Raw genomic sequence first — 72089 nt, 5'->3', positions numbered from 1 at the left:
GGGCCAATGTGTGTTTCAGTCCTGCGATTGGCATGCCCTAGCACCCACCTCAGGGGCATGATGAACTGAGTGCTGTTAGTTGTATAAAAGGCACCATTGCTTCTTTGCTATTGGGATCCAACCACTTTGAAGATGTTGGAATGATAGCAGAAATTTGATTTCCAGAGGACCTAAATTCAAGCATTGAGGGTGTATCCTATATAATTAAAGGCTAATATGCAAATTGTTCCCTCGACTGGGAATTCAACGGGGAGTTTGACCAGGGGGCAGGGCTGGCTGGCCAACTGCCCTCGGCCCCTCCCTCGGCTGGCCCCACCCCCGATAGGTGCCCCCCCCCCACCCCAACCAGGGGCAGGGCTGCTGGCCAAATGCCTGCAGCCACTCCCCTTGACCAGCCTGGCCCAACCCCACCCGTGCATGAATTTGTGCACCGGGCCTCTAGTAGGTATATAAGACAAGCTATGAGGGTATATAGGATATATAGGACAGGATATTTCTAAAATATCTTGGCACCTAAAGGCCCTCAGAACAGCCCTAACTCTTCTCAAGAAGACCATATGGCGAACTTTATTGATCAGCCACTCACCCTGACTAAACCCTATTACCAACCCCACCAGGCACTTAGAGAAATTCTGCATTGAAATGCTTTGTCCAGGAGCAAGGAATCTGACCGAGTAGCAGACAAAAGCATCCTGTCCATTAAATACAAGTGTCCAGTTTCCAAATTAGTCCACTCAATGGTTTTCAGACATTCTTTTGCTTGACGTCTTTCAAATCTCTCTACAATTATTAGGTCTTCTGATCTCATGGAAACTTTGGCAGGCCAAGTTACAGTTCTTATAACTGAGGAAATTGGGGCTTCGGGGTTACGGGATGAGCCAGAGTTCCACTGCCAGTAAGTAGCAGATGGGGGCCCGAGTGCTGATGAGCCTGATTTCCGGGATTCTTTCCACTTCCCCACATGTCTCCTCTGCATCACTGTCAGATCCCTCTCTTAGAAGACAGAACCAAAGCCTGAGATTGGAAAAGGTTCAGTGTTAAAAAATTAACATTGAAACATTCCATTTTGTTTTATTTGGGGCCAAAGTTCCAGAATCACTAGCAAATTAGAGACTAAACAGACACAAACGTAGTGAGCCAGGAGATGGTGAAGGTCTGCCAGGACCCATTCCTGCTTTGGGAATTCACATTTCCTGCTGATTGAGAGAGATGCTGTTGGTTTTGGAAATGCCGTGAGGAAGCACAATTGTGGGAGTTTTTCATCTCAAGTTTCTGGAAAGTATAGTCTGAAGGCAGAAGAGACTAGAGGACGCCCAGCCATGCATAGAGGCCTTTGCTGTGCCTGGTCAGGGTTGGACCCTTCCTCTTGAACACCGGCAAGCATAGACCTGCTCACTGACTGCGGCCTCTTCCTCCGGGCGAGCATGTGGCTAAGGGAGAAGACTCCTTTCTCTCGCTCTCATGGGCTTCACCGGTCAGGAAGCCCTACTGTGATGGTCGGTGCGTTATCAGAGCCCGGAGACCCAAAACGTTAGGAAGTGTCCTTTCACCAGGGAATTTCCAGTGAGCTCAGCACATCTGCTGTCTCCTCATCGATAAGCCCACAGAAACTCAGAAGTGCAAGGTTCGTGTTTGCATCTGCGAGATGTGAGTGAGCAGATGCTTGTCAGCATTTCCACTCCCAGCCTCTCAGGTCCCCTCGGTCTCCAGCCCTTTGTAAGTCAACCATGAACACTCACCACAAGGAGCAATTTGAGGCCATTTCTTTAAAGGCTGAGAACATGTATTTTTTCAAATGATAGAGTTCAGACCAGCGTGACCTTTCCCAGTGAGCAGCAGAGAAGGGGTGTGGCTCTGAGATACACGACACAATAAAGGGTTCTGTTTCCAAGACTGAAATTGGGTAGGGGTGGTGTCCCTTACACACCATCTTTTTGAGTTTCACCCAGAAGATACAGAAAATTATGGGGATTCTGTAGAGCCCAGAACATTTTTCCCCTGAGGGCCTGGAACGGGGTAGAAGCAGGTAGCAGGCACAACAGTCCTGGATTTTAGTTGTCAGAGACTCCCCGATTTCTGTCACACGGCCTTTGCGGATGATCAACGTTGGCTTTCTCAGTGTGACTCATTACTATCTGTGTTTCTACACTATCTTCTTTTTGGGGAGAAGGCAAAAGTTCAAGCTATAATGATTACATGTGGCAGTGAACCCTTTTGAACAGTTTCTTAGACGTAGTTGGGATCTTGGCTTTTTTTTTAAACAGAACAGCAATCTGTAACAGGGGTTAATGTGGCAAGAAGTCACAGCCTCCACAAGGCCGGCTGTTCAAAGGTGAAAAGGTAACTGCAGTGCTCCGGTGTGCTTTGTCTGCATAACCTTATTCAGGTGACGTGTGGTGGGAGTTGTTACCTGGACCTCATGCACCAGGAAGGTGTCTAGGAGAGGATGCATAGAACGGGGGGAAGCTTCTCAAGGTTTCTGCAGACACCAAAGATGCCTCTCGTGCTGGTGAGGCTTTCAGAGTCCTCCAGCTAAGCTGCTTGCCAGCATCCTGAAAGCCAAGTAGACCATCCGTTTCCTATGGTGACACATATGTGAGCTGGATCAGTTGCATGCAGACCAGTGAACTGGATCTGCATGTGTTCATTGCACCAATTTCTGGGGTGTTAGGGTCACAAACAAACACTGTCCACACAGCACAAAACCGAAATGCTTAATTGCAAAAATAGAGGCTTTGATGGTAAGCCGCTGGCCATGCATTTGTGAAAGCTGAGTGAAATAGCAACTTTTAATGAGGCAACCAGCTTTGCTATAATAATACTAGAGCATTTCACAAACTCATTCATTTCAAGAAAGGCCAAGTAATTACAAGAATTAGAGGTGCTTAGGGTTGTGGGGAATCTGCTTGGCCTCAGGTGTTGGGACATTCTTTGAACTCCAGTGATCTGCACCACCAACTCGTTCAGCCAACCTCCTCGGTGACCCCATTCCTCTTCTCATCATCTGGAAGTGCTCACCGCAGAACTCTCAGCTTCCAAGTCCACTGTTGGAAAACAACCTCCAAACAGTTCCCCTCTCTCCACAGCTGCTGCGGCTTTTTATTTGTATTTTTTTAACCGTTTGGCTCATGACCTTCCGTGATATCTTCAGCCTCACTGGCACACCTTACCTTTCCTTTTGCATCCCATGCTGGCGTGCCTGTAGTCTCACCTAGTGTGTCTTTGGGGACTTCGTCCATGCTGTCATTCAACTACTAAACAAATATTGACATGCCCTGCTTTGAGCGTCGCTTCTTGGCCCCTCTGTCTGGAATGTCAGCCTCCTCTCAGCCACCTGTCTCCTGATCGTCCCCTCCATTCCACTCTTCTCTTTCCATTATGCTAAGTCATGTGCCCATAACAGTCTGTGCGTATCTGCATCAGTGAATTATTCTGTAATTTCTCAGCCTTCCCCACTGGATTAGTGTGCTCTACCTAGTCTGCTCACCTTTGGAGGAATACAGGTAGTGTTTAGAGTTAGACAATCTATCTCTACTGCTTAGTACCTGTTAAGCTATTAATGTAGATTGTAAAGCACTTGGCGTAATTCTCTCTATGCAGTAAATGCAAAATAAATACATGTTGAATAAATAAATGTCACAGGAACACCCTTAGAAGACTTCCTAAATGGAAAATATTTATCCTTTAAGCACTTGTAGTGACAAGGAGCTCCTTCCATTGTTGAGTAACTCTAATTATAGTTTAACGCTAACTATATGGTGCGACTCCCACTAGTTTTATTGACATAAATTACACCCCACCCGCCTCAATGCCCTCTGCTATGCTGGGGAATCTTGGGGATCTCTCGGGGTCCCCTGTCATGTGTATCAGAGGCCAGTCCCTCGAGTATCCGGTTGTTGTGGGAGGGTCACTCCTGGGCAAAGCTCATTTCACTAGAGCTGCTGCCCCCACCACTGCGGCCTTAGGACAGGAATCACACCCCCCTCTGTACTGCTTTGCCGGATTGTGGTTGAGGACTTTTTCCCACAATCCCTCAGGGCACTAGGAGTCAAAATTTGTGAGACAGTTTATCAAATCTTAGTGAAAGCAGAGGGACAGTGAATGGGAAAGAGCACAGCATGAGTCAGTGCCTGGGACAGGCTCCCTCCCCTGCAGCAGGAAGCCTGCTATTCCTGGCAGCTCACAGCCCCGGGGCACCTCGGGGCCTGAGGGTGCCCCCTTCCTGGGAGATCTAGGAAGTTGGACTCCAGGTCCCAGAATGCTCATTTCCTGCCCCAGCACTGACCTCTGCTGAGGACAGCGGGCAGGGAGCCTTCCCGTTCTTCAGGGGAAACCCCACCCACATAATCACAGTGATTCATGACCAGTGCATTCCCCCAAAGCTCCATCATTCAGTCTTGCCTCTTGCTACTTGGTTGTTAATGAAAACAGTAGCTACCGCATCTGGTTTATCAAACAAGCCCAGTTCATAGAAGGGTCAACTACGAGTGCTTTTCTTTTCCTACAGTCACTGCCCGCAACTCTGCAGTGTGCACAGTCTCCCTGCGTGTCCTCTGACAACACCTTGGGCAGATCTCTAAAGTCACGCTGGGGGGTAAAAAAACCGAATCCAGTCTAGTCTAATTTAAAACTTCAATCGTGCCCAGCCAGCGTGGCTCAGAGGCTGAGCATCGACCTATGAACCAGGAGGTCATGGTTCGATTCTGGTCAGGGCACTTGCCCGGGTTGTGGGCTCAATCCCCAATGTGGGGTGTACAGGAGGCAGCCAGTCAATGATTCTCTCTCATCATTGATGTTTCAATCTCTCTCTGCCTCTCCTTTAAAATAGATAAATGATCCATCTTCAGTCTTACTGTAATACACTGAGTATGTCCCCCATCCCAGGCCTGGCCGGGTCCCCCACAGAGGGGTTTGGGGTGCCTCGGGGCTTCCCTGCTCCACGGGCACCCTCCTCTCTTACCTGCTAGCTTCCTCTCTGTGTAGAGCTAGGATCAACAGACAGGAGGGACAGACCCGTTATGCACCTGGGGTGGTAAAGGCCCCGTGGCTAGTGACGGCTGGCTGTTGGCTCCCTCTTTGTGACAGGCATCTAAGTCTGGCTCCCTCATTTGGTGAATTTCCCAAAGCCCCCATGGGGGCCTCCCACATCACCACGTCCACCATCTGCTCCTACTCTTGGTGATTCACGCCAGTGTTTCTTGTTATCAGAATTCCTGTTCCTGGCAGCAAGTTCTCTTGGGTGGGATACCGGTGAGAGCCTGAGGCTTGGCCGCCTTCCACCGTGTCCCTCTGATCCCAGGGAGAAAAATCACGTGGCCATCACCCAACACTAACTGCTGGGATGGAAGCTGCACTCTCCTACTTCTCTTTGCTCTGCTTCCTCCTCCTGCTTGTCCTCCCCTATCAGATGGGACTGAGGGAGCCGGCCTCTCTGTGGGATAAGGAAACACCCAATTCCTGAGAGAGCAGGGGCAGGAAAAGCATCCTTCACAATGCGGGACCCCAAGGGGACAGGCGACTCCCTGGGATTCTTCCCTCCTGGCTCTTGTCTGCTTCTAGGGACTGGGAGCCGGTGACAGAGATGAAGGTTGGGGAGGCAGAGCCAGTTCAAGCCACTTCTTGGTAAGTCCTGAGAGGGTTGTCTGATCCCTGCTCATGTATCATTTATTGTTTGGTCCTTGACACTTTGTCCTCCGCATTGGATTCCCAGAAAACTTCCCTAGAACGTTGTGTTGTCGTTACCCAATACCAGACATTGTATTCGCACCGTCATATATATGATCTCATGTGAGCCTTAAAGCCCTATATATTATTACCTATATTTTATTGGTGAGGGAAGGAGGGTAGAGGGGTAGATTAATTAAAAACACACACCTCATAGTCACAGAAAAAAAATTCTTTTGAAGAGACCCAACCCATCCACCAGGCTCTTCTGGATCCCTGGTTTTTGTTTCTGTTCTATTTTGGTTCCATACCTTCACCCTTGGTCTCCCCACAGACTGGCATCCCAGTTTCAGGTTTAACATCTCAGAAGCCTCTTCAGAACAAGTTCTCTGGTACTGCCATCTGGCCTCCACTATCCCAACCACAGGGAAGAAGACATACTTTGCCCTGAGCACGGCCACAGCCTGTGGGACCTGCCAGCCTTCGCCTATTTCTCACCTCCTAGGGAAGGGACACTGCACAGGTGTGACCAGTAGTGAAGGGACACTGCACAGGTGTGATCAGTAGGGAAGGGACACTGCACAGGTGTGACCAGTAGGGAAGGGACACTGCACAGGTGTGATCAAAAAGGAAGGGACACTGCACAGGTGTGACCAGTAGGGAAGGGACACTGCACAGGTGTGACCAGTAGGGAAGGGACACTGCACAGGTATGATCAGTAGGGAAGGGACACTGCACAGGTGTGATCAAAAAGGAAGGGACACTGCACAGGTGTGACCAGTAGGGAAGGGACACTGCACAGGTGTGACCAGTAGGGAAGGGACACTGCACAGGTGTGACCAGTAGGGAAGGGACACTGCACAGGTGTGATCAGTAGGGAAGGGACACCCACAAGCACTCCCAGTTCTTTCTCAGTCTATTCCAGCGAGACCCCTTGACATGGCTGATGAACGCAAGACAGATTCTTGTCCCTCTGGAAGGCTGGATCCAATCGAGTTTGGAAAAAAAATTTGCACTAGACCAAGATTTATTCCCATCTGGTGATTCTCTAACCTTTTCTTATCAGTTTTTGCAACGACAGAACAAAGTTATTTTGGGCAAGGGTTTGTCGTTTACAGCTCAGCTCCTTCAGTTTGAACCAGCACTGCTATTTATAGTTATCTAATTTCATTGGCTTAATTTCTGTATCTGAAAGGATCTGCACTAATTGCGGGCGATTATCAGGAGGGAAGTGCACGCTAATGCCCCTCAGGAGATCTGTTTGTGGGCCGATGGTTCTAAAAAGCCCACTTTTTACCCAGTGGGTAGAAAATCAATTTTATGGATCTTCAAACATGCATAGTAACCATCATGAATAATACAGTTAAATATTAAAGTGGTAGTAGCACATTTTACATTTTTCTAGCTAAACACAGTTACCTGTGTTTCTACTGTATATTTTCAAGGGTATTTCTTTTTTTTTTTTAATATATTTTATTGATTTTTTACAGAGAGGAAGGGAGAGAGAGAGAGAGAGTTAGAAACATCGATGGGAGAGAAACATTGATCAGCTGCCTCCTGCACACCTCCCACTGGGGATGTGCCTGCAACCCAGGTACATGCCCTTGACCGGAATCGAACCCAGGACCCTTGAGTCCGCAGGCCGACCCTCTATCCACTGAGCCAAACCGGTTTCGGCTCCAAGGGTATTTCTAGTGTTACACAATACCAAGCGGGGCTTCGACCCTCTGCATAGGTTACTAGGAGTAATCAAGAGTGGTCAGTGGCACAGCTGGGAGACGCAGGCCTTGGCCACAGGAAGACCTTGTGAGGCGTGAGGAATGATAGGACTGGATTCGCTGAGACGCAGATGGAATGAAAAAGCATGATCTGTCCACGCACAGCTCACCCTCCTCTCAGGGGCTTGATATGTATCTGTCTAATCCAGCCTCTCGTTGGAATAGAGTTCTATTTCTTTATCAAAAGTTAGATGAGGGTACTCTTCTCAAAACGGTAAAGCATTTTTTTTCTTTTTTAAAATATATTTTTATTGATTTCAGAAAGGAAGGGAGAGGAAGAGAGAGAAACATCAGTGATGAGAGGGAATCATTGATTGGCTGCCTTCTGCACGCCCCCTACTGGGGATCGAGCCTGCAACCTGGGCATGTGCCCTGACCGGGAATCGAACCCGGGACCCTTGAGTCTGCAGACCGATGCTCTATCCACTGAGCTAAACCAGCTAGGTCAGGAAACCATTTCTGTTGCTTATAGAATACAGTTAGAAATTACTAGCTGCATTCCTTACCTGCAATATTCCCCCCATGATGTCATTTTCTCTAACACTGGGGCCGGGGTTCCTTTTGAGATTTGAGCAGGTGATCTCAACATCCTACACTCGTGTCAGTAGAAAAGGTTCCTCCGATTCTTCCATCAGTATGTGTACCACAGCCCAGGTGGTGACATCCCATCATGGGATTCTGGTACCCCGTCTGCAGACAGACAGGCATGAAATGGACATCTTGTGCGAGCCTTGGAGAGAATGAAATTAATTTTGAAAGCTACTTTTACTAAGTTAAAAACAGCACATTACAAAGAATAAGGCTAATTAGCCTGATTTCTTTTACTGAAGTTTTTAAAAATAAGTTAATTACCTTGTACTTTATTTAGCTCAGGAATTATCGGCTACTAGAATTTTAATTTTTGTATCTCTTTACTTCTGATTCCTATGTTCTTTGAGTTTGGGCAGATCCTATCCTCCCAAACTGTACATATTCCTTTTAGACACTCTTTTGGGGGCAGAAGCAAAGAATAGATGTATCAAGTTTACTTTCATGGAATTAAAGTCATCAAAGTTCATCATTTCTGTGAGATGAGGGAGAATATGTTCAGGCTGAACTACAGCTGCTAGGTAGGGTGTTCTAATCATACCTCAAAGGCACCCTTAACACAGCATGAAGGAAGCAGATACATTTTAGAGGTTAAAACATACTTCAAAGCTTTTAAAAATATATTCATTGGTCAATTCTTATTGTTTTCTTTTAAACACTCTTTTCATTCTTGATTTTTGCTACCTATTTTTGAAGCCATAAAAACTGTAAATTAGCAATGATCAAGTAAATGTAGTGTTTGAAAACAAAGAAACAAAGTTATAAACAGCCAGATGTTTATCATGGTGGTCGGCCGGCATGGGTTAAGAATCATCAGTATTTTCTAACTGAAATGTGTAGAGAAACAAAGAAAAGAAAAGAAAAACCCCACAAATGTTTTGTTTTACACAGATCTGCTCTGCTGTGGTCCGTTATGGATTCTACTCCAGCCTTTGGAGACACAGATGTGAGAGGGATGGGAGGAGGCACTGAAGGTTTCTAGGTGCATTGAATTCTGCTTTCCTAGTGAGTGTGGGTGTGCCAACCAGCTCTCAGCAAATCTGACTAACCTTCTGTGATGAACAGGGATGTGGTATTTAGCAAGGAACAGGCACTCCTATGATCTGAATATGAGATGCAGATCCATTACTAATTTCATACTCTTTCTGTTTACTTTTATCAGCAAATTGCATTTAAAAAGCGCATGAACTATTCTTCCCAATTAATGTGTTTGGTAGCACTCTCTTAAAGGTTAACAATGACCTCTTTAGTGTCACAGCCCAACAGCCAGCTCCCATCCTACTGGACTCTTCCTGACATTACTGACGACCTCTACTCAGTGCTCCCAGGATCTCTCTCTCTCCCCCCTCTAACTTTCCTTTCTCGGTATCTTTGGCAGCACTTGTCATTGTTCCTGGTCCATGAGTTAATATTTCCCAGGAGGTCGTCTTTAACTGTCTTCTATTTTTTACCATTCTCATTCACTCCCATGACTTCAACTACAAGTTATGAGGCACCCATAATTCCAAAATCTGTGACCCCGCTTGACCTGAGCTCCAGGCTTTCCTAAGCTCCAGACTTTTGTTTCAAGTAAATCCTGCCCAGCCCCCCTGAGATAACCTCAACAAGCCAGCAGAGCGCGTGGTCCCCACTCCGCGTGGAGCACAGCCTCCAGGATGGCTGCTAAGGTACCATGTCCCGCATGCACGCCCGTGAGAGAGCAGAGGCGGGGTCTGGTCTGGGGGCGGCACAGGTGGTAGCTCCTTCTCTGGTTGTTGGCATTTGTTCGGAAAATCATGCTGTTTTATATCACAAATGCCTCAAGGGCAGGAATCGGCCCTTAATTTGTCCTTATGATCACCTTGTTTTTAGGTGAGCCCAAAAATGTTAGTGATGATCATTTTTGTTGTATCAGAAAACCCTTGATTAAAAAAATGTTTTAACGAAACAACACATGATTTCTCTATCTTACAAAAGGCCCGCAATTTAAGAACCAGATAAAGTGCACTAATTACATTTGTTTTTTAATTTACCTGCAGCGATCAGTGCTCCTGCTGCTTCTTCCTCAACCTTCCACAGTCGTCTCACACAGCCTCACAGTGGCCCACACACAGGAGCTGGCGGCAACCTGTATTTTTAAATGTACAGTCTGGTTTTTCCTTCCACAGTCAGGACAGAAACCAAAGCTGAGACCATTATCACCTGCAAACTGATTCCTTCTCTGGGTTCCTATATCAGTGCTGTTTTTCTCTTTCCTAAAATGAGAAAAATAACGCCAAATTTGCTGGTTTGTGAAAAGGATTAATTAGGTCGCAACTGTAACAGTGAAGATAGCCTTGAGAGCTTTAAGGACAGGTGCTTTTCCTAGAAATTTTCTACTCAGTTCGGGCAAGGAGAACAGACTAGATTGTAAAATTAGGCTTTTCCCTCTGTAATAAATAAATAATTTGTGGGTAAATTTGAAGATGTAAATGAAGGTAAATGACCCATGGTTTGAAATCGAGCTAATTTGTTTCCTTCACTGAATCCCTCCTTCCTCTAAACACACACAAAACTCACCTCGCCCTTTATTCATGGATTATCAATTTATTTGCAACTAACTTTGCTGGTGGAGTCTCCTCTAGGGAGATGATTTCAAATTCGCAAGAACCCCAATTCCAGCTTAGACCTTCTACACTGTCACTGGTTCAGTCTTCCTTGCTGGGCAGCTCTACTCACATCAACCAACCCCCCAAACTGAACTTTTCTGGAACAGTATTGTTGAATACCAAGCTCGCTCCTCCCTATGTTCTCTTTTGGAAAGTGGTGCTAGTATTCCCTCCTTTTCCCAAAGGTCACAGCACGGGCGATGTTTATCTCATTGGTCAGTCTGTTCCTTTCCCACGAGCCAGACACGTATTTACCTGTTACCAACTCCTGCTGCTGCATCCTCAACGATCGCTGTCTAGACAGTGTCCCTTGAGGACAGGGGCGATATCTTTGTATCTCCAGTTCGTTGTGCCTGGATATTTTTAAGCAGGTGGTTTAGCAAAGGTTTGATGAATGAATGAATGAATAGCCTTCATTCTTGTTCCCTGGGTCCTTATTCTCACAGCTCAAGTTTAGGTTGACCACCTGAAGACTGGGCACTGCAACAGTCGCTTCTCACTTTTAAATCTTCCCGTTGCTTCTTCCTCCTTCAGAGCCAGAATCAAGCCCTTCGGGAGCTGCTGAGAACCCCTTATGTTAAGGATCCAACTTGTATTACTTGGTCCTCACATTCCAAACATTTTTGGACTGTTTCACTCCTCTCCTCAAATGCTTCTAATTGCTCCCCAAATTAAGTGAGAACTTTGCGTTTCAAAGGATTTCATCTCTTTTGGGCATTCTCTTTTCTGGATGTTTCATCTCCAATTCATTGGCCTGAATTCTCTGCTCTAGTCCATTAAACTTCCCAGTGGTACCTACATGTGACCTTGCTGTTCTCTTGCCTGGGCCTTTCCCACACGCTCATCCCCAAGCAGCGCTGATCCTTGCACTGCCCTGCGTACAGACCTGCCTGACACTGGCGTGGCACTCACTTCCTTGAGGGAGCGTCGGCTGGAATCTAGACACACTAACAACTAACCGGCTGATCAAGGCTCACAGAGAGCCTCTGGTGTCTATGTGGGAATCTAGTTAGGCTTTGTCTGCTGTTAACGTGTCCACTGTGTTCGAGTGGAAAATGTTCACACAGCGCAGGCCACTCGTTCAAAGGAACTTTTATAGGACGGGGTGCACATGGGCCTTGGCATCAAACAAGTGGACTGGCACATCACTACCTACTAGCGGTGTGATGACTCACTGCCCAGCCGGAGACCTGTCTTCTCTGCAAACCGGGGGAGAATTACCCCCTGGAGGAGGGAGAATTACCCTCTGGAGTGGGGAGGATTACCCTCTGGAGGGGAGGATTATCCCCTGGAGGGGGAGGGTTACCCTCTGGAGGAGGGGGAGAATTACCCTCCGGAGGGGGGAGAATTACCCCCTGGAGTTGCAGAGGAGGAAGTGTCAGCAGTTGGGTCAGGCAAGGAAGGAGAGGATGGATGGTCAGCCCCACTACATTCATTCCCAGAGTAAGAGGATAAGCCTCCATTTGAGGTCATTTGCTTTACAAAGAACTAGTTCTCGCCTTTTTAACAAGGGAGCATAGAAGAAAGGGACTTATTTCTCCTACAAACTATCATTCTTAAAATCTTGGGAAGTGAGATCCTTGTTTCTTCTCACTTTTAAATATATTTTTTTCTTATCTTTGAATAAATTAGGTAACCACAAAATTATTTCACTTTGAAATGCTAATTTAAAAAATACTTGCTTTTTAAGTACCCAAGTTAAGTGCTGTCTATCCATTATGTGAGCTGTCTTGTCTTCTCATCAGTACAAGTCAGAAAGATGTGGTCTAATTTGAGAGTTAGCCATTGCATGCAAGAGAAAGTCACACCATCACTATATGGGCATGTTCTTTCTGATAGGAAAACGGCTGAATTCAGAAAGGAAAAGGATATCCAATCCAATTTAACTGTTGATGGAAAACATCCCTCCATTATGTTGTCAGGGACCTGAGGGTAGAAAGTGTGTACAGTTGGCCCTTGAACAAAATGGGGGTTAGGGCTGCTGACCCCCATAATCAGAAACCCACATAGAACTTTTGACTCCTCAGAAACTTAACTAATAATAGCCTACTGTTGACTGGAAATCTTATTGGTAACATAGTCGATCAACACATATTTTGTGTTGCATGCATTATATACTGAATTCTTACAATAAAGGCCGGGAGAAGAAAATGTTAAGAAAATCATAATACATTTAGTGTTTATTGTAAAAAAAATCTGTGTATAAGTGGACCCACATAGTTCAGACTAGTGTTGTTCAGGGTCAATTGTATTTTGGAAACAACTAAATGAGGAGGAGATCCGAAGGGCCTCCAGGACGAGAATATGGTACCAAGCAAATCACTTTGTCTTCTGGGAAGGATAATAGATAGCAGGGTATGGGCTGGACCACAGATGCTTGGTTTAACAGTTCACAGCCGAGGGCGGCAGGCAGTCTCAGAAAATTATAAATCGCCTCTGCTGAGCCAGTTACTGGTAAGATTCCACCCACGTATGTGCTACTTACATGCCTTCCTACAGACGACAGCCCGAGTGACCTGGCAGCAGGGGTGTCTGTGACAGTTAGGAGAGAGCGTGTGCTTGCTTAGCGCTGTGTGTAGGCGGTGAGCCTGGTACTTCACCGTAAATGTGTGAGGTGCAAACTTTCAATGCAAAGATGACTCACAAGGTTTCAGAATGTGTAAATACGAAGCGCAGTCTAACTTCTACCGTCACTGGTGCTCACCCACAGCAACACCAGCCTGGGTCGCTGCCAAATTGTTTGGACTACCAGGAAACTCACAAAACCTGTTGATGAGAGCAATTCGGGGGCTATTTTAACAGTTGTGTGCACACTACCATCTTGAAGCGGTGTTATATGTACTTAACCTGCATTCTGTGACGTTGTTTGATGGCGGCATTCAATTCACTGTTTCCCCCAGATTGTGAAGTCAATTCTTTTAAGACGTAACACTGAAAAATTTATAGACAGCAATTGTATAATAAAAAAACTAGACAGAGGCACTTTCTCACTCAAGTGTCTTGAATCAGGCAATGAAACAAAAAAGGATCCTAATGAACATTTTATATGAAGGTTGAAGTAAAACCTGGATGAGGACTGCATGCGATTCATTTCGAGCTCCTTGTTGGAGAGTTTCCTTTGAGATGAACTGTAAAGGTGAAACCTTCGGCATTGCTGAGTGACCCCTTGGGAGGGCATTGTTTAGCTATCAGAGGAATAACCTGGGGAACTGTGACCAAACAGACACAACCAGGAGACCCAGAATTCAACAGGATATTGTTTTCATAATAAAAAACTTTGTGGCCCCTGAAACACAGGAAGAATATGAAAGACTAAAGGAGCTTAATCAACCAATTTTGTAAATGGAACAAATCATTATTCATTGTTCCCATAAAAGTGGTAGATAAAATCTGCTAAACTTATAGGTTTGTAAGTTGAACTTGAAGAATAAATTCTGACTTTTTTCTAAACAAAAAAATAAAACATCTTTGAGGTGTTTTTTATTTTTTTGTTTTCATAGGTCAGCAGAAACAGATGCCAGAAAAGAGATTTTAAAGCTGCAACTGTTGCATATTCAAAATAATGAATTAAAAAATTCTTAGCCCTCCCATTCAGCTTTTGATTTCTGGGTAAAATAAGGGTCATACCACAGAGTCCAACATTTAACAGCAAGGTTTTTGAGATTAAACATATTTGCAATAAAAATAAATTTCTGGACATTAGATCATTCTTTTATTAATTTTGCAGGCCCACTTGAGAATTTCATTTACAAAGACACCCAAAGATAATAACAAATAAATAAACTTGGGATTCCCTGAACCACCCACCACCCATGCACACAGCTGGACCATTAGGTGGTTTTTTTAGTTAAATAGCAGCTGCCATATTTGGTCATATGCTTCAAACTGTTAACACAGAACATTTGTGCAATTCTAACTTCAGCTATTTACTAATGGCATTCATTTCCCATAAGAGATAGACCTCCTAGTTTCACTAGGTTAGTACCCGGGTTCATTTTCTCTTGAAGACAGTGCAGTATTAAGTAGTCATAAGCAAAATAGGCATTGTGTCAGTAATGCTTAAACATTTGAGCAGCCAACCAGCAAGCCATATGCTAGGAAATTCCATGCACGCTTATTTAGGTTTTAAATCTTTAGTACCATCCTTTCCTGTATAATAAAAGGCTAATATGCAAATTGTTCCCTTAACTGGGAGTTCGACCAGGGGGTGGGGCCGGTCAGCCAACCACCCATGGCCCCTCCCTCCGGCCAGATCAGCTCTGATCAGGGCTGGCCAGCCGGCCCCCACCCGTGCACAAATTTGTGCATCAGGCCTCTAGTCAACTATAATTGTAAAGGTCTTCTAGGTGCTAGCATTCTAAAGCTTTTACCCAAGTGGTTTCACTAAGGATAGGAAAAAGCCAATTTTTCTCCTGTCATGTGACAGGCTCAGTGAGACTATCAGAAGAACTACTATCCTGGTAAGAAGATCTAACCGGCATTCAGCTTCAAAATAAAACAGCAATGATTTTCCTCTAAGCGGCATCAAGGCGAAATGCGCAACCACTCTGGCTTTACATCAGACCCCACAGCCTTCTGTTAACTGTTTCCATCCTGGCCCATCTATTGCAAGTCTCACTCACTAAACGTGCCCAGAAACATCGAATGCACTCACGTGTCAGCTCCTTATCCATCCCAAGTCTAAGGCACACACACATTGGTAGTTTCATCTGAGTGGTGTTAGTTACAATCCTACCAGGTACGGAGTTGCCGAAGGGCAAGCGTCATGTCTTAGGTTCCTCCGGTGGCCCCCCTCACCACAGCGCCTAGCACAGTGCTTGACACACTGCAGCTCTTCTTTAATCTATGAAGCGCATCAGTTAAAACTTCGTTGCAAAGCTTTTGCTAATTTTCTACCACAGGTTAGCTCAATTTCATAGAGGCAGCCTGTAATACTGAAGCCAAGCCACAGTAACTTTCAACAGTAGTATATTATAAATGTTAAATCCTGATGGTCCTCTCATTTATTAAACATTTAGTTGGTTAAATACAGTATTGTTTTTTTATAGTTTTTTTAATGGCTTTGTAAACTTCTTGTGAGAACAAACCAAATTCTCTCTGCTAGGCCAGAGTCGACTGAGCATCTGTTGGCCACAATCTCTCTGGCAGTGACGGGCAGTGGAGAAGGACCTTTAGTCTTGACTGAAGACACAGCCCCTGGGCCCTGAGTCCCAAGCCCAGCCCAAGTTCCCAGAGAGGGAGGCAGAGGAGCCAGTACGCCTGCTGGGGACAGTGCAGTGCAGAAAGTTCTATAAACACACACGTGTGAGGCACAAAACCTTTATTGCCACGGGATGCGGGGGCACTCACCCCGCCTCACCAACAGCTGAGAGTCACAGAAACGCAGACTTCACATGATAAAGTACCACGCCGACGGAGGGAGAAACGGCCCCTTGGGCTGTATTGGCGGTAATACCGAGGTAACCAATTGGCCTTGTTCAGTGAAAATACCTCTAACACAATGAAAAAAACAACACAAACTGTTATAACATCCAATTCATATATACAATTCAAATAAAAATATATATTATTTGCTTTAATGTATAGCAAATTTAATACATTAGTGTTTATAAAATAAAAACTGTATTCTACTGAAATTTTTCTTGTGCTTCCCTCTTATCACTAAACTTGAAAAGACCAGAAAAGTCTAATACTTAAGGAAACTTATTTATGGATTTAAAGATGCAGTTTGTTTGGCCATGAAAGACAGATAAATATTAGTTGGAAGATTACAGCATCTTTAAAAATTGTTGCTTATTAAAATGTACAAACTTCAACTGTAAGACACAATTTTAAAAAAACCTACAGAATTTCTCAAAATAGATTAGAATACAGGAAACGTTTCATGAAACTACTGAGATACTAACCAGTTCTATGGCTAATATTAAAAATTGAATAACCTATTTAAATCATATTCATACTATTTCTACACACAGTGAACAAGACAACCACAGTACTCAACCTCAAGCCAGCAACAGAGTGGCAAGGTCCAAAAAGCTGCTTCAGTGGGGAAATGCTCTGGTACAGTTAAAACATGTAGGAGGGGAAGCTTCTGATAGATAGAAGCTGCTTTCTGGTGTTTCTGTGTAAAGCTAGTCTACAAATCAGAATGAAAAAGCAGTTGTATATGCGACAGTGAACACAACTCCAGCACAGACGTCTCATCTAACATGGGGCTGAGGAGTTGCAGTAGAACAGATTATGACTTAATATGTTTATGCAGTTGTGACCCAGAGCAGAACTGAAACAAAAACCACACATATTCCAAGTCAGTACGCTCCTCTTAGCAACATCGTGTTCAGACGAATCTGGAGGAAGTAGGTAAAGCTGTCTAATGTCTTCTCCTATTAAACCAACAGAAAAAAATATAAATTTCTAATAGGATTTGTTTTCTTAGTATGAATTCCAATGTGAAATTCTCGTAAGTGTGCAAGTACATTATGAACATTGAAGCACAGCCCCCCACGTATATGCACACAACCCATTAATTAAATAGGGGGAATTAAAACAGACTTTCAAGTGAAAATGAATTTAAAAAAAAAAAAACCTGCATTCACAAATCTGAAAGTTGTACAAAAATGAAATTATAAAATAAATAATGAGTATATGTCAACTAAACCGCCACAGAAACATGCCTGCACGTGTGATGTCATGACTGTCCCCTCCTGGGAAGGGCTGGGTGGGAAGACCCCTGGGGAGACTCTAGTTTCTCCGATTCCAGTGCGTAGAGAAGAGTTTCTGGACATAAAACGGTACTTCCTTTATTATGGTACAGCCTTTGTTAACAGTCACCATCCTTGTCACAGTTAGGGTTAACTTACTATGTCTCAATCTATCTCACATGTTCAGGAACAGCGATGTTTGAGTCCAGGCTTGTCCACATCGGTCCCCTTGTTTCAAGGTCTCTGTCCCAGCAACGGCCCCCTATGTCTGCCGTAGCTTAAGTAGCGACCATAGGATGCAATCTGGCAAGTAGGTTAGGAAAGATTGCCTTCTGTGCTTCTCATCTTTTTAACTTTACTCCAGTATTGGTTAATTGTGTACATGTGCCTGATTAAGTCAGCAAAAATGACACTTTACGACTATAAATGACACAGTTCCTACTAAACAAAATCAGTTTCATCAGATATTAAATCCACAATATTTTCCTTGGTTTAAACCGGGTATTTGCTAAATTCCATTTCTCCAAAGTCACTGCTACCCTGCCAATAACTACATTACTTAAACTTTCTTTATGACTGCAAAGATTCTAAACTCTGACATATAATATTTACGCTAAATACGCTTAAAGTAGACAATGAAATTTCAAGTAAAATAAACTGTATCCATATCTACTGGACCGAACAGGTCTCAACATCTACATTTCACTTCTATAAATTACACAAATACATTGTACATTCTTAAATAAATGCTTACAGTATTACTTCGTAAGCCTTTCCACATAAACCGACTCACACAGGAATGTGAATGGATCAATATTTCTATTACAACATTCTCTCTATCTTCTCTCTTGTGGCTGCTGCTTTGTCTTCCTGGCTTCCAGACCACTGTGTCAGTCCTTATGCTTTGGCTATGAAATCTGTTGGAGCTGAATGAGGCAACACTGGTTATTAAGGCTTATTTCTATGATGGAGCATTATCCTTAAAACTGATGCCGTTCCCAGAGAAGAGTGGGAAGATCACAGCTATCTTGAATCTTCAGGCTCTGTTTTGATGACTTTCTTCTCTAAAGTAAAAGCGGAGTGAGGGTAGTCTTTTAAAATCCCCAGGCTCTCTGCATAAAGAGGGAAACACCAAGTGTACGATACTTTACATCAGTGGATCACAAAACAAACGCAAACAAACTTGCAAAACAAGCCCCCAAAGCCCACAGCAAACAGTATCAATTATTCATAATGCTGCAATTCCATATAAAACTTTAATGTTTATGGAGAGTTGTGAAGAGGTTGGATTCTATATTTAAATTCCATCTCTGCCAATTACTAAGCTGTATCCATTTCAGGGCATTACATCTCTCTCTAAGGCCCTACTGTCTTCATCTATAAACTGGGGATAATATCTCTATTGGGTGATGTGAGAGTGAAGTCATCAAATGCACGTGAAGCATTTATCATACAGAACAAATTGACTTTCCTTTAATGCTTGGTCCAATGTGGTAAGTGAAATATATAAAATAAAACCAGTCATCATACACAACTAAGTTACTAGCCAAAATATTTACTATCAATGAAAAAAATGAAACAGAAAAACATCTTTTGTGTTTAAACATGGCACTATTTTTAAAAGTTTCTCTAACCATGAGACATTTAAGTGGGAGAAACAGGAGTAAAAGAATGAAAACTCATTCATAAGGAATAATTCCTTGGAGTTAAGTGTGTATAGTTATTTGAATCTCACAAAAACACTACAGAATGACGGAAAGGTAACCAATACTCATAGCTTATCTGAAATTAGGTGGTTCCATTTATGAACTTACCCTCCCTATACAGAAGTGGATTTTAAATTCAGCAAAGAAGAGTAATAAAAATAGTAGCTACCATTTGTTGAATTCCTATCAGCCAGGCAGTTCAGGTACACTGTCTTGTCTATCCTCATAACCACTCTATGGGGGGTAAGAATTTCTGTTTTACAGATGAAGCACCTGACTTCAAGCGACTCCTAATGTTACTTTAACTCAGAGACTGAATGATTCCTTTGCATGGTGTCGTTTCTAGCAACTTAACTCTGCCTAACTCACTTGGGCAAAAATATGTAAACATCTAACTATAATAAGGAACAGCGCATCCTTTTATGGAGTTCAGTTTACATCTGAACTACAAATGTCATCTCCACGACGTATCTGCATGGCAAGTTTAGCTTCTGATACACAAGGTTTTCTCAGCAGAGAGCAAACATGGAGTCCATCCATTTCATATTGTGAAAGGCCAGAAAAAAGACAGTTACATAACTCAAACCAGCCATTTATAATTTGGTATAAAATTTTATATTAAAGTCACCACTCATGTAATAGCTAATCAAAATCATCTCAACCTTCCTGAGTTCCCTGTCAACTCTTTGGAAGACCATGGTCTCAAGAAGACTGGCCATTATTATGGTCACCTCTCACTTCCAAGGGGAGAAAAACCTGACTAGTCACGTTGTTAGGAATGACCTTTCCAGGGGAGGGACAGTGGGAGGTGAAGAATAGAATGTAAAGATGCTTTATTCAGTGTTTCTCTCTGATGATCTCCCGTTCTCACCTGATGAGTGGGACTTGGCCTCACTGGGGTAAAGTCTACTCAGCTCCCCGTCCACCACAAAATGATGGGGCTGTCTGTTCTGTAGGTTAGGTATTCGGAGATTCAAGGGTCTTTCTCCTAATGGAAAGAAAAAAAAAAAGCAGTGTGAGTAATATTAAAAACACACCATGGTTTTTCTTAAACATAATTTCCACAAACTGCCTCAACACTCCTTCGGAAAGGAGTAAGGAAAAGTCCACAGGCACAGAAGAATCTAGTAACAGTCGGAGATATAGTTTGTGGAAGAATAGAGGAGGAAAATGGTAATTCTTGCTAGTCCCAAGGTTTACAATTCTGCCAGATATTTTTAAGAGCTAATCACGAACTAAACAAAAGTCTGAGATTCTGAGTAAGTGCTCACCTCTGGTATATAATACATCCCCTCTGTCAGGCATTTTCTTACTAGTGCGACCATTTGCCAAGGCCTATCGTGAACTACATAATAAATACTAGAGGGACAGAGATGGCTCAAGCCAACTGCTTATTATTAAAAACAATGACAGCAAAACCTATTTCAAATCTGTGAAAAAACAGAATTATCACAGAAATGGTGAAAATGCCTTATATACCAAAGCATACCCTATATAATAAAACCGTAATATGCAAATCGACTGAACAGTGGAATGACCAGTCGTTGTGACATGCAATGACCACCAGGGGGCAGACGCTCAAAGCAGGAGCTGTCCCCTGGTGGTCAGTGTGCTCCTACAGGGGGAGCACTGCTCAGCCTGAAGCTGGGTTCATGGCTGGTGAGCACAGTGATGGTGGCAGGAGCCTCTCCCGCCTCCACGGCATTGCTAAGGACCCCTCAGAGGATTGTCCAACTGCCAGCTTAGGCCTGCTCCCCATGGGAGTTGGACAATCCCCCTTGGGGTCATGGGGAGCGGGCCTAAGCCAGCAGTCGGACATCCCCCGAGGGGTCCTGGACTGCAACAGGGTGCAGGCCAGGCTGAGAGGACCCCACCCCCCAGTGCATGAATGTTGTGCACCGGGCCTCTAGTCCTGTCATAAACCTAAATCTATCACACTTAACAAACTGCCACCCCCACTGGTTTACCCTGGCATGACAAATTAGTCATCAAAATCTTTCACGAATGCTTTTGCTTCTTAACTCTGAAGTCTTCACTGTCAAGGATGACTGGAGAGGTTAAACAAGACCTCAACTAGAAAGTTTCCCTAACATTTAAAAGAGGAAGAGCGTTCTCCTCCACCACTCTGACCTGCTGACACAGTAGTATTTTATTCAACAGTTAGATGATGCTTCACATGGCTTTCCCACTCAGAAAGAAATCTTATCTTTTTGACAATAGTAACCATTCTCTAGAAAAGCATAATAGTAACATAAAAAAGAAGGTTCTCGCCCTAGCCAGTTTGGCTCAGTGGATAGAGCGCCGGCCTGAAAACCGAAGGGTCCCGGGTTTGATTCCGGTCAAGGGCACGGACCTCCGTTGCAGGCTCCTCCCCGGCCCAGACCCTGGTTGGGGCTCCTGTAGGAGGCAACCAATCGATGTGTTTCTCTCACATGGATGTTTCTCTCTGTCTTTCCCTCTCTCTTCCACTCTCTCTAAAAATCAATGGGAAAATATCCTCAGGTGAGGATTAAAATAAAAAAAGGCCCTAGAAAATTACTGTTTCTGCTCAAGCACTTATCGCCATCGAAAGTAGGGGCCCGATTCCCACACTTGCTTCCTGTGATCTCCCTCCACGGGTGTGAGCTCCAAGCAGCAGGCCCTCCTTGCTCACTGCTGCAGCTCGGTGCCTAGGAGCGTGCCTGGCGCAGAGGAGGCCCTGACACACATCTGTTGAATGAGTGGACGACAATGACCTATTTTCTTCATGTGCCCATAAGAAAAAAAATGAAGTGGTTTTTACAATGGTAAAAATACTCATAAACCACAGCTTTCTAAACTTAGAGCGTTTAAGAGGCCACTTCCCAACGGGCACACCACACAGAAGGTTCCAGAGGGCCTGCGGGAGTGTCAGGCTGAGAGTGGACAGAACGTCTTCAGGTCTCTCCATTCTTAGCCCGTGTCCTCAACGCTCTGCACTGTCACACTTTAGGAAGCATTCAGCATATTCTCTTAGGAACCAAATGTCACACATTCCACAGACAAATCTGTTCTTAACCCATAAAAAATAGGAAGCTGTCATCCATTAAAAACTGATAAAGATCTCCCAGGGAATCCACTTCTTTGAGAACAATGGTCAGTACAGTCAGCCCTCTGTATCCAGGGGTTCCGCATCTGCAGACCAATGGTACATCACAAATATTTGGGGGGCGGGGGCAGGTGATGCTGTTGCTGACATGTAGTATGTAGTTCGGCTTACATGGATGCATCTGTACTGGGCATGTGGAGCCTTTTTATCTTGTCATCATTCCCTAAACGGTAGAGTGTGACAACTATTTATATAGCATTTCCATTATATTAGGTATTATAAGTAACCTAGAGATGATTTGAAGTAGACAGGAGGGAGGGTGCACATAGGTTATCTGCAAATACCACACTGTTTTATCTAAGGGACTAGAGCATCCAGACTTGGGTATCTGCAGGGGGACCTGAAACCAATCCCCCTGTGGGTACCCTGAACACTGCACTATTTACATCTCCCATCCCACCACCCTTTACAAAATACAGATCCACTGTATGTGCAGCTGTTATTTAGGGATGATAAGGTTAAAAAAAAACCCCACAACTTTAAAAATTAAATTTGCAGAGTGAATTCCTTCCCTTTTTGAAAAAGGGACAATTTGTAATTGGACAATTAATTTTGGTAGAGAATCTGTAAGACAATCTCTTAAAAATATTAAGATTTAAAAACCAGCAAGGTTTTGTCTCTTTGAAGTGCACCAACAGCAGGGTCTGCAGGGGCGGCCGGTCTAGGCACCTTGTCCGTCCGAGCCGTCGGAGGCCAGGCCGTTGGGGCTGTGCTCCTCGGAGCTCTGCCTGTAGAGCCCCGCGGAGAGCCGCCTCTCGGCCGGCTGCAGCCGCTCACAGCCCGCCTGGGCGCACAGGAACTCCATCGGCTTCGTCACTCCCTTCTCAGGCTGCTAGGAAGAAAGCAAAAATAAAATCAGTCACCACAACATTCCAGATTTTTTTAATGGCCTAAAGATGCCAATTTCAGACTCGCGCAGATATATTTAGAATTCATTAAAATTAGTTCACACTTCATGTGGCATACACGTCCCCTAAGTATGCAAAGGGAGAAAATCTTGCTCAATCCAACGAGAGAATTCCAGTTCAGCTCAAAAGCAAAATAGCCTCAGTTCTGGCTTCTAAGGTGCCGAGTCCTTTGGAAGGTTTTTTGAAAAAGGAACCTCAGTGCAGCAGCAGCATCTGCTGTAAGCTGCTTCTAACGGTGACATCTCGGCATTTTTATTTTAGGATCTGGCACTACACAGACTCTGGTATGACGACAGTGTTTGGGGAGAAAGTGTAAAATGGTTGTCTAGAGAAAGAAGACACACTTCCCCTAAAATTAAACAACACAGATTATGCAGAAAACATCAGTGCCAGCTAGGGTCTTCACTTTCGTCATGGAACGAAATGGCAGTGTTTCCCAACCAACCATGAAAAGCCATGTTTTATTGATTTTTTAAAAAATATATTTCATTGATTTTTTACAGAGAGGAAGGGAGAGAGATAGAGAGTTAGAACCATCGATGAGAGAGAAACATCGATCAGCTGCCTCCTGCACACCACCTACTGGGGATGTGCCCACAACCAAAGTACATGCCCTTGACTGGAATCAAACCTGGGACCCTTCAGTCTGCAGACCGATGCTCTATCCACTGAGCCAAACCGGTTAGGTCGAAAAGCCATGTTTTAAAAGACACAGTTAACTGGCTAAAATATAACTTTATCTCTGTGTGTTTTATAAGTTCCTTCTCTACGTACTGCTCTAAATTATATATACATATATATATACTAGAGGCCCGGTGCACAAAAATTTGTGCACTCGGTGGGGAGGGGGGGTCCCTCAGCCCGGCCTGTGCCCTCTAGCAGTCTGGGACACCTCGGGAGATAACGACCTGCTGGCTTAGGCCTGCTGCCGGGTGGCAGAGGGCAGGCCCAATCCCTAGGTGCAGCCCCAGTCAGACTCAGAGCAGGGCCGATTGGCGAGTTGGGGCGCCACCCCGTCATGCACAGAGCAGGGTGGATCGGGAGGTTGCGATGCCACCCTCAGTCACGCTCAGGGTAGGGCTGATTGGGGGGTTGAGGCACCGCCCCCTGTCACACTGAAGGCAGGGTCAATGGGGAGGTTGTGGCGCCACCCCCTGTCACGCACAGAGCAGGGCCAATCCGGGGGTTGGGACGCTGCCCCCTGTCACTCACAGAGCAGGGCCCATCAGGGGGTTTGGGGCTCCGTACCCTATCATGCACAGAGCAGGGTCGATCAGGGGGTTGGGGAGCTCCCCCCTGTCATGCACAGAGCAGGGCCCATCAGGGGGTTGGGGAGCTCCCCCCTGTCACTCACAGAGTAGGGCCGATAGGGGCGTTGGGGCATCGCCCCCTGTCACACACAGAGCAGGGCGGATCAGGGGGTTGGGGCGCCGCACCCTGTCACACTCAGGGCAGGACCGATGGGGAGGTTATGGCTCTACCCTGTCACACACAGAGCAGGGCCCGTGGGGGGAGGGTTGGGGCGCCGCACCCTGTCACTCACAGAGCAGGGCCAATCAGGGGGGTGGGGCGCCACACCCTGTCACACACAGAGCCGCAGGGCGATCAGGTAGTTGGGGAGCTCCCCCCTATCAGGCACAGAGCAGGGCAATCAGGGGGTTTGGGCGCTGCCCCCTGTCACGCTGATCCCGGTGCCGGGAGGCATATTACCCTTTTACTATATAGGATAGAGGCCTGGTGCACGGGTTGGGGCCGGCTTGTTTGCCCTGAAGGGTGTCCTGGATCAGGGTGGGGGTCCCCACTGGGGTGCCTGGCCAGTCTGGGTGAGGGGCTGAGGGCTGTTTTCAGGCTGGCGGGTGACGGAAGCTCCCAACCGCTTTTTTTTTTTTTTTTTTTTTTAATTCAGCCAGTTTTAGCTGTGAGGCTTGGCTCCAGCTCTTAGGCCTCCGCTGCTGAAAGCAGGTATCTGGTTTGTTTGGGTTCTATAACCGAAACACTGTTTCAACTCCAGCTCTGAGATCCCGGCTCGCTGAAAGCAGGTTTCTGGGATTTTGTTTAGGGTCTATATTTGTAACAATGTTTCAAACTGCAAACTCAGAGGCCGGCAGCGGCAGGCGGGGAACGTTGGAGTCCTCCGTCACTGAAGCAAGCAAGCCTCATGTTCGCTTCAAGCTGCCTGGCTGCCAGCCGCCATCTTGGCTGGCAGTTAATTTGCATATCACCCTGATTAGCTAATGGGAAGGGTAGTGAACGTATGGCTAATTACCATGTTTCTCTTTTATTAGATAGGATATATATATATATATATATATATATATATATATGATATTCAGGACAGTGTATTGGTGACATTTTGCTAAAGAGTAATAGTCAAAATGTAGACATGAGCCAGGCCAGTGTTGCTCAGTGGTTGAGCATCAACCCATGAACCAGGAAGTCACGGTTCAATTCCCAATCAGGGCACATGCCCGGGTTTTGGGCTTGATCCCCAGTAGGGGGCCTGCAGGACGCAGCTGATCAATGATTCTCTCTCATCATTGATGTCTCTCTCTCTCTCTCTCTCTCTCTCTCTTCCTCTCTGAAGTCAATAAAAATATGTTAAAAATTATAGACATGAATCATTACCATTCTATATAAAAGAGTAATATAAGGAAACTGCTATATAAAATCATTTACAAACAATCCTGATTCACAACGGTAAAAATCAATAGGAAATATATTAATTCAATGAATAGGATACAAGTTTTTTACTATTTTTCTGAATGCTCATAAACCAGATCAAAAGAAATTGTAACTTCAATTCATTTGAATTAACTGATAAAATTTCAGTAAGAATTCTGAGTGGGAAATGTATTTTTCATCCTTTTAACATGAAAAACAAAACTTGGCACTACTAATCCACTAGGGAGAAGATCAGCAGGAATAAAACTTACAGTACTTTCCAAAAGGTGCTGTTTGCAGAAATGACTTTTTAAAATGTTAATTTCAGTGTACATAATGAAATAATAGCAAAAGTGCCTGAAGCTGCATATTAATTTAACACTTGTTATTACACATTAATTGAAATAATTAACAAAAGCTATACAGTCAACTATTAATATTTTATTGAAAACTAGTACTATTTATCTCAGAATTGTATTTCACACAGACATAGTCAGCATGGCTGATTTACTGGTATCAAATTATTTCTTTTGGGTTTTCTTAGGGAGAGAATCTATTTTACTTCCTACAAAACTACAAAGAATAAATAAGTATCACCGTATCACGTTCTGCTCAAAAAGATTCTGCTCATAAACCAAAGCAAACCAAGTTGTTATTGCTATCTTGTTGACACAGCTGTGATCAGATGACATTTTAAGAACCAGAAATTAATTCAGTCCTTGGATGCTTAAAACTGGAACCAGTTGAAACAGCCATTTACTTTTCAACCTACAGATATTCTTATGAGCTATGAACTGGTGGTTTTACGTTACCTGGGAACTGAGGGCAGCGAGTTCTTCGCTCTTAGCTTTAGCCTGCTGGAAGAGGGTTTGCACAGAGTCCTGGAAATCTGGAAACCCATCCTGTAGATCGAAGAATAAGTCCTTTTTTACTTAGAATTTCTAAATAAATAAACATATGATCTAAAGCTCAGAAAATAAAGCAAAGACAACCATCTTAAGGAAGATTTCAATGTACAATGTTTCATTTCTGTCTTTTATGGTACAACTACCTTATTCTAGAGTTGTAACCTCAATAAAAACATAAATGAAAAAGATGCAAAGATTTATACATCCATACTATTTTACACTGGAAGGCAGAATTCATGATCAATGATAATAATGGTTATATAACATTTCATATAACTTTTCATCTAGTGATTTGCTTACTTAACCACTATCCCCATATTGGACATTTATATTATTTTCCTCATTTTTGGTTTGAAAAACACTAAAATATTTCCATGGAAATAGCATTTCACATAGTTAAGAGATTCCCAGAAGTAGAATTACTGCAGAGAGATGAGCATTTTTATGTTTTCCACATACTTTCTACAAGGGCCTTTCACTGTTTGCCATATCATCTATACTAATAAAAGCCTAGGTGGTCCTAGTGCCCTTGCGTGTGATCCTGCCACAAGATGGCTGCATGCACAGCGGAGATGGGGCCCAGTGGCCGCTCTGCACGGTGAGGCCTGGGGCTCCCGCGGCTCCATGTGGCATGGAGGAGGTGGGTCACGGCAGGGGAGGGCAGTTGTGGGCGATCAGGCCGGCTGGGGAGGGCAGTTGTGGGCCATCAGGCTGGCAGGGGAGGGCAGTTGTGGGCAATCAGGCCAGCAGGGGAGCAGTTAGGCGTCAATCAGGCCAACAGGGGAGTGGTTAGGGGGCGATCAGGCTGGCAGGCAGAAACAGTTAGGAGCAATCAGGCAGGCAGGTAAGTGGTTAGGAGCCAGCAGTCCCAGATTGTGAGAGGGATGTCCGACTGCTGGTTTAGGCCTGATTACAGGGACCGGCAGTCAGACATCCCCCAAGGGCTCCCAGATTGGAGAGGGTGCAGGCCAGGCTGAGGAACACGCCCCCGCCCCCCGCACAAATTTTGTGCACCAGGCCTCTAGTCTATAATAAAAGTATAATATGCTAATTAGACCGGACAGCTGAACGACCTTCTGGACCCAGGACTGTGAGGGTAGAGGCAAGCCGCCGTGGCTGCGACTGATTGGCGGGCTGTGGTGGGTGGGCGGGGCCTCCCTCTGTGAGGGAAGCCTGGGTCCCGGGTGCTGGAGGGAAGCCGGTGCCGGCAGCCAGGGGAAGGAAGGCCTACTCTTGCACAAATTCCATGCATCGGGCCTCTAGTAAGCAATATCTGACAGCTCTGTCCAGCACTGGGTGGTGTTGCTTTCTCAGTTTTTGCCAATTTATTTTTGTTTTGATATTCAAAAATTTAAATTTTACATACTGTAGTTGCATATAATTGTGTTTTATTTTGTGATTTCTTCTGTTGCTATAAAGTTTAGAAAAGGATTCTGCTTTAGAGATTTGATAAGTATTCAAATCTACCCTCTAGTTTTTCTAAGCCGTGTGTGTGTGTGTGTGTGTGTGTGTGTGTGTGTGTGTGTGTTTATTTAATCTCTAACTCACCAGGAATTTATTTTGTTAAATGTAATGTGGTAAAGATCCAAAGTAAACTTTCTTTAAGGTGCTACCCAATAGTCTCCATCTGAATTTCTGAGGGACTCTTCCACGTCGCGTGTGATTTCCCTGCCAGGCAGTGGAGCTTTGGATTAGAAAGACCTGGTCCATGTTCCAGGCCCACCACTTAGGTTCCTGAGCCCAGCAGTCGGGCCTTCTGATGGTGTCCCACAGCCTCTGGCAGTCAGTTCACTGTGGTGGGAAAACTGCAGGGTGGAGGAGCTGTCACTCATGACATGTAAAGGCGGTCCCAGGGACCCAAAAGGACCCAAGAGGAATGACTCAGAAATAACAGGGAGACCGTTCCCAAGAAGCTGGGCTCTTCGCATTATGTGTGGGGCAGGACTTTTGTTCTGTCTCTCCAGCTTTTTCCCAGGAAGCCAGAGGTACCATGCTATGAGCCATTTATCTTCATGTCCTATTCCTGGCTGCTGCTATTAATCACAGCGCGCCCTCAGTGGCGAGGCTCTGCGTCTGAGCACTGAGAAAACAGGAGTGCAGGGTGGGGTGCTGTTTGTGAACTCATTACCATCACCCCACCCCTCAACCTTCCCACTGAACACTAGCAAGCTGCCTTCATGTACTGCTGAGCCGTCTTTAACTGACTCACCCAGCAGATGTTCTCAGCCTCACACGTGCATTTTCCTTTTTTCTACTCACACTTTCTATATGAATAGCAGATTGTAAGGCTTCTGTTTTCTGATCCAGAGGGGAAGAATCGACATCAAATTAGACCAGCTTCCTCTTCAACAGGCTTCGTGACAGCGTAGGTGGGTTCTGATCCGCTCCCCCTCCCGCGGCTCCCTCCCCCGCCCACGGGAGCTGTGGCAGATGTTTCCTGAGGCTTTCTTCTTTAAGCCCCAATTCTTTGACTTTCTGGCCTCGATTAACAAACTTCACTTCTCTCATCCACTCATCTCTGATTGCTCTGCACTCCCAGCCCACACAGGATCAAGAATGCGGTACCTCCCAGCTCTCTGCCCCGTCTCCAGCAATTTCAGTGAAACAAGAAAACTCACAGCTGAGATCTGAACAGTAACAGCCCATGTAGTCAGCTACCACGCCAGTCGAGACAGGCTTTTACATCTTCTTCCCTCCTCCTGAGATACCACTTGTAACACTGGAGGCATGACAGGGTTCGTTCATGGAGTGCAACACGTTCTTTATGAAAAAGGTTAGCAACCGAGTCCACTTTTAACTAATGTTTCAAAAAAATGAGGTGGAGGCAAGAGTGCCAGGGCCTTGGCCTCTTGATGGTTCATCCTCTTTGCTAGTTGTCAAGCTGTCTTAAATCCTTTCTGTCATAGGTACAATATAAACAAAGCAAGCTAATTTTTTATTTACTATTTATCTTCCCAACACAGTTTTTCCTCACTCAAAACAATTAGTGTGCCAAATGGTAATGCCTTATATTTATATTAAGTGTTTATAATTTAGGCTAAGTTTATATTATTTGTGTTGTAATTTACATTAAGTTTTCTCCTCAAACCCTATCACTGTTTCCCAGAGAAGCTTCCTTGGATAAGAAAATGGCAGCTGCCGCTCTTCTCTGCGCACTCTGCCTCCATGGCGCGCTAGTGGGAAGTGTAATTCCAGTACGTAGTGTTTTTCACACCGAAGGCGCTTTGTGAATGGCCACTGCTCTGAAGTTTAGGAGTCAGACCTAGACTGGAAGGCCTGGCTCTGCCACCAGGCAGCAATGTGGCAACTTGGGCAAGTTCCCGAGCCTTTCTGGGCCTCTCCTTGCTGTAAAAGTGGAAATCACAAAGCCTCCTAGAGGGTAGACATGAAGGCTTGTGACAATGAATTTCAAATGCCTAGAGCAGTGATGGCGAACCTATGACGCGTGTCACCTCTGAACTCATTTTTTTGGTTGATGTTTCTTTGTTAAACGGCATTTAAATATATAAAATAAATATCAAAAATATAAGTCTTTGTCTTACTATGGTTGCAAAGATAAAAAAATTTCTATATGTGACACGGCACCAGAGTTAAGTTAGGGTTTTTCAAAATGCTGACCCGCCGAGCTCAGAAGGTTCACCATCACTGGCCTAGAGGGACAGGCACATAACAGATTCAGTAACAAAGTAGCTATGTTACCATGGCCCCAGAGCTAGATGTGGGGTCTCTGACCCATGTTCATGTCAGCTGAAGGAGGACTCGCACACAGGGCGGCCACCCCGGGTGGGCAGCTGCTCCGTGGCCTGGGCAGGAGAAGCATGGCCAGACCTCGCTCGCTGACAGAGGGAGGAGGAGGAGGAGGAGCCTCCCGTAGAGGCCTCACTCCAAGTCAGGGTTCCCCTCAGGTTCCCCGTGAGCAGGCGTCTTCCTCGGCGTCTCCTCATGCCTTCTAGCAATTACACTTTCACACAACATGCACACCGATCACCACCACCAACAGCAACACCAAACAGCTAACTATCCTCAAGGGGAACCACTAGAACATAATGGGAAAAATCAGACAAGGATTTAAAACCTTCACCCCACTCAGCCCTTCACGAAGAGATCAGGAACAGAAAGCAGCCAGCAACAAGAAGGCATCTGACTGAGCCTGAACACGGCACTGGCGTAGTTCACTGCTGTATCGTAATGTGCTGGTAACGGCACGGAAGAAAATGTTTTTCTTTCCCTTACGTGTCTATTATGATGTCATTTCTATTTTATCCACTGGCATTACATTTCTTTTTGTTCGCTGTAAAAATTACAATTTTAAAATGAAAATAAGTCAGCAACTTGGCATGTATGCTCATTCGTCATTGTCAAGGGTTTTGGAAAAATAAAGATGAAAAGACAAAAAAATTCTCATTAATTTGGGCCCAATAATTAGGACTCTGTTGTATTTTACAACAAACTAAGCTTATCTTTTTATTACTTTTGTTAAATAGAGAATCAGGAAGCTAAGAATCCCAAAAGAAATATTCAAATGAAATAAGATGAACAAGTATGTTAAAAGAATTCTGAAATCTAGTTTTACTTACGAAGTCCTTTGTGTCAGTCATATATTCTGGACAAACTGGTCTCAATGTTCTCTAAACACTCACAGTATTTTCTTATCTCTCTGTCTTTGTAATGCCCCTCCACCTCCAACCCACATTCCTACACTCTGAAATCCTACCCTTCTTTTTCAACCCAGCTCAAATGATATCTCCTCAACAGAACTTTCCCTAATCTCTTCTCATGCCAGAAATTCTCCCCCTCCTCAGCAGCCACACCAAAGGGAGACACAAACAAAGCACTAATACGTGGAAAAGTCTTAGGGGAGTAGTAGTGACCCTATACAGCCAATACTACTACCTCAGCCTCAGCTTCCCAAACCAAACGAACAGTTCTAGCACCTCTAATTTGACTTAGAGTACACAGGAAAATGTAGGCAACGACTTATGCCAACATTGTATATTTCAAAAAGAATCCTATATAATAAAAGCCTAATATGCTAAGTGTCTCGTCATCTGTTCAACCAATCAAAGCATAATCTATAATAATAAAAGCATAATATGCTAATTGGACCAGACAGCCGAACAACCTTCTGGACAAAGCTGGGGCTGCGAGGGCTGAGCCCCTTGCATGAATTTTGTGCATCGAGCCTCTAGTGTGCTAATGATATAAGGCCGCTCGACTGCTCATTATGATGTGCACTGACCACCGGGAGGCAAACAGTTGACCAGTCCTTGGCCTGCACCCTCTCACAATCCGGGACCCCTTGGGGGATATCGGAGAGCTGGTTTTGGCCCAATCCCACAGGCCAGACCGAGGGACCCCACTGGTGCACAAATTCGTGCACCAGGCCTTTAGTTACACTATATGTGCGTGTAGGTATACACACATATCTACAACACACACGCACAATGAAGAGATACTGATATCTACCATACATGAGTGCTTTTTAAAAAACTAAGTAAAAAAAAAAATTAAAAACAAACCAATAGCCCTAGTCAGTTTGGCTCAGTGGATAGAGCATCACCATGCCTGCAGACTGCAGGGTCCTCGATTCAATTCTGGTCAAGGACACATGCCCGAGTTGGGGGCTCGATCCCCAGTTGGGGGCGTGCAAGAGGCAGCCAATCAATGATTCTCTCTCTTCATTGATGTTTTTCTCTCTCTTCCCTCTCCCTTCCTCTCTGAAATCAATAAAAATATATTTAATAATAAAAAACAACAACAAAAAAGTAAACTACTGTCCTAAATTCAAAGCTAAGTCCATATTTATTTCTGGGAAACAAAATTAAGAGTTTAGTGTCTGTAAGAGCATTTAAAGAAGCTTGGGACTGGTTAGTCACATGTTTTATTTAGAAAAGAATAGGACTATTATTCACAGTAAAGGAAACACTGATTATCTTCATTCTAAAATATATTTTTATTGATTTCAGAGAGGAAGAGAGAGGGAGAGAAAGACAGAAAAATCAATGATGAGAGAGAATCACTGGTCAGCTGCCTCCTACACACCCCATACTGGGGATGGAGCCCACAACCCGGGCATGTGCCCTGACCGGAATCGAACCATAACCTCCTGGTTCATGGGTTGACACTCAAACACTAAGTCACGCTGGCTAGGCTGATTATCTTAATTCTAAATTCAGAATTATTCAAAGAGCTTTGTGAACTGCAGTAAATCAATCAACCAACCATACAGAACTCTAATTCCATCATCTCTAGTGGAATATTTCTAAAAGGAATAAAAGGGCCACATCTAATGCTATAACCTAATACTCCATGCTACTAAAGGAAGCTCAGCCCTGGCAGGTGTGGCTCAGGGTGTTGAGCATCGTCCCGTGCACCAAAGAGTGCCAGGGGGGCTCCTGGTCAGGGCACAGGAGCACATCCTCAGAGGCAGCAGATGGGTGTTGGTTTAGGCTAAAGATTTTAGAAGTCAAAGATGCTTATCCATAGCTACTCATCATTTCATCTAACAGATTTTATTAAATGCCTATCAAGTGTAAGTCACTCTTCTAAATTCAGTATTAAGATATGCTGGATAGACAGATAAAAGCTTTATTCACATTTAATGGTGCAGACTGATAATAAATTTAAAACAAACATATACTAGTTCCAGATACTGGGGAATGGTAGGAAAATAAACTAATGAAACCATGAGAATGAGCTTAAATGATTTGGGGGTAAGGGTGTTCCTTTTAGAAAGGGAGGCAGTGGAGTCAGAGGAAACCAAGTGACTATCGTGAGATCTGGGTAGAGATAACTGATGCGGAGGCACAAGTGAGTCTGGCATGTTCCAGGAACAGAAAATTGGTCCATGTGGGTGGGACACAACAAGAGTTGTGGTAGCAGATGAGGTCAGAGATGCCACCCAGAGTCAGATCATGTAGGGTTTTAGATGCCTAAGGGAAAAGTGTAGATTTTTTATTCTCAGTATAGTAGACAGCCATTGGAGAGATGTAAGCAAAAAAGGGATTTATGTTTTTAAAGGGTAACTGTGGCTTTGGTATAAATGACGGACTGTTCCAATACAAACAGATCTTACTTGATGATAGATATTTAGGGTAGTCAAACATAGCTTATTTGCTTTACCTTGAAATCCAATAATGGATGGCTCCGAGCACCGAGCCCTATCTCCTACCCAAGAAAAAAAGGAAGGTGCCACCAGACTTCAAAATTATCTCCTCTGCTACTGACTGGACCCTAAGAAAGTACAGCAGCCCCACCCTGTTCACAGGGAACACACATCCCAAGACCCCCAGCGGGTGCCTGAAACCAGACAGCACTGAATCCTGTACGTGCTGTGCTTTTCCTACACATACATACCTGTTATAAAGTCTAATTTATAAATCCGGCACAGTAAGAGATTAACAACAAGTACTATTAAAAAAGAACAAGTATAACAACAGACTGTAATAACGGTTATGTGAATGTGGTCTCTTCCTCCTCCCTCCCTCCCTCCCTTCCCAGTAATTTGTATATTTTTCAGCCTAAACCTAGTCTTCAATCTGTATGACCATCCCTTACTTGGAGTAAGTGGCTGGTGTCAGTCATTTCAGAAGATCCCTTACTGAAGTCTGCATGTTGGCTCAGCGCTTTCTGGTGCAACACACTGCCATCAATTGAAACACACTTTCTGCTCATGTCTTCCACCCACAAGTGTAATGTCTTTTCCATCATATCTAAGCACTTACCTCGCACTGTGGCCATAACGTTTGCAGCTTAAGGTACAACAGCAAAATTAACACAAATTCTTTTTTTCTACCCACAATTTCACAGGTAAAAAAATTGGTTCTTACTGTAGATCTTAGAAACATCAGCATATGATTTTTTTCTCTTTCCTATTAGGTTGAGAACTTTCACCTTTTCACTTAAGGGACGCCTTTTACTGCTTCTCTTTGGCGTATCTGAACTGCCAACATCACTGCTCTTGCACTCAGCATTCATTATTAAGTCAAATCAGGGCTCCTTGCACAGAAGCACCGTGATGGTGTCAGTCGCTCGATAACCGAGGCGGCCAAGGGACTCCTGGGCAGAGAGTATACACAGCCTGGGTACTCTGGACAAAGGCACGCTTCACCTCCCAGACGGGAAAGAGCGAGATCTCATCACGCTACTCAGAATGGTGCAGAATTTAAAACTTGTGAATTGTTTATTTCTGGAATTTCCCATTTAATATTTCTGGACTGCAGCTGACTGTGGGAAACTGAGACCACAGGTAACTGAAACCATGGAAAGTGAAACCATGGCTGCTGGCGGGGAACTACTGTATCAGTCCAAATTAAGGAACGCGTTCTGAAACCTTCTGAGCTGAGAGCCCTGAGAGAAGCACATTGTTCTTGCTTAACTCCCACCTTCCCGCTGGCAGGTCTAAAATCAGAAGGACAGCCTCAAACATGTCCCCTAAAAGAGGCTTCAATTACACTGAAGTCTCTATAATTTGCACCTACTAAATTGTCATTTCCCTCAGATAGTTAATGTAAAGAAATTAAATCTTAGCTCCTTTAAAAATACTTAATAAGGTGACATGTTATAAATAAGATTAAAAAATAGTTTAACCTGTAGAGTTTAAAATCTGTAAAAAACACCTATTTACAAATGAACCTTTGATAAACCGACTGGACATCAATCTTATTGTTGTTTCCTTCTAAGAACTTCCTTAGAATCCTAGTTCAAATGACCATAGATATATCAAAGCAAAAAAATTATATATTGCTTTTAAGATACTGCATTTCACATTTTTCACTAGTTTATGGGACCATCCTTTTTCTTACTTTAAACTACTAAAGCAAACATTATTAACATAAGAAAAGAAAATAACATAATCATACCTCCACTTTAATTCTCTTCGGGGATAATTCATCTCTTTCTCCACATTTTGACCTGAGGGGAATGGGAGAGACAAACTTGAGAAGGTAAGAAGTTTTATTCTAGAGACATCTTAATCTATAAACTTCCACCGAAACATATAACCCTGAAACCTGACACCAAAAGTAAGACATGCATAGCGAACACTGAAGTGAGGAAAACTAGATTTTTCATTTTTAAATCAACACTGAAAGATGCAGATGCAATTATTATCCATTTTTAAAGATGTATACTATTTAGAATTCCCCACACAGAAAGTACTCAATAAGTATGTAATGATTATTACATAATGAAAAAGGAAAAAAAAATTGAGGATTGTATTCCATAATATCCCTTTATGGGTCAGTAGAAACAATTTAGGACAAAATGACAACAATGGCCATTTAAGATGAATACCTGAAGCGACATGAGATTAAAATGCTTTTTATCTACCTACCGAGACAACAACACACTCCCCCTTCACCTAGAGACCCCTCTGCTGGGAACCTAGCCCACAGAGGTCCTACACATACGTGAACTGCTACTGCCGACTGAACTGTGGCGAGCCATCAATTCTGCTACACTTTCATGTAAAACGGGTGGGGAACATCTGGCCCGCGAGCCATATGAGGCACGAGAAATCATTTGGTCTGGCCCTGCCAAGGCATTGGGGTGAGTTAATTAAATGTCTGACCAAATCTAGCAGGCTAATTTTTAAGTGGATAATTTTGTATGGCCCTCAAATGATGTTATAAATATCCAAATGGCCCTTGGCAGAAAAAAGGTTCCCCACCCCTGATATAAAAGATGTTAGAGCAGGGGTCCTCAAACTTTTTAAACAGGGGGCCAGTTCACTGTCCCTCAGACCGTTGGAGGGCCGGACTATAGTTTAAAAAAAAAACTATGAACAAATTCCTATGCACACAGCGGCGGCAAAAACACCAGGCAGGCCGGATAAATGCTTTCGGCAGGCCGCATGTGGCCTGCGGGCCGTAGTTTGAGAACCCCTGTGTTAGAGTGTCAAAAACGTGAACTTCAGAATAAATAAGATACGCATAATGTTATTTACTGTGGTATTATTTATAATGAAAAAGACTAGAAACAACTCAGGTATCCATCAACAGGGTACTGGGTAAATGAATCATGACACATCCATGTAAAAAACAATGAGGAAGATGTATATGTACTAGTATGTATAGAGTGAGATCTCCAAGGCTTCCTATATAATAAAAGCCTAATATGCTAAGGGTCCGGTCGTCCGTTCAACCAATCAAAGTGTAACATGCTAATAATATGCTAAGGTGCTCAACCGCTCGCTGTGACGGGCACTGACCACCAGGGCGCAGATGCTCCAACCAGTTGATTAGCTTGCTGCTGGGGTCCGGCAGATTTGGATTGAGCAAGATGGTCCGGACACGCCCTGGAGCCCTGCCGCCGTCCCTCCCTGGCCGGCCTGATCATGCACCTCAGCCTGGCCTGCACCCTTTCGCAATCCGGGACCCCTTGGGGGATGTCGGAGAGCCAGTTTCAGCCCAATCCTGCAGGCCAGACGGAGGGACCCCACGGGCCTCTAGTGTTTAAATAAGAGCGATACATATAATAATATAGACACATGCTACCTATTGTGTTTTTTTAAAAAGGTGAAAATGAGAAACTATATTTTTTTGCATGTACATAAACACTGCAAAGATATAAAAAACACTTAAAAAGCTATCTACATTGAGGAGAAAAACAAGGTAAAATGAGACAGGAATGGGAGTGCAACTTTTTTGTATTACCTATTTACATAGTTTTGTCTTCTAAATTATATAGAAGTGTTATGTATTTTGAAATATATTTAACTTAAAAAAGAAATACAAATACTACAAAAAACAGCTAAAAATTGTTGAAAGTAGTTGCCTCTAGAGGCCATATTAAGAAGGGGAAAGAGCCAAGACCGGTTTGGCTCAGTGGATAGAGCATCGGCCTGCGGACTGAGGGGTCCCAGGTTCGATTCCAGTCAAGGGCATGTACCTGGGCTGCGGGCACATCCCCAGTGGGAGATGTGCAGGAGGCGGCTGATCGATGTTTCTCTCCCATCAATGTTTCTAACTCTCTATCTCTCTCCCTTCCTCTCTGTAAAAAATCAATAAAATATATTTAAAAAAAAAAGAAGGGGAAAGAGAGACAGGGGTGAGCAGGAGAACTGCTGAGTTCCATTGTAAACCTTGTGCACTATATGACTACTTAAATCATGGACATGTATTACTTTGATTCAAGAAAATTATTTAAATAAAGCAATCAGAAGGAAAATTTTGTATAATACAGTAAAGAAAATTTAAAAAATCACTAAATCAGCTCTTGATTAGCTAACTCCAAAAAAAAAAAAAATCTTGTAAGCGACCCTATAATATTGCTGTATATTGTTAGCCTGCTCATTTAGTCTGCATAATTTCAGTTGTTGTCACTTTGCAAATACGTGAGCTCCCGTGGCGAGAAGCGCTCTGAGTTAGGAAAAACAATGGCGATGACAACCAGGAGGGGCCTTTCAAACTTGGACGTGCACAGGATCGTCTGGATGCGTGTCGTTTAAATTCCAAGGCTCCGTCCCCCGAGAATGTGATTTATTAGGGCCGGGCAGGGTGCAGAGGATGTGGCTCAGCACAGGCTCCGTCACTGTCACGTGGGTGGCCACCTGCAAGCGCTCAGAGCTGCAGGGGCATGCACCAAGGATGGGCACTGGGAGCCAGGGACCATGTGGAACCGAGGGGGCAAAGTCGAGGGGCACTACAACCACAGACAGTGCTTGGAGTTCCAGTGAGGAGTGTTTACATTTGAGAACCATCATTGTTTTTTAACATTAGTTTTTTTCCCCTTCAAACACATGTTCCATATTCCACTTGCTAGTAATAAAAGTATCTTCCAATTTCCCTTAAATACTGGTCAATGGATTCTTTTTACTTATTTAGCTAATCTCAAAACACCTCGCAAGAGGGACTAACCTGCTTCTTCCTCTGAGTTCAGCTGCATACAGTGAGTGGTGTACAGATCAGTCTATAATGCTGACTAACTAAACCCCATCATCACACTCACAGCCCAAGCATCTGCATGAGGGACTGTCTGAAACCCACCAGAACAATGTCATAGTGCCAGGGAACTGCTTTTTTAAAAGAAAGACAAACAGAATTAAACAAAACAACAAAAAACACTGGCAATATTTTTTGTTTTGTTTTGTTTTAATATTTTTATTGATTTCAGAGAGGAAGGGAGGGGGAGAGAGAGAGAGAAACATCAATGATGAGAGAAAATCATTGATCGGCTGCCTCCTGCAGCCCCACACTGGGGATTGAGCCCGCAATCTAGGCATATGCCCTGATGGGGAATCGAACCATGACCTTCTGGTTCACAGGTTGACACTCAACCACTGAGCCATGCCAGCCGGGCTGGCAATGCCAAGCAAGTGGTTAGGGGCAATCAGGCAGGCAGACAGAGTGGTTAGGGGTGATGAGGTAGGCAGGCAGGTGGTTAGGGGTGATCAGGTAGGCAGGCCAGTGGTTAAGGGTGATCAGGTAGGCAGATGGCCCCTCACTGGGCTAGCCCTGCCCCCAAGCAAGTGGTTAGGGGCAATCAGGCAGACAAGTGGTTAGGGGCAATCAGGTAGGCGGACAAGTGGTTAGAGGAGACCAGGTAGGCAGACAGCCCCTCGCTGGGCTAGCCCTGCCCCCAAGCAAGCGGTTAGGGGCGATGAGGTAGGCAGGCAGAGTGGTTAGGGGTGATCAGGTAGGCAGACCAGTGGTTAGGGGTGATCAGGTAGGCAGGCAAGGGGTTAGGGGCGATCAGGTAGGTAGGCCAGCAGTTAGGGGCGATCAGGTAGGCAGATGGCCCCTCGCAGGGCTGGCCCCGCCTCCCAGCAAAGAAAGAGGGAGGCCCAGGCCAGCCAAGCCATTGCACCCCAGCCTGTCACCTGCAGAGGGAGGCCACCGGTGGCAGGGGAGGGGGCGCAGCGCTGCACAGATGGCAGCAGTGGGGCCAGCTGCCTACAGCCGGGGGAAGGAAAGCCCCGATAGGCCCTGATCTCAGGCCAGGCCTAGGGACCTACCCGAGGGTCCCGGATTGTGAGAGGGTGCAGGCTGGGCTGAGGAACCCTCCCCGAGTGCATGAATTTTTGTGCACCAGGCCTCTAGTTGAACTATAATCACACTGTTTTCAGAAATGCTCATTTATATACTATCAAATGGTTGGTATTTCAAGCTCTACTTCTCTCAAAAAAATGCAAAAGTGCTGCCAATGAGTTAAACTTACTTGGTGGTTCTGTAAGTGTATTTATAGGTGACTTCTCGAGAAATCTGCCTCGCCAGCGCGAAAAGTTCATCCCTTCTTGTCAGGAGGGCATTATCCTTCACACAGAGCTGAGCAGCTGCTTCGTTAACAGTGAGCTGCGTATCAAAATAGGGTTTTTAAAACCAGAAACATCTGTATTTCAACTTATCGACATATAAAACATTTCACTTAAGAATAGAATATAAACATGTCATATCAATATATAATGAAATCAGAATTTATAAAAAATCATGAAGGTCTTTATTCCTAATTAGTCCTAATGCCTAATTTCCAAAGAAAATCAAGTACCTATCATCTCTCAGAACTCAAAGTAATCAAAATAGTCACCGTAGGCTTATTTGTTTATACGCTTTATTTTTGTTCAGGTATGAGAATTTATGGAAAATAAGCAAAATCAAAATAGAAAATAAAAATATCTGCATCTCATTTTTCTTATGAAAAACCACGGGATTTCACTGTGTGATAAGATGATAATATTTCCCTAACTAAAAGTGAGTGAGTATACATGGTCTAGAAGTATTTTTTTCCAATGCGAACTGACATAAAAATTCTTGGAGGAATAAAAATTAAATGATTTTAGTTAAATATTTACCAAATCATTTCGAATAGTTATCACAAATTAGGACTACAATGGAAAAGCAAGGTCTTAGCGTCGTTGAGACTCACCTAATTCTGTTCTTTCACCCAAGAGTTAAACATTGCCAATACAGAGTTACTAGTGACCAAACACCCTATAGTAAAATTTAAAATAGCAAATGTTATCCAAAACTCAAAACCTGTAATAGTTTTATAAGCTAGAACATTTTTTCACTTAATTTGTCAATTTAAATAGGTGTAGGGAATTGCCAAGGGTTAATATTAGACTTATTTTAAAAGCAAGAAACATACTCATTCAAGGCATGATTGGGGGCAAGAAGAGAAGAGGGTTTGGGGCAGACAGGTCTGGGATGGGTTCTGCTCCGTCACTCGCCAGCTGTGGGATGCTGGGCATGTAACAACTCAGAGCGTCAGTTCTCTCAGGGCCCCACCGGGATGCGTCGCCACCGCAAAGGTGGTGAAACAACAGGAGGTACTGAGAGACACCGGCACAAAGCTGTTCTCAGTGTTAGTTCTTGTTTTTCTTCTGTAAGAAATCGGGCGTTTACTGTTTCTCCCCACACTGGCATCCCACTTTATTAACAACCGTTTTTCTTAAATTTTTAAAAAATACAGAGAAGCAAAAGAAGACAATAAATACAGCATGCAACCATCCGGAATGACTTCATATTTTAATGTACGGTTCCAATATTTCTCTGTGTACATATAAGCATATAAATGTGAATGCACTCTTGTAATCGTTGTTCACGTACGTATGCTGTATTTTTTACTTTTATCATGTATTAAGACAGAGACTTGGCTTGTTTACATCAGCATTTGGCATGGATTTGATGCTCAGTAAAGATTTGTAGCCCTGACCGGTTTGGCTCAGTGGATAGAGCGTCGGCCTGCAGACTGAAAGGTCCCAGGTTCGATTCTGGTCAAGGGCATGTACCTGGGTTGTGGGCACATCTCCAGTAGCAGGTGTGCAGTAGGCAGCTGATCGATGCTTCTCTCTCATCGATGTTTCTCTCTCTCCCTCTCCCTTCCTCTCTGTAAAAAATCAATAAAATATATTAAAAAAAATTTGTAAAAAAAAAACTTGGGGTAGTATAAATGTCCAGAATGAGGTTGATTTAAATACTAATTGATAACATTTCAGAAGTACCAGCTTATGCACAACCAAAGAAAATAACTTTTCAATATAAACCAAAAACAATGTTCTAGCATTCCTCCCATCATCCTACCAGAAACTAAGAAAAACAAACATAACATTCTTTGTTATTAAATTCAGGCTCCAATCAACCAAAAAGGTAGACTGAACTTTCTAGACCCTCAGGGAGTTTTCTAGTAAAAAAAACTGAGGCTAGAGAAATAACTATAACCCAGTCCAAGTTGTAGTAAGAAGATGATCATCAAACTTCCCCGTCAAAAATGTATTTTCTGTCAGTGTTTTATAGATTACATGCTCCTAGGACTAATAATTAAATCAACGACGATTCTATTTTTAAAAAACAATACAAATACTCCAAAACAGTAGTCGCAGACTGGCTCACAATGCTAATTTTTTTAAATTCTAAGTTTCTAATTTTGTTGAAGTATGAAATAAGATATTCTCCCTAATTGTTTTACTTACTCCTCCGCTTCCTCTTTTCGTGGATAAAAATACCAAAATTCCATTCATAACTTGATGTAAAAATTTTCTTAAACTTAGCTTTCTATCATAACCAGACTTAAAAAATTCTCTTTGCTGGTAGTTAAAATTATAACCTTTAGCAATCAAATGATTGTGACTCTGGGTTCAATGTTGTTGGCCTAAAATGCTAGGTGAATGCTGGGTGACAGGGAGGCTCAACTTTCGTCTCCAGCACAGGGACAGCTAGGTACCATGAACAGCTGGCCCCTCTCCCAGATAACTAAAATTTCTGAATAAAATAGAGGGAAGCACATGACCTTAAATACATCAATGGGCCAGTAAAACAGGTCAGAATGAATGAAGACAGTATCTCAAAGGAGTACATTAGGGACAGTTACTAAACCAGATGAACTTGAGCTTCAACCTTCACAGCCTCGTGGGGCTGGTGAGAGTGGAGGGAGAGTGGTGAGAGGAACAGTGAGTGTGGAGGGAACACCCAGGACCCACCGAAGGCGAGGAGTCGAAGACCTCTCCTCCATAAGGCTGAAATCACTACGCACTGTACACCCAATGCAAGGCTGACTTGGAAATACACCTGCACCCCCAGGGACAGAGCAGGGGAATTACTGTCTTGAACCTTGTTACTGAGTGGGAGGGAACAGAGATGCTCTCCGGAGGTTTCCTAACCCCAAATCAGCCCTCAGGCTTCAGCCCTCATTCACACTCCGGAGGCTGTGATTGTGTTGGCACAGCGTCCCAGAGCTGTAGTGTGCAGAGTACAGGCGCCTGGTAAAATCAAAAGCAAGTAACCTCTAGGAGAGTCCATTTTCTTCCCAGGCCTCCAAACATTCCCACACTTCCAAGAAAAATGAGTTCACAGACAGAAATCATAAAACACCCCCAAAATCCCCCAAAGCATCAAAAGTAAAAATCAGGAGAAACAACAGATAACAGGATCAGACCCTTAAAGACTTCATTTAAAGAAATAAAAGTTGAAAATGTGACTGAAGAGTACTATAGTAAAGAAACAAACAAAACAGGAAAACTGAGAAATGAGGAGGAGAGAAGAAATTGGGGCAGAGGCAAACAGAAGAGTTCAAAAGCAGACGACAGTCAGATAACCATTAACTTCTAAACACAAAAATGAAAACCAAAAGCCAAGGAAATGGTATCTTCCATTACTAGGGAAAATAACTGACAATATAGAATACCCAGAATAAATGTCAATTAAGAATCAGGGCAGCCCTGGCCAGTGTGGCTCGGTTGGAGCGTCGTCCCTACACGGAGAGGTTGCGGGTTCAATTCCCAGTCAGGACACATACCTAGGTTGAGGATTTAGGAAAGCAATCAATCTATGTTGCTCTTTGACATTGATGTTTCTATCTTTCTCCCCTCTCCTCTCACTCTAAAGAATCAATAAGCATGTCCTGGGGTGAGGATTAAAAAAAAAAGAATCAGGGCAAAATAAAAATAATTTCTAGTGAGGTGGGGAAGGACATAGTTTGCCATCAGCAGACCTTTATTAAGGAAATTCTACATGATGCACTTCAGGCTAAAATTAACTTATTCCAGATGGTCAATCTGAGATATAAAGAGTTGGGAAGGGGAAGAGATACAAAACAATTCAATGGAAATAAATTCAATATATTAGTCACTAAATAAATGTAAATGAAGCAAATGTTCTAGTTAAAAGATAAAGAATATAAGACTGGATTTAAAAAAAAAATCCAACTATTGGTATTTATAAGAGATGTCTCTAAAACATGGATTAGGAACGACTGAAAAATAAAAGGATAGAAAAAAGATCTAACAGCAATTACTAACAAAAGAAAGCACATGTATCTATATTAATATCAAGGAAAATAAATTTTTAAAGAAAAATGCATTATTAAAGATTAATAAGGTTACTGCATAATACAAAGAGAAATAATCACAGTAGGTGACTTTAACACACAACTCTCAGTTATTGTCAGAGCAAGTAAAAAAAAATAAGTAAGACTAGAAAGTTTGAATAACAGAGTTTAATAAGCTTGTTAAAACAGACAAACACAAAACACTCTATCACAACTGCAGAAATATATAAAAAACACTCACTACATATGGGCCATAACTGAAATCTCAACAAAAGTTAAAGGGTTGGCAGCATTCAAACCATGTTCTCTGACTACAATGTAATTCCGTTAGAAATCACTAGGAAAAATAGTAACCTCATATCACAATTTTGAATAATGCTAATACAATAAATAGTAAGAATTTATAGCCTTAATTGCTTCCTTAGAAAAGAAGAAGAGCTGGACATTAATGAACTAAGCACACAACTTAAATTAGAAAAGAATAAAATAAACTGTGAAACAGAACACACACACACACACACACACACACACACACACACACACACGGCACAACTAAGCCAAAAGCTGCTCCTTCAAAAAGACTGAGTCGGAAATCTTTTTTTTTTTTTTTACAAAAGGTCATATAGAAAATATTTTGACTTTATAGGCCAAATAGTCTGTTACAATTACTGAACTCTGGCATCACAGCTCAAAAGCAGCCGCAGATATACACTAGAGGCCTGGTGCATGGATTCATGCACTGGTGGGGTCCCTCGGCGTGGCCTGCAGAGATAAGGCAGAAACTGGCAGTCCAACGCTGCCTGCCGCTCCTGCTCATCCTGGCCCCGCTGCGCCTGCTGTGGGCTCACGCCCAGCCCAGTCAGTCCCGATCGGGAGAGGCTCGCGCCACCGCCATAGCGGCACTCGCCAGCTGTGAGCCCCGCCTCTGGTGCCCATTGGTCAGCTGAGTGGTGCTCTTGCTGTGGGAGTGCACTGACCACCAGGGGGCACCTCCTGCATTGAGCATCTATCCCCTGGTGGTCAGTGCGTGTCATAGCAAATGGTCGTTTGCTTGCTTAGGCTTTTATATATATAGGCTAGAGCAGCCGTGGGCAAACTACGGCCTGCGGGCCGGATCCGGCCCATTGGAAATGAATAAAACTAAAAAAAAAAAGACCATACCCTTTTATGTAATGATGTTTACTTTGAATTTATATTAGTTCACACAAACACTCCATCCATGCTTTTGTTCCGGTCCTCCGGTCCAGTTTAAGAACCCATTGTGGCCCTAGAGTCAAAAAGTTTGCCCACCCCTGGGCTAGAGGCCCGGTGCATGAAATTCATGCTCGGGGGGGGGGGGGTGGTCCCTCAGCCCAGCCTGCACCCTCTCCAATCTGGGACATCCCTCTCACAATCTGGGACTGCTGGCTCCCAACCACTCGCCTGCCTGCCTACCTGATTGCCCCTAACCGCTTCTGCCTGCCAGCCTGATCACCCCCTAACTGCTCCCCTGTCAGCCTGATCAACGCCTAACTGCTCCCCTGCTGGCCCGATTGCCCCCAACTGCCCTCTCCTGCCATCCCAGTCGCCCCCAACTGCCCTCCCCTGTGGGCCTAGTCACCCCCAACTTCCCCCGCCGCCAGCCTGGTCCCCCCCAACTGCCAACCTGGTTGCCCCTAACTGCACTCCCCTGCCGGCCTGGTCACCCCTAACTGCCCTCCCCTGCTGGCCTGATCACCCACAACTGCCCTCCCCTGCTAGCCCACATGGGGGTGGCCATCTTGTGCCCACATGGGGGTGGCTATCTTGTATGAGGGTGTGATGGTCAATTTGCATATCACCTCTTTATTATATAGGTTAGGTATGGCTATGTTCCAATAAAAGTTTATCTGCAAAATCAGGAGGTGGGCCAGATTTGGCCCACAGGCTCTAGTTTGCAGCTGCCTGGAAAGATTAATAAAATTGACAAATCTCTGGCATGATTGGTCAGAGGGAAAATACTTAAATGTACAAATAATATTAGGTCTTAAAAATTATAAGCAACTTTATGCTAGTGAGTTTGAAAACTTAGATAAAATGAACATATTCTTAGAAAAATGTGACTCACTAAAAGTGACTTAAAAAGAGACTACCCTAAAAGTTCTGTACTCCATTTTTATAAACTATCAAAAGGAAATGGCTAACATTTCTTGTTTTGTTTTTTAATCCTCACTCAAGGAGTGAGGATATTTTTTCCTTTGATTTTTAGATAGAGTGGAAGGGAGCGGGGAGGGGTATAAGGGAGAGAGAGAGAAACATTGATGTGAAAGAAACACATGGACTGATTGTCTCCCACATGCTCCCTGACCAGGGGGCAGGGATCAAACCCCAAACCCAGGTACATGCCCTTGACCGGGAATCAAACCCACGACCCTGTGGTGCATGGGCTGACAACTCTAACCTCTGAGCCATGCCGGCCAGAGCTGTTTTTAAGAATTAGATGCTGATATCTATCCATTCTGAGCTAAGAGTTCAGAATAAAGCATAATATCTTACTAATAAATGTGGACCGGTCTGTGGGGTTCCCAGATGCAGCATTCTTCCTCTCTCAAAACTAAGATTACTGAACTGCTCTGGAACACTCAGTCTTGACTTCTCAACACTACAGTGGAAACGGACCTAAACTTGGCATCCCCATCCTTGTCTTAATAATGTGCTTAGCAACTCCAATTCCTGTAAAAGTCCCACTAGATCTACAACTTACCCATTGCTCCTACCTCCATGCCCCTCTCCCCCTTCCTATCTCTGAGTTCCAGAGCCCTTTGGCTGGAAGCTGCTATCTGCTGACAACTATTCTATCATGCCAAGTTGTTTACCAACTTATATTTCTGAATATTACAAGCTCCTGCATTCTCTGCTGCCTTGCTGTTCTCAGCCTATCGTTTGCTCCTCTTCCTCCACCTCTGACTTAAGATCGGACACACACTGATTATGTAGTTGACCACGTACCCTCCTTACACGTTTCTGGATGGATGGAACACTGCCTGCCTGGACTTCTTTCTAGTACTGCTCCTGGGTTCATGCCATCCACCAATAATTAGTGTGGTTCTAAGCCTCAGTCCCTCACACTATCTTCATGGTCCGACTCCTATAAACCAGGTCATACCTAGCCAGTTCCTAAGACAGCACTGATTATTTAGCTCATAAAAAAAGTATTTATAACAATGATTCATTCCATAACTGTGAGAGTTGAAAAAGATCTTTTCACATGTAGATAACCTCCTTATTTTCACCCACTTGAAAGATTAAAAGAACATTGTCCATAGGGTTTATATTTAAAAACCCTCTCAGAAATACTACCAACAGTGAATTAATAATAAATCATATGTTTCCTTATTTGGAAATTGAGGACAAACTAGTAATATTCATCTATCTTAGAAATTTAGAAAAACTCAAAAATTTTATTTTATTTTATTGTTAATCTTCACCCAAAGATATTTTCCATTGATTTTTAGAGAGAGTGGAAGAGAGGAAGAGAGACAAAGAGAAACATTGATGTGAGAGAGACACAGCAATTGGTTGCCTCCTGAATGTGCCCCTAACTCGGGCCGGAATTGAGCCCACACCTGAGATACGTACCCTGGACCGGAATTGAACCTAGGACACTTCAGTCCCAGGACGATGCTCTATCCACTGAGCAAAACTGGCTAGGGCAAAATCGTTCTTATTTTAAATAGTCAAGTGAAAAATGTGAAATTATCATAATATCTAAAAGGTACACTTTTAATTCCCTCAGGATTTCATAACTTCCACCAAGCTTTTGAATGGTTACTACTTTGAAAAAAAAAATCTGATTTATAAATGTCTATCCTGAACTATAATACTGGACCAGGTTCACATACTGGAGTTGCAAATAACCAGTAGTGTAAGTTTCAAAAACACAAGTCACATTTTCCAAAGCCCCCACCCCCACATCTCAGCCTACTAGCATTCATTTTAAGTGTCCCCTTATTTTGGGAAAGCCACCACGGTTTCATTACTTAAATACCATCTGTACCTCTTTATCCAAAGAAGCAAAGAGCCCCTTAGCAAAGCCAAATGTGAAATTATTCATTTTGGATATTTTCAAAATAGGTTATAGTGGGTTGTTTTTTAAAAATGGGAGGTTGATTTGGTTTATTAAAGTCATCTCCTTAACATACTTCTGCTCTGATAAAAAATACGGGTCTTTTAACGAAACTTTGTGTTTCATCTGCTATGTTTTAAAAACTATATGAAAACTGGATTAAAGCATGAAATAAAATTGCCAACAAGTTATGCTCTTTGTTTTCTAATACTGACAATCACCATAGCCTGTTCGTAGGTTCTTTTATTGGTTCGCAGGTAGTGAAAGTGCCCAGGTGTGTCCGAATTATAACACTAAGTGTACTTTCTAGCTCTACTTACAAGTTCTCGAGAGTCAGTTATTGTATGGCAACAATAAGGCATAACATCTGCAAAAGGATAGGCCCAAAACAGATCCAGTCACAGGTTCACTGTGATTAAGTACTTTTTGCTAATCACTTCTCTGATCTTAAGCTCCCACATACACTCATATCTAACCTGGAGAGTATTATGCTAAGCAAAACAAGCCAGCCAAAGAAAGACAAGCATCACACGATCTTACTCATATGTGGAACCTAATGAATAAAATAGATCCAGAGACTCAGAAGCAGGGAACAGACGGAAGAATCTCAGAGGGGAGGCAGAGAGGGGAGTGGGTGGGAAGAGAGCCACCAAAGAACTTATATTCCCATATGCATGAACCACGAACATAGACAACAGTGTGGTGAAGGCCTGGGGAACAGTAGGGGTGGGGACAGGGGTTAATGGGTGAAAAAAGGGAGACATCTGTAATACTTTCAACAATAAAGATAAATTTTAAAAAATAAAGTCACTTATTTTAAAAAAGATTAGATAGTACAATTGCTGCAAACATGATTAATATACACAAATCAGCCAATGAGAGCAATTTTTTTTAAGTGGAAAAATTCATTTAATAATAGAGGCCTGGTGCATGAAATCCATGCACCGGAGGAGGGGAGGGGTCCCTCAGCCCGGCCTGCACCCTCTCGCAGTCTGGGATCCCTCTTGCAGTCCAGGACCCCTTGCTCCTTCAAGCCTGTCTGCTTGCTGCTCCTTACTGCTCTGCTCACTGTTCCTTAGTGCTGCTACCACCACTGCGCTCACCAGCCGTGAGCCCAGCTTCTGGCTGAGCAGCACTCCCCCTGTGGGAGCACACTGACCACCAGGGGGAAGCTCCTGCGTTGAGCGTCTGCCCCCTAGTTGTCAGTGCACATCATAGCGACCAGTCATTCTGCCATTTGGTCGATTTGCATATTAGGGTTTTATTATATAGGATATTTGTATCTTCTATATAAACGAATTAAATTTTCATAAATATAATATAGACATTAACATACATATGTAATGCACAGTATATGACCTAAAAAGAAATATGCAAAACCTATGTGAATTAAAAACTTTAAAAATTACCAAGGAATATAAAAGATCTAAATAAGTAAATACATATACTATATGGGAGTGTTGTAAATATGTCATTTTTTCTTTACAAATTAATCTGTACTTTTAAGGCATCTATAATGAAAATACCACCAGAAATTTTTGGAAAATGTGACAAATGCATTAAAAAATTTTATTTGGAAGGAGAAATGGTTAAGATTACCTAAAAAAATACAAAGCTGAAATACAAGACTATTGAAGGGGCACGTGCCTTTCCAGACATCAAACTGTATTATTTAGCTAAGCTAATTAGAATAACTCTACACTGGTGAAGCGTTAGAGAATTAGACTGTGCACTCACACAAGACAATAGGTATTCTTACATAAAATTAAACTTCCAGAGGGCAAACGGTCTGAAAGGTCAAAGGACAAATGAGAATCTGGGAGAACATTTACAAAGACAAAAATTGAATACCTTTTTAAAAAATATATATTTTATTGATTTTTTACAGAGAGGAAGGGAGAAGGATAGAGAGTTAAGAAACATCGATGGGAGAGAAACATCGATCAGCTGCCTCCTGCACACCTCCCACTGGGGATGTGCCCACAACCAAGGCACATGCCCCCGACCAGAATCGAACCTGGGATCCTTGAGTCTGCAGGCCAACGCTCTATCACTGAGCCAAACCGGTCAGGGCAAAAATTTAATATCTTTAAAATAAAAATGTTCTTACCAATCAATTTTTTACTGGTAAGACAAACAATCTCAATATTAGAACAAAAATATAAACATAAAATTGAATGTCTGTAAAACATATTAAAATATATTATTTATCCTTACTAAGCAAAGTAAATTTGAGCAATGAAAAATTTTCCTCTACTAACTAGACTGGCAAAGATTAAAAAGGATAATAGTCAATAATATTGCAGTAACTATGTTTGGTGCCACGTGGGCACTGGAAATATTGGGGGGAACACTTTGTAACGTATACGATTGTCTAACCATGATGCTCCACCCTGAAACTAATCCTATATAATAAAAGCATAATATGCAACTTGGCCCAACGGCGGAACAACCAGTCGGTGGAGGAGCGGGGCCGGCAAGCAGGCATGCCAGGCCAGCCAAGGTGCGTGCCAGCAGGCAGAGGGAAGAAACAGCGATGTTGGGGGAGGTGGCAGCAACCAGGGTAGGTGGAGGGGCCATGGGGGGGGACACACCCACCGGTGCTGTCCCCTGATTGGCTGCCCGGTCGCCTCTCACAGAGGGAGGTCAGTGGCAGCGGCAGCGGCGGGGTGATGGGGGTGGGAGCTGTCCCGATTGCCCGCCCCATCGCCTCCCGTAGAGGGCCTAAGCTGTCAATAGGACATCCCCTGAGGGCTCCTCGACTGTGAGAGGGCGCAGGCTGGGCTGAGCAACGCCCCCCGAGTGCATGAATTTTCATGCACCAGGCCTCTAGTACAAAATAATATTGAATGCAAACTGTAATTGAAAACAATTTTTAAAATTTAAAATAGAATGATAAACACAATATTAGCAAAAGTGTAGAGAAATGGACACTTGCATATAATGATAGTGAAGATGTAAATTATTGCAGCTTTTAGAAAGTAATTTAGCAGTATCTACTAAAATATTAAATTTATATTTCCTTTGACCCCATAATTTTACATGTTGGCATATATTCTATAGAAAAACATGCAACCCATAAATAATGTAGCTGTGTGTGTACTGACTTAAAAAATATCTAATAGCATATTGTACTGTGTATGCATGTTAACTTTTAAAAAGAAAGGAATTTGGAGAACAGTGTGCAAAATATGATCTCATATTTGTATATGTAAAGAAAGTATCTCAAAGTTTACAGAGTCAATCACTTGACATCCTTTGCAATAACTGACTACTTTGCCTAAGTATAAATTCTTTTTTCTTGTTACATACAAGTCTGGGGGAAAGATCTCATGTTTCTAACATGAAATTCTGCATCCAACGGAACATTTTTTTCAAACAGGGCTTACTTCTTTCTTGTAAAGGATAAATGGCTATAAAAAATTTAACTATAGAATATCTTTTTAAAGTTTTGAAAATGCATTTATTTTCCAGGCATTTGTTGGGTGTGTTAGGTTCTGAGGACATAAAATGAACGAGACATTATCTCAGCCTTCGCAAAACCCAAATAGCCTGAGAGGGACAGACCAGTGTACAAATAAGTGCCATAAAGAGCTGAAGTGACTGCGACAGCAGTGTCTGTGGGATGAACATGGGAAGGGGAGGTCACTGGAACTGGAGGCAACCATACCAGAGTTACGCTTATGCTTGAGCCAAACCCTAAGATGATGTGTTGGCCAGATGGACAAGAGAAAGGGAGTAAATGCAAATGAGATATGCGTTACACATAAGCGGAATATTTCTAGACAGAGTGCCAGGAAGATAAAACGAGGAATTTTAATGCCAAGTATCAAACCAAAACAATATAAGTCCAAATAAATGAAACCAAAGTTAAAATAATCCCTACAACATTCATCTAATTTTGCTTTCTATGCTAGTTGAAAACTGCTTTAAGTTCTGGTTATTTCTCCAATTTCTTTTTGTCTACAAAAATGTCTTTTAAATGAATGGTTACATTTAAATCCTATTTAATGAAAAAAACAAACTGCTTTGTAAATGCAAAGACTTGGTGCTGTCACTGTTTAAATTCTGACATTTTTCTAAGTTACCCTACACTAGCTCCGAAGCTCAACATGTCTGAGCTCAACATCAAAATACCAGCACCGGAAACATGGTCTCTTTCGCAAAGGCTGCATTTCGCGGAGACCTCCATGTTCTAACGCTGCTTTGGGGGGGCGGGGGGGGCACCCCTGGGCGCCGTCCCCAAGCTCTTCTCTCAGCAGCACAAGCCCCAGGGACACGGCTCTTACCTCGTGAAGCGTCAGGTGCTTGCCGTCCTTCCTCTTGGAGTCGAACCTGCCATAGATGGCGCTGTACTTGCGAATCTCCTCCTCTTTGTGGGGGTCCTCGTCGCTCATCTCGAAGATGTGGCCGATCATTTTGGCCAGCTTCTTGTTGCTTTTCAGCAGCTCTTTCACCTCGTTCGGGTCGCTTTTGGGCAGCGTGGAGGCCATGCGCTCCACACACTCGGCCACCGAGAGCGCGGCCGCGGCGTCCAGGGCCTCGCTGCTCTCCTTGGGGGACGCGGGGGAGCCCAGGTCGGCGGGGGAGAGGCTGTGCTCGCTCTCGGTGCCGTGGTGGCCCTGCCAGAGTCTGGACTCCCCGACACTGGGCAGCGCCAGGCTCCCCACGTCCGGCTTCCCCTGCCCGGGGCTCTGCACGCACGTGATGGCCGCGCACTTGGGGACTTTGACGTGCGGTTCCCGGGCGCCGCTGCTCCTGTCGTAGCTGGCACAGGGCACTCCTAGCCACGTGGGCGACCCCTCGGGCAGCTTGTAGATGGGTATGCTGCTCACGGGCAGGGAGGTGAGCGGCTGGTTGAAGAGGCCGGGGTTGGTGACCCAGTCCCGCAAAGCCTTCTGCAGCCTCCTGACATGCAGCGGCTTGCTGGCCATGCCCACGAGGGCCATGATTTCCAGGAATTCCTCCTCGCCAGCTTCGCACAGCTGCTGGACGTCATCGCCACCTTGCTGGATGAAGGCATCGAAGTAGGACAGCAGGTTGGCTTTCTGTAATATTCTGTACAGCTGCAGCTCCCCCAGCGTCCGGGGCAAGGCCGCGGCCATTACTGTGGAGGTGCTTAGCCTGCAAAGGGAAGAGGGAGACTCAGCACACGGGCTCCGAACTCCGCACCCAGGACTGGCAGACACTCCCGGACTGAGCATGCGGGTGGGAGGTGCAACACAAGACGCATCAGCAGAGCACCGGACTGAAGGAACCATGCCCTGTCCAGAAGTCATCTTCTACTTCCTGACAATCCCACTGACCAGTGTAACTGTTTCCGTTTAAAGAGAAAACTCGGAAGGCTCAGACTTGCCTGTGATCTCACTACCTGTTGAGCAGAAGTCTAGGGACTCCAGCCAAGGTTCTCAGGGCTCTGTAGCCCGGATTTTTGACAACCACTCACTCTGCCGCTCCCATGGTGTGGACACAGAGGGGAGCGAGGGATACTCAGATTCAGGAGGAGGTAAGAAGCCTATTATTCCACCATTCGCTGAATATTTATTTTCTGCCAGATAATATGATAAACGCTGTACATTACATTATGTCTAACCTGCAAGATAGGTTTAGTTATTCCCATTTTATAAAGAAAAAACAGCCACATCAGTCTGGTAGGCAGAGGAAGAGAGAGCTTTCAGTATGAACTGCAGGTGAGAAGATAGAAGATGGTATATTAGGAACAAGAAAAAAAGACAGGAAGACTTCAAACAAACAAATGACAAGACCTGGTGATCATTTAGGCCTAAGAGTTCATGGTTCCTGGAAGAAAGGGGAGAGTCGACTGTGACAGGCCTTGGGGACACAGACCAATCGGGACGATGGGATCTCCTTCAAACACGTGCACTTCATGGCCAGCGCCGGGGTCTCAGCGTGGATAAGGTTAGAGATACAGGATGAAGCCAGGGAGGGCGAGAGGGCCCAAGACAGAGCCACGGAAGAAACAGAAAGGGCAGAGCCAAGCAAGACAGGGAAGCCGCCTTTAAAGAGAAAGAACAAGACCCAGCAAAGCACTTCTTGACCTCTTAGCAGCCTTCACAAGTTATTCACAGTTGCCTGGAGACCTCCCACATACAAAGGTGTGGGCCAAGTACTTCCATTTAAGAGAAACAAACTTGTAATAACGCACCCTCTTAGGATTAAAAGGACCCTGCAGCCCTCTGTGGAGAAAATTACAGAAGGCGAAAAGAATGCAGAGGGAAATGGAAGCTCCACTCTCAAGTGAGAGCTGTATGGAGCCGTCACTCACTGGGAGATGAGGCCAGCAGAGGAATGCCAGGCACATCCCTGAAGGCCAGACCAAATCCGGGACTTCCGCTCTGGGCCACTGGTCAGAATGCTCCCAGGATGCGCGTCTCGGCCACCCCATCCCAGGGGAGCACCTCTCCCTGCCACGCTGAGGCTGACTCCTGGGAAGCCCCACTCCTGGAACCCCTGCTCATCCACAATCCGCTCCCATCAGCTAGCAACTCCTCAGCTTCTCAGGCTTTTCCCTGACGAGGGTACTGCCATGTGAACTGATGCCTTTCCGAGAGATTTCTCCGGCAAACCGCACTAGACGATCCCTGTTTAGTATCCCTCTGGGCACCACAGACTCCTCTGCGTTGTGATCATCCAGGCTCTTAAGCCCCGCCTTCACGTCCACGTCACCTCAGTCCACTGGACAAAGACACTCTTGCCTCCTCCAGTCCCCACGGGATGGTCTGCTGGTCCTCCCCTCCCATCACCCAGCTGGAAACTGGCCCACAAAAACGCAGCTCTCAGGAGGGACAGGCACGAGCTCAATTCTGTTTCCCACCGTCACACCAAACAGAAAGGCTTCTAGAAACGGCCTAAGGTGGAAGGAAAGGAACTTACTTTCCCGTCACACACCTGACGCAACAGCTCCACAGGCTATCAACTCAACAGCATACAAATACGCCTACACACCTGTGCGCGCGCGCACCCCAAATCCTTTTCATAAGAGGGCTGTAACTTCCCAAGGTCTCTATCGTCAATTACCTCATCCTATGTACTCCCCCAAGTTATGGAATAGAGGAAAGAGTATTTGAGAAAATCTAGAATACAGTGTTTGAATCTTTTTATGAACAATAAGAAAAAATATGTTAGGCAAATAAAACTTAAAAAGAAACTTAAAAGGAGAACTAAAGACCCAAACTTAGGTTTTATTCTTCTGAGAAAAGGCCACGATTTTAGAATAAATTCATTTTCAACTGTTTATCCTTTCTCATCTTTACCCAGAAGTAAAGGAAACCCCCTAGTTCCCAGGAGAAAACTCCGGTCCTGGTGAGGAAGTAGTTATGATTGTAAAGCTCTGTAAGGACTTATATGTCCAAAGTCAAGATACCAGCTGAAAGCGAAGGAGGCGAGCGCTGAGAGCCCAGGCGGCCACACTACCTGCTGGGAAAGGAGTTTTCTCCCGAAGCTACCGCAGTGGGAGAAGGCTTCAGTTCCTACCGAAGCGTGTTGTGATCATTTAAACACCCGCCACTTCATATATTAGATTTAATGTACAATTTTTATATGATGAGATTTTCTGTTTTTACAAACTCTTCATGCTTCGACATGAAGGTCAAATACATCAAGAGAAAGCCTCTCCTGCATCTCTCCTCACACACTCTGCACAGGGAGCCAGCAGTACAGCAGGGCCACTCAGCAGTGCGTGGCTCCTCCCGTGTGCCACTCAGCACAGCATTTGTCACAGCGGTGAGGCTGGTTCCGTGTCTCCTTCCTCTTAAATGGCTCTCCGGGCGAGCCCACTGTCCTCTGTCCCCCCAGGACGAGCTCAGTCGCTGGCAGACTTAAGAGAGAACACACCGTGGGTTCAGAGGAGAGCGGAGCACAGCCGCGGGGTGGGAGGCTTTGGGGAGAGGCCTTGGAGGTGTGCACTTGGATTTGAGAGCACTTGCAATACCCTTGGCCCCTGGCCCGTGAACCACTCCTCCAGCTACAGTTAGCAATCTGGAGGGTAGTCTCCGAGAGGCGGTGACTGAAGCTTGGGAGTGGATGTGCTCATCGAGGGAGAATAGCAAAAGGCAGTAGAAAAGAGACTGAATTTAAAACTTTGGAATTAAAGTTTTGCAAAGAACTGCAAAGGGAAGGTAGGGAAGACAACGTGTAAGTCTAGGTGAAAAGCATTTCAAGGGTTGGTGTCAAGCTGCAGAGAGGCCAGTAGTTATTCGTGAGTTTTCAGAGTTGCGGGGCCATACTGCAGGCTGAAGTCTGGAATAGACCGAGGCAGGAATGAAGGAATAGTTCTCTTCCCTGGTGAGCGGGAAAGGCCTCTGTCCTACCCTAATCCCCACATCCCCGCATGGAGGGAGGGTGTCAAGGAGGGTGTTCCCACAGCCCTATCGAGAGCTTCCTTGTGGTTCAAGGACTCAGCAGGAGTTGTTATAAGCTCCCTGAGGGCAGGAACTTGGTCTCATTCATCTTTTACCCCCTCTATTCCCCGCAGTGTTCAATCACATCTCTAGAAAGGCTGCTGTTACATGAAACCCAATGTCTGAGTTAGAATCTGATCAGTAGCCGCCTTTCATATCCAAAAGGGATGCCTTCGGATCGGTGTCCCAGTGAATTCGCAATCTAGTAACAGCACCTCCTGCTACTTTACAAACTACAGTCCTCTCTGTTCTCTCATCCTCATACTTCCTCTTTCTTTCTTTTTTAAAATATATTTTATTGATTTTTTTACAGAGAGGAACAGAGAGGGATAGAGAGTTAGAAACATTGATGAGAGAGAAACATCAATCAGCTGCCTCTGCACACCCCCTACTGGGGATGTGCCTGCAACCAAGGTACATGCTCTTGACCGGAATCGAACCTGGGACCCTTCAGTCCCCAGGCCGACGCTCTATCCACTGAGCCAAACCGGTCAGGGCACTTCCTCTTTCTTATGGGGCTTTATGCTGAGTTCCCATAACACAGATATTTTCCCCAAGAGATCAAAGGATCCCCTCCCAAATGTAAGAGCTACACCTGGTTCATGTTGTAATATACATCATATGATAGCCCAGCCCCAGCCGAATTTTAAGAAGCCAATTTTAGTCATGAGAGATCCTAGGTCTTTTTCTTTATGGCTCCTATAAATTAAAACACAGTATCAACTATCCCCAAACAACAAATATCTTATAAATGACCATTATATTCAAATGGTTTCATAATCACCACTCTTAACTCCTCTTCATGATGTAGGAAACGTATATAGATATAGGTATTTCTTACATCTATAGGACACACACACACACACACACACACACACACGTACATAGTGTGTATATATGCACACTTTTATGAAATCTGTGGCATTCCAGAGAGCCGCTCATCCAGGAGTAGAGGAACCTGGGCTATCTCCCAGTGAGATGTGGCTTACTCATGCAGAGACTGTCAATTCCTTCCTCCCGACGCTGCCTGGATTTTACTTTAAAATTATCTAAGTTAACAGCAACCTCTTACAGACTTACAAAACACGTGGAGAAACTTGGGGAGAGTTAGCTTATGAGTCATTTACAGGTTAAGGTGAATTAGTTCCACCGTTTGTTTTCCTCTTCACACCTAGATGCGATCCAGTGCACACCAGCGGAATGAGACAGGAGGGCAAGGGTGAGGAAGGGATGGGAGCTGGGGCACAGAGTACACTGGAAGCCCCTGAAGTGCCACCTCGCTGGGAAGAGGGTGGCCTGGAGGCCTGGGAAAGGGCGCCATGGGTACACTGGGAGGCGGCAACTGAAAAGGTTTATAAGAAGAATCTGGCTTGGGGAAGGATGAGCCTTAACCGAGGAAATGGAGTCTTCTCACTTCTTTCTAGGCCCAGAGCTCAGCTAACATAATAAACGTAGCTCAGTTCCATCGCGATTGAGGGGTTGGCCTAGCTATTAGACTCCTGTGTATGTGTTTCAAGTACCAAATGATTTACCGAGGCTCTGATTAGTAAGCATGCAGTGATATATCTTAAATCAAGATATTTTTGGATTTTAATACTGTCATCGCTATGAATTAAACATTAGCTTCTAATAAAATTAATGGTAATTTGGGAAACTTAAAATATTTTTCTCTATTGATTCTTTTCTGAATTCTGAAATGACGCTGCAGAAAAAAACTCAGACCCCTTAAAGTTCTAATGAAAGTGTAAGTTTAAAATTATCAAAATGAGAAAGAAGTAAATCAGATTTATTTTGCAATTAAACCATAATTATACATTAACCTAACTGTAATACCAATAAGTAAATCAGTATCATACAATTCGGCTGGAAATTCTTCAAACAACCAACAGCCACGTCATTCATCACACAATAAGTGCCCTCTGATCATGTAGTATACACACAGTATATCTACATTTTATGTTTTTCAGAAAGTTCTCTTTAAAAATTATAAAATTAACATACTATTTATATTCATGTGCAGCCTCCTAAATACAACATATTGAGAAATGACAAACTATCTGAAAGCTTAATGGTATGTTTAGCTGCGAGAATTCTGACAAGACGAGGATTACTGTTTCCCCCCAGCATCAACTTCTCTAATTTCCCACTTGCTCCATCATTAAGTTTAAGAGAGTATATTCTATTATACTAGTTTTTGAACATGTCAGTTCAGAAAGGAAATTTGCATTTAATATAACTGTACAATTCTTCATTCTACTAAAAAGCATAAAAGAAGTAGGCAAGATAAATCCAAAACAAAGAGGCTAGCAAACATGTGATGCTTGAGTGGGTACTACTTATTCCTTAAAATATTTTAAAAACTCCACAATGAAATGTATGTACACAAGTTAATTATACATTAGCAAGATCTTAAACTGTTCAAAACATACTATAAAATGGTCATGTCCATGAAAATAAAACAGGTCATGTGTCTGTGGAATCCAGAATACAGATTCATGTTTCAGGGTGTTTTTACAGAGCTCTCATTTCCAATAATGCCCATGAATAGCACAAACAAAAACAACTGGATTTATTACAATGGAAGAGATGAGGCCTCAGTCTTAGGACAGTGTCTACGTCAACAGACACAAAAACCTGACATACTTCTACTCCCATCCAACCACCTTTTGCTTTAAATATTTAAAGTTTATGCAATAAATTCTTCAAAAGTTTCAAACCCCCATTTTGTAAGACATGTAATTTCTTATTTCAAAGGATCCACAGTGCACAGCCCCAGAATCCTTAATAACAAATCTTAAAGTGGTATTACAAGAAAATATCTGCCTGGCCTGCGTGGCTCAGTGGTTGAGTGCAGACCAATGGAACCATGAGGTCAAGTTAGATCCCAGTCAGGGCACATGCCCAGGCCTTGGGCTCATCAAGCTCATCAGTGATTCTCTCTCATCATTGATGTTTCTATCTCTCTCCCTCCCTCTCTGAAATCAATAAAAATATTTTGTAAAAAAGAAAAAATATTTAACGCCTTAACTTATTCTCTAAACAAGGAGAATGAAGACCTATTAACTTTCCTATAGAACAGTGGGTGTTATTTACTAGTCACAAAAAGGAAATTTTAAAATTAATTTAGCCGAGATTACTCAATTTTATCAATAATTCTGAAATAAAACAAGATGTAAAGTATTTATTAAACATAGCAAATTACTTACTAGACATATAAGCTGACTACATTTCCTTATATCAGCTATAGTATTCCTAAGGATTTTTGTCATTTTAATCAGAGACAGAATGAAATAAACTAAAATCTTACAATGCCTCAATGTTTTTATTACTCCTATTCTTATTGATATTCACATATAACAGGAAATCACCATAGCCAAGGAAAACATTTTTCTAATATCAAGATGGCAGGTTAACTTTTGTGCAAGATGCTAAAAATAAAATAAGAAACCTTTCAATGGTTCCTTGAAATTTCTTTTTCCAGACCCAATTTTCCAATATCTTACACTCAAACAAGAATAAAGAAGGCTGCCCTTGTCAAACATCTATAAGGACCCTTCTATGCAGGATTTACACCTGTAAGAACAACGTAATTTTTAAAGCTTAACGAGAGGGCAGTATTTAATGTCTTATTACCGAAAAACGGAGGGGAAGGGTACCCTTGAACCCAAGGGCCACTGGACTGGCACTTAGATTAGAAGCAGCTCTTTTAAGTCCTCAGGAGGACATCAGCCGCCACCCGAAAGAAAGTAAATGCTGTGCGTCCTCTCTTCCAGTGTTTCTCCCAAACCCACGCCGTTATGGCATGCCATCATCTGCTGCTTCACAGGAGCAACTTCCAGAAAGTGAAAACCTGAGAAGGTAACTCACTGCGAGCACTTTTATAACAAAACAGCCTCGCACTGCCTACGTGACTAATCCATTTTAAACTCCGCTCCTCTGTTCCTATGCAATCTAATATTTCCTATTAAAACTGCCAAAATATTTTTAAACAAGACCTGAGCGTTTCCCTTGCAGCTTCTGATCTTTGCACTCCGTGAGTTTGCAAGTTTGCAGACACATCACGGGCAAACCCACTGGTAGTGACAGGTGAACGCGGATGAGACTTTAAAATGACAGCTATCCCCAAATTGTGAACGCTTCCAAGATCTGCTGGCGTGAGAGAGTGCGGTCTATGCGCGTCAAGGAACCTCCAGGCCCCCAGCTGCAGAGCTCGGCCAGCGACGCCGGCCGGGGCGGATTCCTACCCCAGCACCTTCCGCCGACCTCCGCGGGCTTCCTGCGCGTCCCTTCTCCTCGCCGGCGCTGGGAGCCCCGGGGCGGCCGGCCAGAGCCCTCTGACAGCACCCGCGGCGCTTCTACACGCGCCAGGCCACGCACCTCGGCGTCCCAGCCTCGTGCCCCACGTGTGTGTGCAGATTCCACACTCGCTCCCCCGCGCCCGGCGCCAAGTTCGCCAGCCACTTCCCAGCAAACCCGCCTTCCGCTTTCCCAGCGCGCGACGCTCGGGCAAGGATGCCCGGGACGAGGCCGGGCACTGGGACGCCGGACTCCCACCCGGGAAGCCAGCCAACCGGGACGCGGCCCGGGGAGGCCCCCACCCCGCGCCCCGCGCGCCCACCCCGCCGGGGGGCAGGGATCGGCACCCCGGCTGCCCCGGAGCGGAGCCTCCCGAGTCAGGCCCGCCGCCCGGCTCGTCCTCGTCCCGCGGCCCCCGCGCCCGCATTTCTCCGGGAATCGCCCACACCAGCCGGATGCCGCCCTCTCCCCGCGGCGGCGGCGCGGGGCCGGCTCCCTCGGTCCCCCTTCTCCCCCCCCCCACCCCGGTGCCCGCGCGTCCCGCACCCGCGGACGCCGGTCGGTACGTACTCGGCCAGCGGTCCGGGCGCGCGCTCCCCCGAAGGCTGCTCAGCCCCGACTCCGTGCCGGCCCCCGGCTCTCCCTGCACAGACTGCGGCGGCGGCCGGGACGCCCCCGCTCCCATCGAGGGGGGAAGGGACGGCGGCGGGCGCGCGCTCAGCTCCCCGCCAGTCCGATCGCCCGCCTCCCGCCCGCAGCCCCGACGGCTCTCGCCCAGCCGCGCGGGCGGCAGCTCCTCCGCTTCGGGGCGCGCGGGCTGCGGCCGTGGCGCCTCCCCCGCCGGGCCCTCCCTCCTCCTCCCCCTCCTCCCTCCCTCCTCCTCCCCCTCCTCCCTCCCTCCTCCCTCCCTTCCACCTCCTCCCGCTCCCTCCCCTCCGCCCCCGGCTCCCCGCGGCACTGCGCGCGGCGCCCGCCCTCCCCGCCGCCGCCCCCGCCGCCGCCCCCGCGCTGTCACGTCGGGAGATTCCGCTCTTGCCACCAGCGCCGCTCCGGCTGCCGCCCACGCGCGGCCGAGTGACGCAGAGCCCGGCGTGGGCGCCGCGGGAGGGGGGTGGCGGCCGCGGGGCCGGGCACGGCCTCTCCCCGCCGCCCCCGCCGCGGCCCCGGAGGGCGGCCCATTCACACGGCAGCTGGAGGCTCCGCGTGGGCGGCGGGGGGCGGCTCCCGCGCTGGGGCTCCGGCTCGGGCTCCGGCTCCGGGCGGGGGCGGCGGGGAGGGGACGCCGCCGCGGGCCTGCTCTCCAGCTGCCGAGGGAACCGGGAAGGTTTGCAATAAAAAGAAAAAGTATTTTTTTTTAACGTGTGAGGTTCCCGATATAGTATTGCGAGGAGCACACCCCGCCAAGTCCGACTCCCCCCGAGACCGGCTTGAACGTAAAAATACAGAGCGCGCTGGGCCCGCGGATCCGAGCGCCGGTGCGCCCCCGCCCTCGCCCGTGGAGGCGGGGGGGGGGGGGCCGGGCGCCCCGATGGCCAGGGGCCCCGGGAAGGTGGCTGCGACCGCGTGGGTGGGGGCGGCAGGTGCAGGCGCTGGTGGAAAACCGGGGTTCACAGAGGACCTGCCTCGCCTATGGTGCCCCCTCCCCACCGCAACCCCGGCTCTGCGGGGGGGGGGGGGGGGTGGAATGGGAGCCGACCAACCCAAAGTGCAGCTTTGACAAGGGTCTTGCTTGCTGGTAACTTAATTCCAACCTCATCAACCCTCCTCTAACCCTGCCTGCTATTTGCTGGTTAACATTTTCCCTTTCCATGGTGTGGAGGCCCGGCCGCGATAACAGTCCTGGGTGTTTGTTAAAGGAGGGTGCCCACAGCACGATGTCGAATTGTTGAGTTTAGCCTGCATGAACTTTTCTAACCAAAGGAAGTATTAAAACACCTCCCAAAATACACTTAGACAACTGCCCGAAACCTATTCTTCCTTCCTGTGCAAAGATGGGAAAATGAAAGACTCCCCGTGTTGAGCGTTGTGTTCCTGAAGGGTGGAGAGCGCTTAGTGAAGGTGGAACCAGCGCAAAGGCGGGCAGAGTCCCGCGTGGCGGCCACGCCCACATCCTGGCCGGCCTCCGAGCATGCCCACTGCCGCGGGGACACAAGGCATTCTTTGAGATGGGAAATGCTTCACACCACATCCTGATGTTGGAGCAATGGGGGTATGATAGCATTGAAAGAAAGAAATCTTATTCGCATACCGAAGCTTTCTTCTTTTCTTTCTGGGAAAATGTTGTAGGAGTAATGCCACCATGGAACATATAGGATGTCCCCCCAAAATGTATACACGCTTTCATAGCTGGTAGCTGTTAAATGCAAATGAAGTGTATTTTAATAAGCACCGCCTTTATAATTACATTCAAAGTGTGTGTACATTTTGGGGGGACAGCCTGTGTACATACTTAAGCCTTTCTCCAGTGTCCGTAAAAGGCTCTGTGCGAGGTAGTTGTATTGATATTTCAAATGAGTAAGCATGTTTGCTTCGCCCAATTCATCTCCTGCAGAAATCACCCCCGGAAGTTTGTCTCAGCCTAATTGTCCTGGTTTTGCATCTGTGCACCTTGTTCTATTAAAGAGAACGTTGCTATAAAATACAGTTTCTGGGAAAGATAAAAGTTAAGTTGTCAGGCAATGAAGTCTGAAATGCCTTCTCTTCGGGTTACTCTCTGGATTCCTGATGTTGTGCAAACATTGCTGGCGATGAGCAGTTAGAGGGTAATAACTTTCTTCCGCGAAGATGAACCATCAGTGATTCACAAGTCACAAAATGAGCAGCTGTGCCTGGACTGAGCCTCCCGGGGGACTTGTCCCCAGCCTGGGGAGAAATAAGGTTCAGTCCTGTTCGCGAGTTGTATGTGTCTTTCCACCACTGACCATGAGGCGAAGGGAAAGGTGTCAGGGCAGACACTGTTTCTTCTGCCTTGCAACTGGTTATTTCTGCAGGGAAACGCTGACATCTCTCCTTGTTTGTTTGTTTGTTTGTTTTCTAAGCATGTTTAGATGGTATGTTTTCCACATTAAGAATGGCATTTTTGCCCCTGGTTGGTGGGGTTCAGTGGTTAGAGCCTTGGCCCATGCATGCAAGGGTTGAAGGTTTGAAGGTTCCATTCCTAGGTTGCAGGTTTGATCCCTGGTTGTCCACCCCTCCCCCCAATCAGGGAGATAAACAATCTATGTCTCCCTCCCTCCCTTTTAATCTCAAAAATCAATGAAAAAAATGTCCTTGGGTGAGGATTAACACACACACAAAAAAGAATAGCATTTTTGGCCCACTTTGTGGTGTCTTCAGTGTCCTTTGGTGCTGGGGCAGGTGTTGGGAGGAAGGAAAGTGAAGAAAAGATAAAATTTTTAGCTTGTAGGCATCCAATTCTGTATGTCTATATGACAACAATTCAACTGCTCAAAAAGAGGCATTCACCTGTATCTGAGACAACTCGGATTCTTATTATCTCCTTACCACTTTTGTCACCCATCCCACCCTTAAAAACACCATCTCCATCTCTCACGCACACACGGGCGCGCACACACACCCACCCCCCCCCCCCCCCCCACACACACACACACACTCTTCTCCCACTGCTAGGCCTCCTGGTTGGCAGAGGGAAAGCATTCCATCCTGTAAGAACTGTTATGGTGTCTATTCCATATTCTGTTCCATCCTGTAAGTGTATCTTATTCTTTTAAATTCAGAAAAACATATGTTTAACAGGATTAAAAGGAATAATATTGTTAAAAATACTTCAATTATTAGTGCTTTTGCAAAAATAAGGAATTATTTAGATTTAAAAAAACATTTCCACATTGTGGAACTAAAAATTTTTTAGTACAACTAATAATGTAGAAAGTTGGTAGTGGTTCTGACATCTGAGTGAAAATTTCACTGAAGGAACATTAATTTACTACTTTCAGAAAGACATATTACTTTAAAATGCTTCAGTGATTCAAAACAAAAGAACTCCTAATTGACTTAAAATGTTCTCAGGAGAGAGAAAGAATAGCATGGCTTATGACCTACAAGATCTAAGATACAGTACAATTCTGTTCTCTGTTCTGTTATTCCCTCAGAACAATGCTACACTTAACAGATTTTCTGCTCTGTGTGGTGGAGGCCTGGCAATTAACTGAGTTCAGTATTCATATTTCCAGAAATATAATTTAAAATTCTCACATTTTGTGATTTGAAATTTAAAGCTTTGGATGTATATTGTAGATTTAAAATATTCAAATGTAAATGGTTGAGTGTCGACCTATGAACCAGGAGGTCATGGTTTGATTCCTAGTCAGGACACATGTCCGGGTTGCAGGCTCGATCTCCCGTGTGGGGCGTGCAGGATGCAGCCAATCAATGTTTCTCTCTCATCATTGGTGTTTCTATCTCCTTCTCCCTTCCTCTCTCTGGAATATAGATATTTAAAAGGGAGCAAGGCCAGAGGAAGAGAGCATGGAAAGAGGAGAGTCTGAGAATAAATGGGCAAGAGTTGTAAGAAAATGAGGAGGGATCAAAGGATGGAAAGAAGACAACTGCACTTGTGAGAAGCTGACTAAAATGGACATGACTATTCAGGGAGAAGTAATAAATCAAAGAAAAAGGACCCACGTACAGGACTGTCCTGAGGAGGGAAAAAGAAGAGGCAGAGAAGAATCACCTTCACATAAATGCCTCTGGGCCATGAAAGTGTGCTCTGGTCCTGGGGCAGGTGGCAGTGCTGGGACGGAGTGGCTGGGACAGATGCGCAGGAAGAACGGAGGAGAGCCGCAGTCGGCCAGCCTGTCCTCACTGCGGAGAGCCTGCGCTTATCCTTCAGGTAGACAGGAAGAAGGGGTGCATGCATCAGGTGCAGGTGTACAACAGGAAAAGGAAAGACAAGTAGAATGGGCTCAAAAACACCAAGTGCTTTCACCATGCCAGCTAAGATATAAAGAAAGTGAGTATGTTAATAATGAGTTGAGCTCATTGTCACCACAAATTACTCAACGCTGACTGCCTTCTAAGCGACACTTTGAAAGGACAGTGTCTGTGTTGTACAATAAGAGATTTAAAACTATTGAAACAAAGGTAAATCAAACATGATTCTGTTCACATATAACTGCCAAGTAACATGTTTACAGTTTTAATTATATTTTTGAGCTTACCCAGATTTAGACATCATGACTCAGCTGGCCCAGGATTGGCAATAATATATAGTAGTCAAAAATTTTAAGGATCTTTCAATCTATTGCTATATTTTTTACCTCCTACTCTAAGATTAGTGAGAGTGAGAGTTCTTTCCAACTATAAAATATGTTCCTTAAGTAAAAGTTCTCAGATTTCCCTGTTGTTAGGGGCTGTTATGCAAATTGCTGGTAACAACCTTTAGAAGGGCAGGTTGATAAATTGAACCATGAGTTTCAAAATGTTCATGTGATTTGATCCAACAGATTCACTTCTAGAATACTACCCAAAGTTTACTAACATCTAAGAAGAGAATATTTATCACAACTTGATTTATAAATTGAAAAACCAAAACACTCAAAATTATGATTGTTGATTTATATTTCTTTTTGATGGAATATGTTCAATTAATATTTAATAGTGTTGGGAAATGCTCATGGTAAAATATTACTGGTCAAAACAGAGCAGAACAGTCTGTAATCTCTCTACCTAAGCAAATATGGCAGGAAATTGACCAAATGCTACCAGTAGTTATCTCTGGCTGATGATACTATAGAAAATTTTTATTTTCTTTATGGTTTTCTAATTTTCAAAAATTTCAACCACAAACATGCATTAGTTTGAAAATCGGGAAATTTTTAAATGTTATTTTAAACAAAGATCTTACTTTAAAAGTGGTTTACAATGAAATGAAAATTAAGGCAAAATTGTACTATATTTACTTGTTTGAAGAGGACAACAAAAATCAGGAACTCACCCAGCAATAAACTGAGCCCTCACAGGTAACAGTGTTGTAGAACCCGCGTGTACTGAGAGTCGACCACCTGTCAGACAGGTGCAGATAAAGTTTGCCTGAACTGCTTTAATGTGTCCTTGCGAACACAGTCATTTATTTTTCTGATTAATTGTTCAAGCAGGCATCCACTTCCATCTTCTTGCAGGTGCCCCGACTCCAGGGACTTGCCCATCCCAAGGCTTTGTCATTCAGAGTGGCTTTAGTTCCTTGGGCTCCCACATCCAAACAGCGACAGAACTGGTGTCAGGCCAGCCTCTGATGTCACTGTTTCTCACTGGTCCTGTGTTGCCACCAAACCGACCGCAGTGCTGGTCGGTGCTGCTGGAGACCCTTTTGCAGGCCACTGTGGTCTTTAGGGGAAGACAGGAGTCGCTGTCTCCAAGACCGCGCTTGCGGGGCTCAGCTCTTCTCATTTCACAAGCACAGCTGTCACCCAAGAGCGTGGGCTCCATGCTGGCCTTGCACACCCCCAGGTCACCTCCCAAGAGCGTGGGCTCCATGCTGGCCTTGCGCACCCCCAGGTCACCTCCCAAGAGCGTGGGCTCCATGCTGGCCTTGCACACCCCCAGGTCACCTCCCAAGAGCGTGGGCTCCATGCTGGCCTTGCGCACCCCCAGGTCACCTCCCAAGAGCGTGGGCTCCATGCTGGCCTTGTGCACCTCCAGACTCAAACCACCCCTCTCCGCCGCCCTGGGATTCAACCACCAGCAAGGGCTCTCTTTCAGAGCACGTTTGGTAGACGCTAGTCTTGTTTTACAGTATCTTTTCTGGCCTATATCCATTTTGAGTCATTCCCATTCCTGTTCTTCCAACCTCTCCATTTGCCTCACAGTCGAGTTTCATTTGTGCCAGGGCGGCTTGCCTTGCTGCGAAGGTCCCAGGGCAGGCTGCCCAGATGCTGCTGATCCACATCCTCTGAGCACCAGGGCAGCCACACAGGGCCCCTGTGTCCCGCTGCTACCCTGCACGCCCACGCACGTACTGTGGATGGGTAGGAGTCGAAGAACTGAACATGCCACCTTCCTTGTGTGCTAAGGTCAAGAAATAGGCAGGTTTCTCATAAGGTGGCATTTCTCAAGCAAGAATGAGCACTCACAAGCACATGGGCAATCTGAGGATAATTAGAGGCAGGGAAGGATGTAAAGAAGTCAGAACAGTCTAGGCTTCCCACACAGCTCAGTGGCCTGCTTCCTAGGGGTGCTATCTGAGAAAGAAGGGAGGACCAGGCGAGGCAGGTCCCCCAAGGCTGCCTGGAGCAGTCCGCACGCTCCTTTCTCTGCAGGGCCCCCGGGGATCTGGGCAGCGTCACCAGATCCCCACTGCCCTTTTATTTCCACCCCACTTCCTTCAGCTGCTGTCACCTCCCTTTCAGGCCCAGCGTTCTCCTAATGTCTGAGCTTGTTTCCCGACAAGGAAGGGCATGACCTGATCCAAACCGACCTGGAGGTGTTCAGGTTGCACATGCTACTTCTCTGAAGATGTGCACGCTTGGGATGATTTGTTTGTTCAACTATTAAGCACCTACTGAGGGACACAGACTAAGTCTATGTACTCAAGAGAATTTTAAAGGCAGACTCTCATCCTGATTTCTGGTCTGGAAAGGGGAATGGACTGTGAAAGAACAGCTGCTCCACGTCATAAGATGTTCCTGGTCACACAGTGCAGAGAGCGAGGGTTCTGCCTTGGCTGGGACAGAGGTGAAAGTCATGAGGCTTCTAAGAAAGTGGCAAGTGGACCTGGCTGGTGTGGCTCAGTGGTTGATCATCGACCTACGAACCAGAAGGTCACAGTTTGATTCCCGGTTGGGCGGGGCACATGCCCTGGTTGCATGCTCAATCCCCAGTGTGGGGGTGCAGGAGGCAGCCCATCAATGATTCTCTCTCATCATTGATGTTTCTCTCTCTCTCTCCCTTTCCCTTCCTCTCTGAAATCAATAAAAATATATTTTTTAAAGGAAGTGACAAGTGGACAGGTCTTGAGGGATGACCTTAATAGAAAGACTCAGGAACGAGGAACATCTCCAGCAAGTACAGGGCCAATGAAACAGCATGGGGTATGAATAATGAATTAGGGCAGTATCTATATTATAAAAACTCCGTGACCCTAATGCCATAACGACCAAAGACAGGTCACCAGGAGGCTGCATTCGCGGTGAGGCGAGCGCAGGTGGGCAGGGACTTGACTCTGGGTCCCGTGGCACAGTGGGACTTGACTCTGGGTCTCATGGCACGGCAGGACTTGGGGGAGTCCCGCAGCACAGCGGGGTATGGAGTTCCAGGTCTCATGCAATTTCCCACAGGTCTGGGTATCGTGCAATTTCACGCGCTGGGTCACTAGTTGTAAAATGACACAACTGGTTCCAAAGGACTTGAGAATGAAATGTGAAGAGGCCAGAGGTAGGAGGCGACGTTGCAAAGAACAAGTTAGGCAATGGCCTCATATGACACTCTAAGCAGCGTGGATTTCACCCTGTCACCGTGGTTCCCACCTCCAGAGAATGTAAGAATCAAGCTGGTAGTGTTAGACCTCAGAATAGTAAAGATGAGGGAGGAGGGAGGGGATTGGAAAGATTTCTGAAGTGCCGACAGGGCTCTCTTTCTTGTCCTTGGCGTGGTTATATGGACGCTCACTTTGTAAGAACTTCCTGTACTGCATATTTATGTTTCCACTACTTTTTTTCATGTGTGTTATTCTTCTCATTGCTAAAAAAAAAAAAAAGTTTTTAAAAAAAATCAAGCTGGGTCATTTCTTGAAAACACAGATTCCAGACCCTCTCACAGTCATTAGGGTTGAGGAAGCCGGGTCTAGGATAAGGAATCTGCCTTTTAAACAATTATGTTAGAGGATCTGAAGCCACAGGGACCCCAGACCACACTTTGAGAACACTGCTGGGGCTGGTGGGGAGTTACCCAGAAGGTTTAAGCGAGAAATTAAGAACAAAAGCTTTGCCTGTCCGTCTGCGCTGGATGAGGGAGAGGAAGCTGAGGATGGCCACCATCTTAGGCCTGATCGCATCTGTGTGCCCTGGGTCCCCTCCCCTTTGTGCTCTTGAAGGAGTCGTGACAAGTAGGTGCCAATGATTTATAAGAACTAATGTATTATTTGAGATGTGTTTTCATTTGGAGATTCCTTAAATAGGAAAAAAATCGACCTGAGCGCATTCATTTCTAATAGTTGAATTTAAGGTACAGAGCAAAGCCCTGGAGTAGATATTCTTGGGCAAGGAACAACTTTCTAGAATTTTTAAATGAGGGCATTCTCAGCCTATGAGTAATGGCTGTTCAGCTCCTGACCCGCCATCATTATGCCATGTGCTCAGTGATGACAGATTTGCATGGATGCGGCTAAATTCTTTTTCTTGTGCCCTTTACCATCAGAGGGATATTTTTGTGACATAAAGCAACTAGCATGGTATTCTTCCAAACCCTCATCCCTAGGGGGCGCGGGGGATGACAAATTTTGTCGCAAAGTTGTTTTTTCTTCAGTGTTCACAGAGTTGGAAAGAGAAAGAGGAAATGACCTGGCGTTAAACAGGGAATGGGAAGTCCAAAAATCTGACACAGAGCTAGCACAGACTTCTCCCTCATGATTGAAGGTACTGAGGAAATGCCATGAGGCTTTTTAGTTGCCATGGTTATTAACTTCTTCATAACCAGAGTGCATCCATTCATCAGATCAGCAAAACTTTCAAAGGCTGGCAACACAGTGTCGGCTAGGATTAAGAACACAGGGACTCATGTACTTTTTTTTAAAAAACTTACTCTTTATTATTGAGATTATTACAGATGTCCCTCTTTTCCCCCACATAGCTCTCTTCCACCCAGTTCCCACCCCGCCTAGGCCCTTGCCACCCTATTGTCTGTGTCCATAGGTAATGCATCCATGCATATAAGGTCATTGTCTAATCCAGGGGTGGGCAAACTTTTTGACTCGAGGGCCACAATGGGTTCTTAAACTGGACCGGAGGGCCGGAACAAAAGCATGGATGGAGTGTTTGTGTGGACTAATATAAATTCAAAGTAAACATCATTACATAAAAGGGTACGGTCTTCTTTTTTTTTTTTTAGTTTTATTCATTTCAAACAGGCTGGATCCGGCCCGCGGGCCGTAGTTTGCCCACGGCTGGATCTCTTCCCGCACCCCTAAGACACCCCGTTCCCTCTGAGAATCATCAGTCTGCTACATTTCCATGCCCCTGATTCTATTTCACTCACCAGTTTATTCTGTTCATCAGACTTTTTATTCGTTTGATTTTTAGATTCAATTGTTGATAGACACGGATTTGTTGCCACTTTGCTGTTCATATTTTTTATCTTTACCTTTTTCTTCTTCTTCCTCTTCTAAAAGAATACCCTTCAGCATTTCATATAATACTGGTTTGGTGGTGATGAACTCCTTTAGCTTTTTCTTGTCTGTGAAGCTCTTTAACTGACCTTCAATTCTAAATGATGGCTTTGCTGGGTAGAGTAATCTTGGTTGTAGGTTCTTGCTATTCATCACGTTGAATGTTTCTTGCCACTCCCTTCTGGCCTGCATAGTTTCTGTTGAGAAATCAGCTGACAGTCCTATGGGTGCTCCCTTGTAGGTAACTAACTGTTTTTCTCTTGCTGCTTTTAAGATTCTCTCTTTGTCTTTAGCCCTTGGCATTTTAATTATGATGTGTCTTGGTGTTGTTCTCTTTGAGTTCCTCTTATTTGGAGTTCTCTGTGCTTCCTGGACTTGTAAGTCCATTTCTTTCACCAGGTAGGGGAAGTTTTCTGTCATTATTTTTTCAAATAGGTTTTCAATGTCTTGTTCTCTCTCTTCTTCTGGCACCCCCATAATTCAGATATTGGTACGCTTGAAGCTGTCCCAGAGGCTCCTTACACTATCTTCATATTTTTTGTTTCTTTTTTCTTTTTGCTCTTCTAGTTGGGTCTTTTTTGCTTCCTCATATTTCAAATCATTGATCTGATTCTCGGGATCCTCTAGTCTACTGTTGAATCCCTCTATATTCTTTATTTCAGTCAGTGTATGCTTACTTTCTGACTGGTCCTTTTCCTCTTTTTTTTTTGCATTCTCACTAAGATCCTTGAAAGTCTCACTAAATCCCTTGGAGGTTTCTAGAAGATTCTTGAGTAACCTTATAATTGTGGTTTTGAATTCTATATCCAGTTGTTTGCTTTCCTCTATTTCTTTCATTTGTGACGTGTTTCTTTGTCTCCGCATTTTGGCTGCTTCCCTGTGTTTGTTTCTATGTATTGGATAGAACTGCTAAGTCTTCTTGAGTTGATAGAGTGGCCTTGTGTAGTAGGTGTCCTATAGGGCCCAATGGCTCAGGCTCCCCAGTCACCTGAGCTGGGAGCTCTAGGTGCACTCCTTTGT

At 44.8% G+C, this 72089-nt stretch overlaps 1 protein-coding gene across 2 annotated transcripts; it reads right to left on the bottom strand.

Annotated features, from left to right (window-relative positions):
• Positions 1-15962: 15962 nt before the first annotated feature.
• On the bottom strand, positions 15963-61549 carry NAB1 (NGFI-A binding protein 1). 2 transcript variants are annotated; one of them, XM_081096124.1, is made up of 8 exons: positions 61301-61549; positions 52304-53138; positions 39827-39960; positions 35530-35581; positions 26573-26662; positions 22861-23020; positions 19936-20052; positions 15963-18470 (listed from the first exon to the last, which is right to left on the bottom strand). In XM_081096124.1, exons 2-8 carry the CDS (start codon positions 53117-53119, stop codon positions 18382-18384), a joined length of 1458 nt encoding a protein of 485 aa, XP_080952250.1. In that variant the 5' UTR covers positions 53120-53138; positions 61301-61549; the 3' UTR covers positions 15963-18381. The 2 variants fall into 2 exon arrangements, with proteins under 2 accessions (XP_080952250.1, XP_080952249.1); XM_081096123.1 differs by having other exon boundaries at positions 22861-23023; positions 61301-61529.
• Positions 61550-72089: the final 10540 nt, after the last annotated feature.

This window comes from Myotis nattereri, assembly GCF_964212035.1.
Source record: "Myotis nattereri genome assembly, chromosome: 7".
Classification (NCBI taxonomy): Eukaryota; Metazoa; Chordata; class Mammalia; order Chiroptera; family Vespertilionidae; genus Myotis; species Myotis nattereri.
The sequence above is the reverse complement of the archived record's forward strand: the minus strand, read 5'-3'. Positions and strand labels throughout refer to the sequence as shown.

Excerpts from the sequence above, each read along its gene's own strand:
- NAB1 (XM_081096123.1), bottom strand. The coding sequence starts at position 53,119 with ATGGCCGCGGCCTTGCCCCGGACGCTGGGGGAGCTGCAGCTGTACAGA. Across the intron at positions 35,582-39,826 it reads TACACTTACAGAACCACCAA|GTCAAAATGTGGAGAAAGAG; the intron begins GTAAGTTTAACT and ends CATTCCCCTCAG. Across the intron at positions 26,663-35,529 it reads CGAAGAGAATTAAAGTGGAG|GATGGGTTTCCAGATTTCCA; the intron begins GTATGATTATGT and ends TTCGATCTACAG.